A 72089-nucleotide genomic window follows, 5' to 3' on the forward strand; every position below is an offset into this window, starting at 1 on the left:
TGTTAAAAAAAAAGTTTTTGTGATAGGTCCTTACTCTTGCTTCGGTGATAGACTCTTAGGAGTTTCAGCACCTGGACGAGGGTTCGAGTACCTATAGGTGGTGAAATTCCACTAAGGCATGAGTGTGTGGGGGTATGTGTGCGTGTGTAAATAAAAATAAAAAAATCTTGTGATAGACTGTCCAGGTGATCCACGTCGCGTCCTTCACCTCTTGCATGCGTGTTAAGCAAGCAGTATAAGAAAACCGTTGCAAGAGCAGATTCCATCGTATTGTTACAGTGGGGCCACGTTGATGTATTGTTGTATATCGGCGTCGTCCACCCACTTTATCTGTTCATTTTAGGGTGTGCACCCAAATACGAAGCACATCCAAATTTTTGATGGACCACATGAAAGAAGGACCACATGAAAGAAAATGATGGGGATTAAATGGAGACCATTAAAAACATCGTAGGCTCCATTGTAATGTTATTAGCCATGCAATCGGTTGATAAAGTCATGTAGACTTAAATCAAGGAAAAACACAAATATCAACTTGATGTAAAAACTTTATGTCCCACAGGAAGCCTTAAATGAACTACTAATATGGATGGATGGAGTAGATATTTAACACAGAGATATTTTATGCTCGTACCTTGACTCATGGATCTTTGGAGACTAGTTCAGCCGGAGTGGGTGAGACCCCAGATCCACCAATGTGGGTCAAGTAATATATGTGCCTTAAATCCACACCCTCCAACCATTTTTAAAGCTCGTTTTAGAGCATGATCCAAAAATAAAGCATGCTCAAAACTTAGGTGGACCACACCACAGGAAATAGTCCTGATTGCATCCCACCATTAAAAACTTCATTGAGTCCACCAAAATATTTATTTGCCATCTAAAATGTTGATAAGGTCATAAAGACTTCAAATTATGAAATTCTGGGTCTAAAAGGAGAAAGTCCGAAAATAATTTCAAAAATAGACTTCGATGGCATTGACAATTTAGGAATTTCGGGCTTAACTCACTGATCAGTTTTGATGTCATCGAAGACAGTTCTAGATGAGTTTCGATGTCATCAAAGTTTGCCAACGAAGATGCGCTTAGTGCGTAAATTCGAGGTGATTTGCAAGCTTTGCTGAGGCGATGCGAAAGTTTGAGTTGCAAAACTATTTAAAGGAATCCCTAGGCTATTCCAAATCATCTTCTAGGATTTGAAAAGTAAGAGAAGGCATAGATGGAGCACCGACAACGTTCTTCTACTTCAATTTCTTCATGGGTTTTAGTAGATCTTTTAGTTTATCTTTTGTTTTTAAGTTAGCTATAACTAGCTAATCTCTTAGCTAAGGTTAAGAGATGAAGCTGGTAGTTAATTTCAGTGTTTAATTGGTTAAATTCAATGTTATTACTTTAAATGATGATAGTAGATTTGTTTAGTTTGAATTTACTTTGAAAGTCTTTGAGTTGTTTATTTCTAGATTCATTGTGCACTTCGGGTACAAGAATGCTCAAATTTAGCAATTGTTTAGCCTTGATCTAAAGAAGGAATCAATCTGTATAATTGATTGATCCAATGATGTCTAGGGGTGCATTGGATGCTTTCGATTCCATGCGATTGATGTCTGAGTGCTTAATGGAAGAACCGGTCAATTGAAATCATATTCATCTTAATACTTATGAATGGTTTAACCGCTCTATCATCCGACTGGATAGACTAGGACTTCGATTCCAATTGTGTTATTTTATATTGAAGCAGTAAATTGATGTTGAGATAACTATTAGTGGATTCCGGTATCCTTAGTGTTTTATCTTTATTTCCTTCACATCGCCGGATTAAAATCCAACCAACCAAGTTAGACTTTGATTAGTACTACATCATGTTTCTCATTCCCTGTGGATTCGACCTTGGTCTCACCGAGTTATTACTACATTGCAGCCCTGTACTTGGGGTTGTGAATGCATTTTTAGCATCGTTGCGGAGGAGTGACGTTGAGTACGATTAGGTTTAGGTTTTCTAGGTTTGAATTTTGTTTTAGGTTAGATTTTTCTTATTTTCTGAAATTTTCTAATATGAGGTTTTTAGAATTTTTCTGTTTCCAGAATTTTGTTCTTAAGGTTTATCTTTTTTTCTTTTTTTTTTCTAACATAACTAACATCGTTTGTTTTCTTTTTATGTAGGATCATCTAGATCTAGTTCCTCTTTTCTAGTAACATCCTTCTTTACTCCATCTACTTGCTTTTCCATATTGTTGTAGGATTTTTCTATAAGAATTTATTTTAGGATTAGATTCAAAATTAGACTTTCATCATGTGCATGTAAGAGTGGATACATGAATACTCTAATCTACTTCAAGAAGACAAGAGATACGTTGAAGGGCCATTAGATGATTATGTTAGAAAACAACCTATGTCTCAAAAATTAACTGAAACTGTGATCGAGAACCGACCAGAATATGATATTCCACCGATTAAGAAGTCCATACGCAATCATATGAGGGAGAACAATTATCATCCATCAGTTAAGAAAAAGACAATGCGTGATTATATTATGGGTGATAACGCTTACCAACAACCATCACATACTCCTGCATATAACCCGTATGACTTTAATTGGTGGAAACATCAAAGCTTAAATTGGAGAGGTGAACCAACAATCGATTCTAATGACTATTCCCTTGGATCCCCTACTTATGAGATTGAATCAGAAACAATCCAAGAAGATTCACTTCAAAAATTCATGAATGCTCAAGAACAATTCAACCAACATGTCACGCAAACATTCACAGACATTAGAGCATCATTAGAGATGTTTAAATCCTTCAATCAAAGAATTCAATCATGTCCCATTGATGAGGAATAAGCTAGTTTAGCCCAACCTCAACCCAATCTAGAAACACGATGGGAGAAGAGTGATTCTAACTCACTTGTGGAGTATACTGAATTTGAGAATGAGGAGTTAGATTATGATCAAGAGCTTACGGTTCAACTTCCCAAGGAATCAATCTCCATTATAGTCCAAGTTAATGATTGAGAAGCACAAGTAATTTTCAAACATAGTGACATTGATTCGCTTCACTTATATGACACACTTGATTCCAAGGTGGAGAATGAGCCCCTCTCAACTGAATTTCTCGACTCTTTAGAAGTTTGCTTGGCACATTTTGAGGATTCTAATGATTATATGATACAATACATGTTGGGATTTCCTCCCAGGACTCGCTCGGTCATGAGCCTCGCTCGACCGGTCATGGGTGGCACTCGACCGGTCGAGTGGGGCTCAACTTAAAGTCCAGTGACCATATGATTATTTTCTCCGAGGTGCTCGACCAGTCGAGGTTATGTAAATTCGTTCCGCAATTTTGTGCGAATTGCGGATTTTTGAGGCCCTTTCGCGAGGGGTGTGAAAGGGAGTTTCCTAAACTATAAATAGGAGGTACCTAGGGCTTTCTAGGTAATGCATGAGGGTTTCCTAAAGGTTTACAAGGATTTGCTAAAAGGTTTAGGGCTATCAAAGGTGTGTGAGAGAAAGAGAGAGAGGAAGCTTGTGGAAGGGAGGTTCTGCTCATAGAGGTGATCTACTGTGCACTTGATATCTCAGTGCTTCTACGTCCTCGTAATCGGTTAGATCTCTCCGTTTTTCTTTTATTCTCTTATTGTTTATCCACTCCTACGTGAGTGAAGAAGGTGTAACGTTCTACTTCATAGTGGATTGTTGATTTGGACGAGGTCCCGTGGTTTTTACCTCTTTGAGGGTTTTCCACGTAAAAATCTCTTGTGTCGTGTGGTTTGTACTTTGATTTATTTCATTGCTTAATTATCCCATAATTTTGGTTTGTTCTGGGAGGCTAAATCCTAAGGTTTTGTGCAAGGCCCCCAACAAAGTGGTACTAGAGCTAAGTTCATTGAACGGAGTGGGATCGGTTCTGAATTATGGAAGCTGACTCATCAAGGATGATCAGCCTCAATGGTTCTAATTAGACCATATGTAAGGCTAAGATGGAGGACTTATTTTATTGCAAGGACTTATATTCTCCAATTTTAGGCATATCAGCAAAATCCAAGGATATATCTGATGATGATTGGAAAAAGTTGGACAGGAAGGCGGTGGGGTTTATTAGACAATGGTTGAACGATTCCCTATTCCACCATGTGTCTACGAAGACCTCAGCCGCTAGCCTATGACTGAAATTACAAGGGTTGTATGAGAAGAAGACAGCCGGCAATAAGATTTTCTTGATACGACGACTTGTGAATCTTAAGTTCAAAGATGGTGGTTCTGTGGGCGAGTACATGAATGAGGTCAACAATATATTAAACCAGCTCTCCGCTATGAAGATGGTCCTGGATGATGAATTATAGGCTTTACTATTGCTTAGCTCATTGCTTGAAAGTTGGGAAACATTGGTGGTGTCTCTAAGTAACTTCGCACCAGACGGAAAAGTATCCATGGAACAGGTAACTAGCTTCTCTTCAATGAGGAGACAAGGAGGAAGTCTCAGGGGTCTACTCAGAAAGATGCCCTTTTGACACAGGAACGGGGAAGAGGAAAGAACAGAAAGGGCAGGAAGGCTCGAGATAAATCAAGAGGTAAGTCGAGTACTAGGAAAGAAGTTGAATGCTGAAATTGTGGTAAGAATGGCCAATATAAGTATGAATGTCGTAAGAATAAGAACGACAAGAAAGGAAAAGGAAAGGAGAAGGAAGATGAATCGGATTCCACTACGGTCGCTTCAGATGGCGACGTTGTAGTTATTCTTTCAGCAGATCATGATATATTTCAATAGGTAACAAACAAACAACCATATACCACCATGACACAAACAGGGCATGGAGTTGTGTTTGTGCCATGGTATCCCATGGTAATAGGGGACAGTCCCTATCACATGTAATAATTATACTTTTTTAATCCCATGCCACTTAATCTCATCTAATACCATGCACCAAACACCACCCAAGGATCCCAAATCCATGGAATCTCAAGTCTAAGGGATCCCAAAACCAAGGATTCCCAAGTCCCAGGGAGTCCTAAATCCAAGGGATCTCGAATCTAGAGATTCTCAAGTCAAAAGGATCCCATATCAAATAAATTCCAAGTCTAATGGGGTTTTCACCCCCTCCCCCCACAGTTCCTTATGATGCGGCCCACCTGAGATCTAGATTAGTTTGAGTTTTGGGCTCAAGGCCTAACATGATTTGGCAAGATGGGTGAATGGAGTGGATAGGATACATACATCATGTACAGTCCCACTTTCATGCCCCAAGGTGGGCGTCCGCTCGCCCATTGGGCGTTGGTGGCTAGAGTTAGGCATGGGACGACTTGACTCGCCTGATCCGACTCATCCGATTTGTTCGAATCCGACTCGATTCAAAGCGAATGGGTGAGTTGGTTTGAACCGAGTAGGCTTCGCCCAATCCAAATTCAAACCGAGTCAGGATCAAGTTACCAAGTAACTCGACCCAACCCGATTCAAAACTCGTTCCATCAGACTCTACCCGATCTGAAACTTGACTGAACTCGGGTTGTCGGGTAGGGTATATATAATAATAATAATGACCTAATCTGTTTGTCTCTATCCTACCCTACCCATTGCATGCCCTGATCTGAAAAAACCCAACCTGGCAACCCCTTCGGCCTTTCCCGTCCGGCACCCATCAACCAGTAACCCTCTGAACTCCGGCCTTTCTTCTCTCTCTCTCTCTCTCTCTCTCTCTCTCTCTCTCTTCTCCTCTCGTCTCCCGTCCGGCAGGTGGCAACTAGCAGCCCATCAGACGCGTTCTGATTTTTTTAAAAGTTTTTTTATTATTCATGTTAAGAGGAGGTTTAAATGTAAATTATATGTTTCCATCCCCACTGTTTCTTTGGAGTGGCCCATTTGAGTCGGGCATCTGCCTTATTCTAGGAACCACAATCCCTTGTTAATCGAAGGAAATGGATGAAGAATGTGGAGGGTTTTGCACGTCCAGTAGGATGGGGCCCTTGCAAGGTTTCAAAGGTGGTGAGGCCTACTGCCCACAAGTATCAGATCAAGCTTATTTATGTATTTTATCCCCTCCGTCCATCCATTTGATCCCTCCATCCATCTATTTTATAACCCAGCCCGATGACCCGATCTGACTCGGTATTTATGACCGGGTCGGACTCGGTTCGGATCAGCCCAGCCCAGCCCAGACCCAGACTCGGATCGAGTCAGGCATGCTGGACTTAGTACTGAGTTGGATCAAGTTCATGTTAGGCCTATTTCAAAACCAAATTGAGTCAGGTTGGACCTAACTCGGTCGGATTGGACTCGATGCCCACCTGTTATATATATATATATATATGTATGTATGTATTTTGGTCACACCATCAAAGTGGGCCCCACTTTTATAATCTACTCTGTTCACTGTCTTGGCCAGCTCGGATAAGGTCCAATAGACTCTAACTATGACTGGTTTGGATAATTAGTGACTCCACAACGTTCCCTCAAAAGGTTTCAACAGATGGGCATTATTTCTATTGGTACAGCCCACTCGAGATTTAGATCTGCCTCATATTTTGGCCCATGGCCTAAAATGCTCTAAAGGAGATGGTGGACAGTGTTTGTTTTGTTTTGTTTTTTTCTTCTCTCTCTCTCTCTCTCTGTTTTTTTTTTCTGATGAGTGGGGTCCATGAGTGGATGATCCACTCCATCTATCTTGTCGGCCAGATATTTGTGGAATAAATGAGACCAGGATTGGGTAGGTTTCATCCCACACACATATAATAGTGGGCCTTAGAAAGTTTCAACAGTGGGATTTTGTTTCCTTCAGTGCGGTCCACTCGAGACTCGGATTTGACTCATTTTTAGCCCATAGCTTAAAATGATATGAATAAACTGGTAGACGGCGTGGATTCCATAAATGCAACAAGGTGGGGTCCACGAGTGGAGGGCTCCCCTCCACATTGCATGGATGACGTGAGGTAGTGCTATCCACCCCATCGTTGCCTGTAGTGTGGTCCACCTGATGGTTAGATCAGCTTAATGTTGGGCTCTATGGTCAAAATGATCTAGAAAAATATATGGATGGTTTGGATTTAACAATTACATCAGGGTGGGTCCCATGAGTGGGAGCCCACTCCAAACCTCTCATGGAGGGAGAGTTGGTGACGCTGGAACTTTTCACTACTTTACACCTCACGATGTGGCCCATTTGAAACTTGTATTGGCATCATATTTTGATTCAATGCCTAAAATGACATGAGGAAGTGGATGGACTGTGTGGATTAAACATACGCATCATAGTAGGACCCATGAGTGGAAGTCCAACCCTTTTAGATAGTGACGCTGTGAACGTCCAGCGTCTGGACCCCTTTTCTCTTTTATTTTTCAATTTGTTTATATAGTATGCATGTGGGGTCTGCGTGAGACATTTACACTGTCCATTAGACTAGCCAACTCATGGTGGGCTAAGGAGCTTTGGATCACATCAATTTTGGTGTATTTTCACCATCTAAGTGTACTTATATAAATCAATAGGTTTAAATAGAAAATAAACATCACAGTAGGCCACACAAGGTGGTCCACACTATGATAGCATGTGGAACACACTCTCCAACCACATAGCTCACTTGTGAGTCCCACAACACCATGGAAGTAAGAAAGGAAAGGGAAAGGAAGAGAAAGATATCTGGCCACCGGGGTGAGCCCCCGCTACTATGGGGTCCACCACACTCTTAATACATGATCAAGGTGGGTCCCACCTTTGTGGGCGCACCAAAATAGAAAAATCACAAAGAAATGGAGAATTTTAATCCTCTCATGCACTCACTTCGAAGGATGGACGATTAGATTGGCTCATATCAGTGATCGTACAGTCCACCAAGCTCATCTCCACCCTTAATCTTCTCTAATCACTCTTTTCTCATCTTTTGATTCTTCCTAATTCTCTCTTAAGCTCTCTTTTCTCTTAATCATTCCCTAATCTTTGGTTTTTTTCTTTTTTCTTTCTTTCTTAATCTCTCCCTAATTCTGTCTAATATTTTTCTCTCTCTAAATCTCTCTACTCTTATTAGAACATGGTAGAAATAAGAGGGAGTTATGGAGTTTTGTGGTAGAGCTTTTTGGGTAGATAGGGAATTATGAAAAAAAAAGAGAGGTAAAATGAGGAGAAAAAGAAGGAAAAAAAGATGGGTATCACGTATAAGGGTATGGGTTGAATGAGAAAGGCATGAGCTTGTTTGATTAATGGGGGAGAGAGTGACATGAGTGATGGATGACTTGATTGATTGATTGATCGATTTGACAAAATTGGGATTTGTGCAAGTGGGGCCCGCGTTCGTTGGGCGGCCCACCTCGAATTGTACCCAAAATGTGACTTCTGATCTAGGGACAGAAATGGGGCATGTCGTGCGGCGTTGGAATCGTAGCGCTTGGTCGGTCTCTAGGGAACAAGTTTCAAGGTATTGTAGTACTAAAATGGGGTCGTGATCAAAACTCGTCGATCCGGTCCGCTAGGAACATGTCGTTGTCGAAGTAGATGCGTACTCCATCGATCTGGTCTTACACTTTCTTTAAACATCATGTGCAGCCGGGTATCAAATAATCAATTAATACTCCAGTTGAAAAATCTGCATACCGTTTTTCTATTTGCAACTTTCTATTTTAGTTTCAAATGGGGTTTTATATGGTACAATGCTGCTGTTACACGTAAGTATGGTATAGTTTTTGGCTCGGTACATACGAAATGAATCACTACATTAATTATAAATATTAAAAACTAGTTTTATCTAATCTTCGTTTGAGGCACTAACTTAAAAAAAAATAAATCTACATCTTTAAAAAATTGGGTTGAAGTCAGAGCACATTCATTCATTTCCAATATTAGATATTACATGCTGTTTAGACCATATTTATATATGGGAAAATTAATAAAAATTCGAACCAGCCAGATGGATGGATTCGATTCTCAACCATATGTCACGCTGTCACATGTGTGTGATGTGTACAAAATAGAAATGCATTTCTTTCCGTTTCTCTACTAGGATGTTAGGTAAGGCCCATCGTGATTTTGGTGAGAAATCTACTCCATCCATCCATTGTTAGAGCTCATTCTCCGAGATGCGATCAAAACTCATCTAGATCCAAAATTCAAATGAGCCACATAAAAAGAAATGGTGACGATTCAACGACCACCCACCGTTGAAACATTCTTACGGCCATAAAAGCTTTTTTATTATCGGGATAATGTGTTTTTTTTTTCCTTTAATCTTAATCCTAGAGAGAACGACCTTATAAACGGTTTGGATGGTATATAAATATCACGTGGAGACCAGAACGGTAGGCATTTCTTTCTCTAATTTTCTATCTTGTGTGGCCCACTTAAGTTTTCCATCCACATTATTTTTTATTACATTTACTTACTAAGTTGGGAAGCTGATTGCATAGTAACTAGAGCTGAGCATCGAGTTGACTCGGACCAGATTGGGTCTAACTCGACTCGGTCCGAAATTTCCGTGGCATGGCCCGAACTCAATCTGATCCGGGACCGAGTCTGGGTCATCTGACTCAATTTGATCCAATGCCCTGCTGGCGTAATCCGATTTGAGTCTAACTCGGTCAGGGAAACCAAGTCGGATCAGATTGGGTACGGTTCGGATCAATCCTGATATATATATATATATATATATATATATATATATTTGGAATTTTTTTAAAATAAAAAAATTTCAAAAAATTATATATATATATTAAGGCTGACCTAGCCAGAGTCGAAAGTTTCAACTATAAAGGACTATGACCAATGCCATCTCACTAGAAGGGTGTTTATGAGAGAGGCGAACATTTTAATTCCACCAACTGCAATTGGAAGCTAATCGAAGCCCGTTAGTACATTAAAGGATTGCATGCGGAACTGGGAAAGAAACTCAATATTACTGGAGTTGACCACTTTTCCCCAAGGGATGGATTTGGCCATGGTACCCACACATCAGCCACCACAACTAGTTCCTTTGTAGAGAATGTAAGCTACAAAGGGCTCGACAAAGGGACTGCCAGAGGTGGTGCACCTAAGGCTCGACTGGCAATGTACAAGGTGTGTTCGAGTATTCCTTACTCTTACTGCACTACTTCCATTGATGTACTCAAAGCTTTCGATGATGCCATACATGATGGGGTGGATGTGTTGTCTTTGTCTCTCAGCTTAGGGATCGAGATGGGTGTGGCACTCGTTCGGGTAGAGAAAGAGAGAGGGATTTAGGGATTTAGGGTTCAGGTTAATGGATGCGGGTAGGTAGAAAGTAAAAAGTAAAAAATAAAAAAATAATAAAATAAAATAAAATAAAAACTTATATAGACCCGATTCGAATCGGATCAGATAAGTTTGGATCGGATCCAATCGAATCGGATCAGTCTAGATTGACCATTAATCCGAACTTGATTTGATGTACGGTTGGATTTGACTGGGCCAACACGATCCGACCCAATTCTAGCCTTCAGTTCGGATCGGATTGGGTCGGATCCATCGGATCGGTTTGGTTTTTGCTCGGCTCTAGTAGTAACTCACTATGCTTAAGGTATTGAGTAAACTCTGTGAAGTCCACCATGATTTATGTATTTTATCCGCTCCGTCCATACATTTTACGAGATAATTTTATGGCTTGAGGCAAAAAATGAAGCATATTCAATATTCAAATGGACCACACCCTAGGAAACAGTTGAATTGAACTTGTACCGCGGAAAAATTCTTGGGGACCTTGAAAGTTTTGGATCAAGCTTATATTTGTGTTTTCCCTTCATCCATGTCTATTTGATCTTATGAACAGGTTTGATGACAAATAAAAATCACTGTAGAGCCTAGACAGGTTTCAACAGTGGACATCATTATCCCCACTGTGTTTCCAGATGTATGATCCACTTGATCTTTGGATATTCTTCTATTTGGGATCAACCCCTTAAATTAGATGGAAAAACGGATGGACGGTGTGGATAGACCACATACAATCAAGGTGGGCCCAACTGAGTTTACTCAGTACGATAAGAGCGTACTGAGTAACTCGGTACGGATTGACAGGGACGCGGACGTCCTGCTAAAGCTTTGGCAGTAGCTTCCTGCGCTGGGAATCTATGTGGGGCCCACCATCATGTTTTTGACAGATCCACTACGTCCATTCGTTTTTTGAACTCATTTTAGAACATGAGGACAAAAAGAAGCCCGATCCAAGATTCAAGTGGGCCTCAGTAAAGGAAAAGGTTTGTAGGGAAATTTCTACCGTTGAAACCTTCCTGGGTCGACAGTGATTCTGACATGCAATCCATACCGTTCATAACGTCATTAATACTGGGATAAACTGAAAAAACAAATACTAACCTGATCCAAAACTTCTATGGCCCACGAATATTTCAACTGTGGACGTTCAATTCTCACATTTTCGGCCCACTTGAATCTTGGATCCGTCTTATTTTTGGTACCTTGCCCAAAAATGAACTCAAAAAGCCGATGGACAAGGTGGATTTATCAAAAAAAATTATGGCAGGCCCCACATGGTTCCCAGCACAGGAAGTTCTTGCGAAAGATTTCCGCATGCGCGTGAGAGAGACGCGTTACTTATAAAAACTCCACTTCTTCTCTCTTCTGTTTCAAATTTCTTCGAAAGCTACCCACGCGTTACTTATAAAAACTCCACTTCTTCTCTCTTCTGTTTCAAATTTCTTTCAAATTTCTTCGAAAGCTACCCACTTCTTCTCTCCTCTGTTTCAAATTTCTTCGAGCGAGCGAAAAGGAGAGATGCTACCATCAAGACCTAGTTGTGTCTACAGAAAACCAATTCGTATCGGAAATGTGGATTCGTTGAATGTGGAGTCTGAGTTCCGCATAATCAGCGGCTTCCTCAAAGACTACCCTTTCATCTCTATGGACACTGAGTTCCCGGGTGTCGTCTACCATAACGTGCCCGATACACCCGACTCTGCAGCCAGGGATCGATACGCACTCCTTCGGGCGAATATAAACGCGCTCAAGCTCATCCAAGTCGGACTCACTTTCTCCGACTCAGCCAGCAACCTTCCTGATTTGGGGACCAACTACTGTTACGTCTGGCAATTTAATTTCAACTTCGATCCATGGTGTGACCTCCACGCACCCGAATCGATCGAACTATTGCGTAAGAACGGCATTGACTTCGAGCGCAATCGATTCTACGGGATTGATGAGGCCCGTTTCGGGTTCCTCATGAAGCTATGCGGACTTGTTGGGAACAATTGTTTTAGTTGGATCACCTTCCACAGTGCTTACGACTTTGGCTATCTTATAAAGGTGGTCACTCAGAGGGAGCTACCGGATGACACTGGCGAGTTTCTCAAATTGATGAAAGATATATTTGGGTACAAGGTTTATGACATAAAATATCTCATGAGGTTCTGTCACAACTTATATGGAGGGTTGGAACGTGTGGCCAATGAATTGGGGGTGGACAGGGCTGTTGGGAAATGCCACCAAGCTGCATCAGATAGCCTGCTAACATTGCATGTTTTTACGCGGCTCAAGGATAGAGGTTTTCAGCTGTATGTGCCTGACCACTGTGGAGTATTGTATGGATTAAAATACCCTCTGGGAAATCTGTTTTCATTGAATTGAATATATTTTATTTTTATTTTTCATATACATACATCATGTAAATAGGTCTTTTAAGAGAATATAAATTTAAATTTTTAGTGTTTTTTTGTTTCACAATTATTTATAAATATATTATTTTTAAATGTTTGTTAGTATTAGTTATAGCAAATTGCAGTACTTTGGCTGCTAAAGCATGGGGCCTGTTGAATTTTAGTCATTGATGGTGCGGTCCACTAGTTGAATATTATGAGCAGGTCCACCGTGTCGCAAGAGTTTATCTCAAAGAGTTTGAGCCCACCATGATGTATGTGTCCACTCGGTCCAAACATTTTCTTTTCTTTTTCTTTTGTTTCTCAAACAGAGTAAACTGTCACATCTGTTCCTTTACATAATTTTTTCTCGCAACAAACATGCCCTTCCATTCTATAGATTTTTTTTATTATTTATTATTTATTATTTTTTTAAAAATTTTAAAATACAATGTATGATCCTTGACAGGAGGATTTGCATAAAATCTCTTGGTTGAGGCACATCAGGCATGCAATCTTTGACCTTTCTGCTGTTGAATGTGGACTGTTGCTGCATTTTATTTTCTCATCTTCTATTTATAGGCTCATAGTTAGATAGTTAGATTGTCCAATCAAGGACATTTTGTAGCATGGTCCATCCACTATGGGCCCATCATATCAATAATCTTGATCATTGGACCACAAGAACATTAAAAAAAGAACACTTTTACAAGGCAATGGGATGAGGAACTCGAGCCGTGTTCAGGAGGATTTTGATTGAGGAGAAGGCGATGGGATCAAGTAGTAGCAAGGATGCAGCTGCATTGTCGTCTTCTTTGGATGGAGTCTGCAAAGTGCGATTTAAGGGAGCTAGGGTTCTCCATTCTTCCTATCTTGGTGGATCCTCCGATTCTTCCAACGCTGAAGATCAGGTGAATTCCTTCAATGTCATCTTTCATTTTCAGTTTTGGTGTTGCATTTTGATTGTTTGAGGTTGTAGAATTTCAGATTGGGGTTTATGCTGTTTGATTTATTTTAGTTGGCTTTTTTGCTTTTCAACCCAAATTATCAATTCCTATTTTTGGGATTTACTTTATATTTAGATGTAGGATGGTGAGATCGATCTTGTTGATCTTGTTGATTCGTCTCTCGCTTGTTAGATGACTTGATAGAGACAGTGTAGTGTGTGTTGGGATTTGTGCTGTGGAATCACACATCTAGATCTAGGATAGCAATCCAAGAGCGCCAAGCAATCACAAGGGAAACACAAAGATTTAACGTGGAAAACCCTTGCGGGAAAAAACCACGGTACAAAGCGACAGAAATCCACTATGAAAATAGAAATTACAAAGAGAGAGGACTTACCCGATTCGAACAACCTCGAATCTCACCCTTGCTACACCCTTTGATAACCCTATAACCCTTTTAGAAACCCTTGGAATACCTTTAGGAAGCCTTAGAATTACTTTGAAAGGCCCTAGGGACCCATATTTATAGTTTAGGAAACTCCACTTACGCACTTCTCTGAAACCGTCTTATATTTATGCAGTCCGTGCAGAATCCACGCAGTATCTGCGTAACCTTCGACTGGTTGAGCCAGTCCCTCGTCTAGTCGACGACCTTGGGATTTTCAGAAACATTATCGCTGGACTTCGACTCGAGCAGGCTTCGACTAGTTAAAGGGATCCTCGACTAGTTGAGCCAGCCCCTCGACTGGTCGAGCAGCGTGGTGAAACCAGATTTAAGACATCTGTTTTACAACAATCTCCATCATGTCTTCAATCTTTAACCGTGTAGCTTCTTAACCTCTTCTCATATCTCTGCCACACATCATAGCTTCTCGTGCATACTCCGTCCTTCTTCTTCGCCATTGCCAAGCCCAGAGAAGTTGCACAGAACTTGAACTTCTCTGTAGGAACGATCTTGGTGAGTATGTCTGCCGGATTTGAATCCACATGCCTAACCACCTTTGCTCATGTCTTCTCAAAAGTAAGACATAGTCTTCTGTACCATCTCACCGCCACCCAATATTGCTTACCGGGGTATTTGCTCACAACACCAATAGCCTGTGAAATAACCGATAGCCTGTGAAATAACCGATCTAATACAGACCATGACATACATTACCAACCACATTCGAATAAGGCTCATGAGATATATCATGCTTTTCCTCACCTGTTTTGGGACATGTTCTGAGGAAAACTTGAGGAGAGACGCGTAGGGAATGCTCTCTGGCTTCGCCTGTTCCATCACATACTTGATCAATACCTACTCAAGGTATTCTGCTTGAGATAACCAAAGCATACTCCTCTTTCAATCTCAATGCCAAGAACCATCTTTGCAGCCCCTCGATCCTTCATCCTGAATATCCCACTTAACCGAGTCTTCAGTACATTGATTTCAGACATGTCATAATTGACGATCTACATGTCATCAATATACAATTCCTGACTCACCATGAAGGAATCAAACCACTACCTAGGTGACCGGTCGTATCACGACCTCCTGTAAACTCTTTTTCTCGGCCCCTTTAACTTCGAACCGCTTTGGTTGCTCCATGAAGAACCGCTCTTCTAATTTCCCATGCGGAAGTGCAGTCTCTTCATCCATCCTTCCAGCTCGAGATCGCATTGGCCAACCAGCGCCAATCACAAATCTAAAAGACACTTGCTATACCGTCAGTGTGAATATCTCTGAGAAGTCGATCCTTTTTCTTTGAGTATAACCCTTCGCTACCAATCTCGCTCTGTATCTATGCTGTATCCTTGTGAAGATCCACCTGCGTCTAACCGCCTTCTGACACACTGGAAGCTCCACCAGCTCCCATGTGCCGGTCTAGTACAACGAGTCTATCACATCACCCATAGTTACCTTTCACTTCTCAGCACCGGGCTCACTTAGAGCCATTTGAATAGAAGACGGATCCCCTACGATATTGGAGTCGTCCATTTACCTTACCAATCACCTACGATTATGTGGTGTGATTCTTCTCACAGGTGGTTGCTCCACCTGTTTTGTATCTTTGACCGCGCGTCACATCCTTCCTGCCCTGCCCGCTCATGTGGCCATCCCCAGCATGCCACACACGTGCAGAGGTGGAATCCGCTACAGCCACTGCAGCTCCACCTTTTGAAGTGCTCCCTATCAACTTGTAGAGATTACCGAGTCGTTGCGCTTTCATGATCACCCGTGCCCCCGTAGATACTTTAAGGACAACATGAATACTTGTGAACCCGCACTCTATAGCCTCGAGTGCGCCGAGAGAAATCAGGTTCTTCTTCATGTCAGGAACGTGCCTCACCCCAGTCAGGGTACGCTTTGTCCCATTAAACATCTTGACACGCACCGTACCAACAGCCACAACATCACAGGCATTGTCATTGCCCATAAACACATGTCCACCATCGCACTCTTTGTAATTGGTGAACCAATTCCGATGAGGAGTCATGTGAAAGGATGCCCCTGTGTCTAGAATCCACTCGCCCCTACTATCATCGATGGGCGTCTGATCGTAGACACAGACAAAACATCACCATCACATGCACTCGATCCATCTGACGTGGCAACATTGGCCTCCCTGTACGAAACCTCAGATTCTTTTCTATTAGATTTAGGATTTGTACAATCCTTCTTTACATGTCCTTCCATCCCACAGTTCCAACACTTTACCTTTCCTTTGCCCTTGCTCTTAATTTGGATCTACAACCTGAAGAACTTGTACCTTATTCAGAATTCCTAACCCTTGTAAACAGTGCATCAGAAGATATCCTCATTTCGACGTTAAACTTTCTCATAGCCTTCCCTTGAAGGGCTGAGATAACGGTGTCGACACTCAGAGTTTTATACGTGGTGCATATGTGTCCTTGAATGACTCATACGATGCCGGAAGAGAATTCAACAATATACATGCTTGTTCTTCATCTTTCATTACTTCTTCCATATCCAGCAATTTATAAACCAATTTATTAAAGTTGCTGATGTGAGCCTTCGGATTTCCACCCTCTACCATCTTGAAGTTATACCATTGTCACTTCAAGTGTAGGTGATTTTTAGAGGATTTTTTTTCCTCATAGACATCCTCTAACTTCGCCCATAACTTAGCCGCAATTTTCTCCCTCATGACGTTGTAGAGAACCTTATCTGTGAGACATAAACGGATTGAGGATAAGGCTTTCTTATCAAGAGTATTCCAATCATCATCAGTCATAGTAGACTTTCGCTCCTGAATAGCACCATCTTCGCCTTGCTTGATTAAGGAACTGATCATCTTGATCTTCCATAACTCGAAATTATTTTTCCCGGAGTACTTCTCAATATCATACCTAGTGCTAACGATTATTGCTTATCCCTCAAATTCAGATCTGTGCCCCAACGATTGCTCTGATACCACTTGTTGTGATTTCGCAGAACAAATCCCAATAGTGTGTATGAGCGATCCAGGGTTCAATTCCTAGTAGACCCTTCAGGAAAAGAAAAAAGAAGGTTTAGATATAGATATAAGAAGATTTGATTATGTTTATCTTCTTTTTTTAGCGTCCTAACTTCTTATAAATAAGAAGGGTTGGGGAATAAGAATGGCTTATTGAAGCATCATGTCTATGAAGGATTGCTCCCTCAAAGTAGTTGTTTATCGAAAAATGTTCTATTTTTATTTTGAATTCTCATCTCATTGTTTATTTTCCTTTGGAAGATTTGAATTATGGCTATCTTCTAATGCATGTAGTTCTTTGATCCATTTCCCATTGTACTGAAACTTTGTTATGTGATGAGTTTGTTATCCAAATAGGAAGATTTTGTCTTCCGGAACATTTTAAATTGGATGATTCTATACATCAATTTTTGGCCTTATTTTTGAACCATACCAGTATTTTTTTATTAAATTATCCATTTGTGGCTCACTGAAAGGGTTAGAAACCTCTAGTCTGGGAGATTTTTGATAAGTTCCCCATTGAAAGTATGAACCACAAGATCGACTGTTTGGATGTAGAAACTATGTTCCATTTGTACCTGATGGTCCATCATGTAGGTTCTAATGCATTATGACTTTCTAATTCCTCCCTTTTAAGAGATTGAATTTTAGTGTTTACGATTGGCCATGTGAGTGTATTTTGGACTTGTAGCATTAATGTTCTGGGTTTTTGTTGACATAAATGTAGACATATTCATTTCTGAATTGCATTGATTAGAAACATGACTCACTGGAGTATTTAACATGTATTGCAAAAAATCATGTGGATGCTGGATTCCACTTATATCTGCATTGTTTGTTAGTGTTAATTACATGGTTGCTATTTTGTTAGTAATTTATCCATTATTTGATATTATTATGATTTGTTTCCCAATGTTTGTTCTCTTGACATTTTATCTGGCAATCCCAAATGTATCCCTTGACATGCGCAAACAATAATTTCACCATCACTCACTTGAGTTCCTGTGAAAATTCTAGGCCCCGCTTGGAAGTTTCTGAGGACATTGTCCAACCCAACCATAACTGGGTTCTTAAAAATGTGAGGATTGGTTTCTTTGAAAAGGCGCAACTGATTGCATTTTTGTTGGACTTCCAAACAGGCCCTTAGGCATCTATTGTATTGGTTTGACTATTTTATAAAATCTGTTGATGATCATGTCTCACGTATTACACTAGGATGTTTAAACACAAATTTGGAGAATGTATTCTATATTTCTTCGACCCAAAGGTGGGTTTAAATAACCACATTACAAGGCTATACAAGGAAGGTTATTTAAGAGCTTCTCTATACATGGTATTTTATACCTAACAACCCACATATACAATATTCTATTCACAGGGTGATCATGTGCAGTGGGTTTGAAGATGTGAATTCCCCATGTGATTATGTTTTACGGTATTGGGCTTTCTCTTGGATTTATGTGACAGGTGGTTTTTGGTGATTGTGCTTGTGGGTCTTTATGTTTCTTGTTCTTTTCATTTTATTGTTGCATTGTATTAATACACTGTCCGATTCTGCAGTACACTTCAATTAATCCACTGGGCGATAGAGTACTTGTTAAAATCAAAACCGTTGAGGAGAAAACTACTGGTGGTATTTTGCTTCCGACAACTGCCCAGACCAAGCCCCAAGGAGGTGAGGTCATTGCTGTTGGAGAGAGTAAGACCATTGGCAATAACAAATTCTTTTATTTTTTTAGGTGATGCATATCACATAACATAGCTAAATTTTGTTGGGGCTTAGGTTGTTCCTTTGGGTAAGTGCTCATTTTGTCATATTTATCCCCTTTGATATCTGTCCTAGTACTAGGGATATGATTTGATTCAATCATGTACAGCTGCCATGGCTCACAAATTCTCATTTCCACATTTTTTTTTAGGTTGCTTAGGTTATGAAATCTGGAGATACTGATTTGGATGTCCATATTGCCATCGGTCCCTCAAGTGAAATAGTGATGCATCCCTATTATTCAAAGTAGATAAGGGGGCAGCGTGACTTGCCTTTGAAACTTTGAGGTGAAATGTTGTTCGGTTGGAATTCAGCCTTTGAAACTTGCCTCATTTTGTCACATTATTCAAATTGAATGCATTTTCTTTGACCTGTTTATCTAGTTTCAGTTTATAGGTCACCGATCAAATGGTTAAGATTGTTTTCATCAGTGATATCCATTTTAACCTTTTGTGCATCTCTCTGTGAAAAGCTTTCAGTCCATTTCTGCCCCCATCTATCCATAAGACACCAGTCAGCTGGCACTTGATCTTGCATATGCTCAAGATACTGGCATGACAACAACTCTCCTCAGATCTAGAATATCACAATGCACTTCAATTGCTAAAGAAACAAATATTTGTAGCCTTTTTCACACTTAAAACAATGGGTTTCCTTTAAATTTTCTCCAAGCTGACTACCTAAGGGAATTCTGTAAGCTAATTAACCATGGTGAACTCAAGATGAATCTTAGGCTTTCCATTTTCGTTTGTTTTGTATTTGACTTTCCTTTTCTAGTAATGAATCTATAGTTGCTACCTCAAAATTAATAATAATAAAAAAACTCAAGATGAATCTTACACCATTTTTAAGAAGTGAAAAGAGGCCAAAGGTGGCAATTCGATTTTCATCAACAAACCAAACTCGTCCTTTATGTTCTTATACTCAATCAAACAAATCAAGAAAACTAAACCAGCAGGTTATCAGCCCCCCGCCTTTCCACCATGAAAACCACTTTGTTTGGTTACTATCATGCTACTGATTTCTTCATAAAATCCCGTAAGTTGACATTGGTGTGAACGCCATGCTATACACTATTCATTCGCTATTTAAAACATCGGTGCTAATACATCGATTGCTGTATTCTTGAATTGTTTTCAAGCATATTTGTTTCTTTACCTGTTCTTTTACCATTTGTGCATCCTTAAACTAAGTGCTTAGGTTTTGGTTCTATCACCTTGCATTTCTCTAGGTAGAGGGATTTTTGAGATCCATGCAAAAGCAGATCCAATCTGCTGGAAGACGTGGATTGTTTTCTAAATGATCTGTCGGCCCTCAAGTTCGACCGAAGTTTACTTCGGAGTACATGCGGTGTTTCCAAAGGGTGCTTGCTCCATTTGATTTCACTGCAGTCATTGATTTCAGAATACCTGGATAAAGGTGGTTTACATTGCCATAGGGGGCTTTTAGATTTTGAACTTTCAATGGAAAGAAGGGTTTTGTTCTTAAAGTTCCTTATCATGTTCATGACTATTTTTGTATTCGGTGCATAGATTATGTGAAATATATGCTAAAATCCCAACCTGATCTGACCCACTGAACTGTAAATAGGTCGCGCTCAAATGACCTGACCCGCCACACCAAAGACGTTTGTATATCCATTGATTCTTTCACTTTTTAGAGAAGACAAATGAGCCCTCCTTTCTATTTTATTTTATTATATATATGAAATTCAAAAGATTCTTTTGATTTCTTGCTTGATTGATGTGGAGAAAGTTGGCTAGAATGTGCTTTATTTACAAATGATTCCTATTCACATGTCAATGTTTCATTGAATAGATAGCTGGAATGCCTCACTGGAAACATGGTAGGAAAGGGGCTGGAGTTTTCTGGCCCAAGCAAACTCAGGATGAAGTTCAGCTCAATAGAATCGCTTAACAGCTGTTCAAGTTTGTTGAAAAGTCAGTTTCTGATGATAGTTTCAAGGTCAGTTTTATCTGGAATTGGGTTGGTGTGAAAGTTTTGGTCTATAAATTAAATTAAACAGAATATGGCAGCTTTTCTTTGGGGCACCTTCACCATTGGCATGTGGAGCCCTCTTCTACTGAAGATATGGAAAGGGGAATGTTTTTTGTTGAATGGACTGTTGATTTGCGTTGTCCATTTCATGGCTTCCATAAACCATCTACTTGCTAATAGTTGGATGCCACGTGCAATTTAACCATAGCTTATTCCTGTTTTGCATTCTACCAAATACTAGTTATTGCAATTCAAGATTTTAATTTCCAATGATTATCTTCTATGTGCTTTCCTGAGCTTTTTTAATCATTGCTTGGCACAATCATTTTATATGCTAGGCTAGGACAAGCCCCATAACCGTCTGGTGATCCAGATAATCCATGGGCTCTTTCTCTTGTTGGATGGGCAGAAAATTGCACGGATTGAACAATAATACCCATATGATTTCTGGACTTTCACCTGTTGATGCTTGCAAATATTGTTTTGTATCATCTACTCTTAGGTCACATAATCTGATGTTTAAGATTGCCCTGCAGTGAAATTTTAATATCGTGGCCCATTCATTGCGGGGTACGCCATCTGAGCAGATTCAATTACTCACTATTGTGCAATGTGTTCAACTTGGGTTCAGCCCATGATAAAAAGCACATGTTAATTGGTTTTTCCTCCTTTCTACCTGTATCTGTCTGTTTCATGTAGTTAGTTATTGGTTTGGTATTTGAAGGTATTTCGTTGTGTTTGTTCTTACAGCCCCCGACCAATCAGTCCCGCTGCCTGATTTCCTTTTATCATTGCCTGGTCAAATTGTTTAGGACTTGCACTTGCATGGTATTAAAATGATCAGAATTTTGATTTCTGCAATAAAATCTAGTGGTATTGTGTTCCTTCCTTACCAAACACACATTGCAGACCCAAAGCAAACCAACACAATTTTCAGTTTCTAGTTTTTTTCCCCTTATCATATAATTCTGAGTGCAATGCTTTGTTATTTGCTTTGTAGGCGATGAAGCTGCCAATAGTAATGATTCATCTTGGAGTATGTATTGTTCTACTGTTCTGAGAGTTAAAACGATACACATCAGCTCACCAATTCTAGCTGCCAATAGTCCATTTTTCTACAAGGTAAGATCAGAATTTTATTTATGTCGTCATTCCATCGTCCCTCTCCCAAACAACTCACTTTATTCCCTGCTACTCTTTTGAAGCTTTTCTCAAATGGCATGCAAGAAACAGAGCAGCGACATGTTATTCTATAAATTAGTGCCTCAGGTAACACATCTTGCTGTCGACCATCGACCCAAGTCACTAGTCATGCCCAAAAATATTTCCTAAGACAGATTAGCCTCAACAAGAAGAAGCGTCGATCCAGCCTCTTCGACATGGTAATAGTCATATTAATTCAATTTCCAGTTTCCCATCATCTATGAAGCGTCGATTAATTTCTTTTATTTTTAAAATCTCTTTGGCAGGTTGCTAACAACAACACTTCAGTTCCAATTATTGATTCCAAGCCCAAAGATCCTCTCTCAACTGAATTTCCTCTTCCGATTGTCTTCTTATAGAACATGCTGCTAAGTTCATGAAAATATCCCTCAGGTCGATCTTAATTCATTGGAACAAGAAACCAAATTGGGAAACCAACAAACCAAGCATCTTCAATTGCCAGCCAATCTTTATCAAATGCCCGTTTGGCCATCCTACGGATCACCTGGTTCATATCCTGATTTTGTTTTCCAACCATCTTCTGTCCTAACGATGTGGCAGAGTGTGGATGGATGGGTGGCATTTCTATTATGTTGGGATAATTAGGGGATATTCTCGGACTCAATTTTCGGGATGTCTGTTGTTTTTGCTGCCATTGTCATGTATGATGCTCAGGTATATATATGATTTTTACCTCTCCAGGGGCAACTTTTGATGGTTTTCAAATAATATGATTGCTTCATTATTATGATTTGAAATTTTTTGTGAGTCCTTATAAATCCTGATGATCTTGTTATACATCCACTGTGGTACCATCTGTTAAGCAGTCTAGATAATGGGTTATTGTGTTCTGTGTTGAATTGAAGTGCAGTGCACCAGTTAGAATGACACTACACCAAAATCGATGATTAGAAACGGCCCTGTTTTTGGTTTAGAAACGGTTTTAGGCCGTACGTAATAAACGTTAAAAGGGTAATTAAAATAAAAGCCTGATTTGATTTTTAAAAGAGCGTTCTCTCCCCCTCTCTCTCTCTCTCTCTCTCTCTCTCTCTCGCTATTTTCCAGCACCTTATATCCTTTTTTTCCTTTTCCAAACCCTATGCAGGGATTTTCACAATATTTGTGATTGAGGGAAGTTTTTTCTCCAGCTGTCAGATTAGGCTCTCATTGTGATTCTCTTTTTCACAGATGTGTGTTGCTCTCGACGGAGCAGGGGTGGAAGTCATGACTGGGAGCAGCCGTAGAAGATGGGGGCCAGAGGTCTGGATCTATGGTTTGAGCAAGCCACATTAGAGGATGACGGATTCAATGGCTACATGACGTGCAGGGGTCACCGATTTCAGAGGATTGCTGGATTTAATGGAGGCACGAAGACAGAAGCCAGCGAAGAAGGCCCTGCGATTTCATGATCTGTGACAGTGGTGGGCTGATGATTGGAGCAGAGTTCTGCTCGTTTTGTTGTAGGTGCGGCTGAAGGTCCCTTCATTTTTGGTGCGTCCCTTCATCCTGGTAAGGCTCACTGGATGAATGGTTTGGATGACGTATACACAATGCGATGAACTCCAAATTTCATCTGGAACTTTCTACGGTAAGAGTCTCTCTCTAATGTCTCTCATGGTTCGTTTCGATGGGCCCATCTGAGTTGTAAATCAATCTGGATTTTGGCATGTAGAAATAACATTTCAAGGCACATATAATAGACGGGTAGATGGAACTCAATCATGTTGGTGGGCCCGACACAGCTCGAGAGAATTGTAACTAACCACAAGTTCCAAGCATGTGAGCATTCCGTAAAGAAAGGCAGGAACCTCACCAACCACCTTCTTTCTTTAGTTGATATATAGACCCACCACTTTTGTTCTACCAACCAACGTTCATTTCCTCTACTGATTTCAATCTCTACACAAAACCCTTCACTGTTGTTGTGAGTTTTCATCTGCTTCTCATCTCTTTCATTTCTTGCATGGATCCACTTCTCATTTATTCATACTCACCTCAATTTCCCATTTTAGTTCCATATTTTTTTTTTTTTTTTTGCAATTTCTTTTGTTGGGTGTTCTTCCTCTTGAGCTTAAATTCATTCATCTTTTTTTTTTTTTTGGGTGGTTGCACTTTTTTATTTGGTGGGGGAGGGGTTCTTGGGCACTCTGTACTTCTTTTTTTTCTTTTTTTTTTTTTGGGGGGGGGGAGAGTACTTGAGAAATTCCATATTAATTTTGGATCTGCATTTTGTTTGACCATTTGTTTTTTATATATGTTTTTTCCTACTTTTATGTCTCTAATGATTTTTGGATTTTGCAGGTTCGTCTTTTCTACAAGCTAAAGTGTATTAAAATGGCACAAGAACCCATAAATCTAGAAGAGGTACTTAAAAAAATCATAATTCCAGATGTTCTCTTCCTCTACTTTCTGTTACACATATATGAGATTCCCATATGACTGCAACCGTGTCTGAGATCCTAGCTTTCCATCAGGTGGGCCACGCCCATTATATCTTCTGGCTCAAAAATCTGTTTCAATCTTTAGGTGGGCCACATTGTAAAAAACAAAAGGGATGTTGAAATTTTCTAGCCATTCATTTGTTTTCAACCCTGCCCCAAAGGAGGAGTGAAATGGCCTGAATTTTATGACAAAAGATCGTTTAATTGATTCCTGTAATTTCTATGTTTAGTTGATGGGAGGAGATCCAGTCCACCTAATTGGACAAAACTTTTGCCCACCTACTCTCTATCTTTGACACGTGGCATATGTGTATGGTGAAACTTAGCACTTTCATTTACCGGGGACAACCATGAACAAGTTATAGACCAAAAATCGAAGTTATTGGACAACCCTAACTATTTGAAATTTGGTGCAAAAAATCACTAAATTCCAGTTAATGATTTTTATTTTTATTTCTACCATTACACAGTTAGTATTGTCTGATCTCTATGTTTTCTGTTCTTTGATACTTTTATGGGCCCTATTGATTAAAGAGACATTCAGATCATCTCATACATGTGGCACATGTAAATAAACTTAGGAGGATGAAATATTCATCTTCTTTGGTGGACCTTATCTATAACGCCCTGAAAATCGAGGGTCGAGCAGATGCCCAACTCCCGAGTTCCAACGCATCACTTATGTAACATAGATAATAATGATTAAATGTTGTTCGTATTAGTGCATTAAACATGAATGAGATTATACCAAATCAGCATATCATACTCCAGAGACAATTGGGTTACGCAAGGGGAAGACTGTGATAAGTATATAAAATATATAAGTGGTTGTAGGTCCCCAGAGTATGAACATGATACCATGTTAAAATAATTACATGTTTAGTTCCAAAACATACAAAATGATAAAGTGTAATGCCATCTAATCCATATCCCTGTAGCCCCAATGATGCAACTCCAGGTCTATATAGACCCACCAAAGAGTTGCAGGTAGGAGAACTCCTCGTCGTCATAGAAGTCAGGCTCCGCCTCGTAGGCCTCGACATCACCTGAAACTACAACAGCGTCTGATTGGTGTTTTAAAACACCGTCCCAAAGTGGGAGTGAGTAATCAACTCCATGGAGCTATAAGGCAAAGGTTAACATGTTATCAATTCAATCAAGTAGTAATGATAAAACAGTACAACAATCATGCCCTCAGTACTCTTGTTAATGCAAGGATGAGATACGATAATGATGTATGCCCTTGCCTACACTCCCTCTGCGACATCATCTCACGATCGCGCATGCAACACTCCTGCTGTGCTCAATTCCAACGCGAAAGGCATATGCAATGCGGTGCATGTATGTGATTAGCCAAGTTCTTAATTAGACCTATTCATACAGCAGGTTTGGGAAGCTAAGGTACCTCCCTTTATATCATTGACCCAAACAATGATCCATCCAGGGTCGTCAATCCTAGTTAATCACATACGATAGGCAGTTCCAGGTCGCTTTGGAGAAGCTCGTCACCTCAACGCAAGCCTAGTTTATACTCGAGGTCACTACAGAAAGGCTCGTCACCTTAGCATAGTCCCAGTGTATACTCGAGGTCATTACGAGAGCCTCGTCACTTGATCGTAGGCCGACAGCTCGAATACAGTGTCCCATACAGGGCCAATGAATCTCAACATGAGTTTCCCCTTCTTGCCAATCCGGAGGACTCCCTTCATGGGAGAAACTTTCAGGAATACATGGTCCCCAACCTCGAACTCTAGCGGTCGCCGCCTCGTATTTGTGTAACTCTTCTGCCTGCTCTGTGCTGCAAGAAGTCGACGCCTGATAACGTCGATCTTCTTTGAGGTCGCCTGCACTAACTCTGGGCCAATCAAACTCTTCTCGCTCACCTCTGCCCAACAATGCGGTGTAACACCTGGTCCATTCGGTACTATTTTCCATGCTTATAATGATTGAAGCCCTTAGCTAGACATGGATTGATCATTCATAGTACACACCCAACTGACCGGAACCCCAGGACCTTGAAACCTATCTCATATCGATCGCCCCATCGCCGCGATCGTGGAGGTACCACCCGTGTGTCGGTATGATACTTCGTTAGTGAGATACGCCGTGAAGAATAATAAGTGTATCATGTGTGCATGGCACCATGTATTTTATTCCACACATGTGCACAACACATGTCAAGCACACATGTACATGCCACACATGGGTGAGAGAATCTCTACCCATGTGTGTGATGTCACATACCCATACCTCTTCTCTCTCATGTGCATAAAAGTCAACCTTTCTCCATGCCATATACTATGCATGACATCACCACACCATGCCATCCCATGCTCCTTTAATCCACCTTAATTGCAAAGCATGAATTAAGTACCATAATCCTATCCTAAGCTAATATTAATCACAATAGCTTAACTTAACCAAAATTTTATCCATTTCTTTATAAATACCCCTTCATCCCTTAGCATTTCACCATTTTTCCATGAGAGAGAGAGAGAGAGAGAGAGAGAGAGAGAGGAGTGATCTTGGTGGGCCATCAACTCCATCAATCCCATACCTTTCATCCATCTTAACCATCAATTCCATCCCTTCCATACATCTCAACCATCCATCTAATTCATCAAGGTGAGTACACCCACCCTACTTATTCTTATTTTATTTTTGTTGTGTTTATGTATGGTGGAGATGATGTTAATGATGATGTGATTAATGGTGTGGATGGTGAAGATAGTATGATTGATGGTGAAGATAATTGCAATAATGATGATGATGCTATTAATGGTGTGGATGCATAGGAGAAAACATATAAAAATCAATTTATTATAGAGTTCATGTGGGACCCACTGATAGTAGGACCCACCAAAATGTTTGTATGGCATCCAAGTCATCCAACCATTGGCCCATTGAGCTGGCCAAACTCACACACACCTACACGTGTATATAAAAAAAAAGAAGAAGAGAGAGAGACGCTGCTTGCTGGTAGCAGCGTCCCATTCATTTGATTTAAAGGGGCAGGGGCTGTGGGTCCCCAACGGGCCCCACCCATGATGTATGTATTAAATCCACGCCGTCCATTCAATTTTTCAGATCATTTTAGGTGTTGAGCCAAAAAATGAAGCCAATATATTTCTCTGGTAGGCCACACCATCAAAACTCATGTGAAAACATGCTAAAACATATAGAAGTACTTTCTGGGGGGCCCACCTGAAATTTTGATGTATTTGAAACTTGGAATGACCCCTTAACTTAGTGGGACACACGTAATAGACGGACTAGATCGTCCTGTTATGGGCCCTAAATATGAAAAAAACTGCCAGCGTTGCTGCAGCAAGCAGCGTCTCAGTTGACGCTGGAAAGAAGTGAGCCCCACCACAGGCCCTACCTTGATGTATGTCGAACATCAGCACCGTGAATTTGATGGGTCCCCTCTTAAAAAGGGGTCATGCCAAAAATCAACCGTACAAAGAACTTAGGTGGCCCACACCGTCTAAAATAATGTGCAGACATGGCTAAAACATGTAAAAGCACTTGCTGGGCCCCACCTGAAATTTGGATGCATCTGAAACTTGGACTGTCCCCTCCATCAAGTGGGACACACACAACAGATGGACTGGATTGTCCTGTTGTGGGCCCCATATTTAAAAAAAAAAAAAAAAAACTCTCAACAGCGGTGACGCTGCTGCTGCCAGCGTCTCCACTGACGCTGGAAGGAGGTGGGCCCCACCATAGGCCCCACCTTGATGTATGACGAACATCAGCACCCTGCATTTGATGGGTCCCATTTAAAAATGGGTCACCTCCAAATTTCAGCCATACACAGAACTCAGGCGGCCCACACCAAAAAAAAAAAATATATATATTAATAATAAATAATAATTATATAAAAAAAAGATTTGGATCAATCTGATCATGAGGTATGTGTTATATCCAAACCGTCCATCCATTTGGCAAGTTTGTCTTAAGGCTTGAGAAGAAAAATAAAAAATAAAATAAGATAGATCTAACTATCAAGTGGGCCACACTACAAAAGTGGCAGGGATTGAACGTAAACCATTGGAACCCTTTTTGGGTCAGAAATTTTGGAGCAGTATGAAATTTGTTTTTCCCCTTAATTCAGGTCTTTGTGACCTTATGAACAGATTGGGTGGGAAATAAGTGTTATGGTGGGCCCGATGAATGGTTTAACGGTGAAATCATTATCCTAATTGCTAATTGAGGAGAGGTCCAGATAATTTTTGGTTATGATTCATTTTTGGATAATTTTCTAAAATGATCTCTAAAAATAGATGAACATTGTAGGTATAATAAATACATCACTGTAGCACACATGTAACTTTAATCTCCTTGAACCATTCGTACAACTCGAAGCTCGAGCATGTAAAATCATGTGTTAGGTCCACCTGAAATTTGGATGTATCTGAAACTTGGTCTGACCCCTCAACCAAGTGGGACACACATAATGGATGGGCTGGATTTATGAACCATACCTCTGCGGGCCCAACAAATAATTATGAATATTTAAGAGAGGGTAACCCTCTCAACTTGTGTGTGGTATGGCCCACTTTGATATAGGTGTTATGCCACTTAATCCACCATGGTTATGACATGATTTATATTCAAGATCCTCATCGTTTATTTATTTTATCAACTCCTTTGACGGTATGTTACCAAGACTCAGGTCGATCCAATGATTAGATAGCCGTTCATTATGAAATAATGTAAATTGAACTCTCATCACAAAAAAAATTTATTATGGGTCATCCTGATGATGCATTAAATATTCAACCCATCTAGCCCATGTACCGGATCCCCTCTAGGGCATTGCCCCAAAGATCAGTCAATCAACCTGAATTGGACCACACAATACAAGGCTGTGAGAATAAGGACTTAACTATTGAATCCAACCTAAGGCCATCATGGTGTATCTATTTAATCCATGCAGACCATCCACTTCCTCATATCATTTTAGGACTTGGACTAAAATCATAGCAGACCTAAGTCGTAGGTGGGTCACACACAACTCAACCTCATGGGAAATCCCCATGGACTCTACTGCATAGGACCCATTATGAATTCCATTGATATGTGAGCCCAAGAATGTTAAGGCCCATTTTGAGTGAACGCCATGTGGGCCCATCAGTGATAGCCTTGTTTGGGCTAACCATTGGGCCTCTTCGATAAGAGTTTGTAATTTCCATGTGTGGAATGTATGACGAACTGGTATTATAATTTTCGAAGTAATGATGATTAATCCTTTAAATGGGCTGATTGTGGACATCCCTTGATCACTTGACCCTTTGGTTAGAGTGCGGCCCCAAGTAATAGGATCATGATACTTGTGTTTAAACCCTTAAAAACATGTTTATTTATAACAAATATATAAACTCTAGTGGTGTGAGGGTGTGATATTACCTGTTTGGCCCATTGATCATGTGGGTATTTTATGTATGTATAGCCACCTAATCATAGGCAATGGTGGAGAACATGTAGTATATGTAGTCATCTAACTGTGTGAATATGAAGTACGTACAAGGCCACCTAACCTTACGAAATCAAGTGGCATTGATGACCATTCAACAACGTAGGTTTGTACCTATCGACATAGATACGACCACTTGAATCACACATGACCAAGTTGTACACTAAACCGAATATGATTTAGGGTTATATTACCCAAGCTAATGCTATCAAGATCCTGGATTTTTATACAATGTGATCTTTAAACTATAAATGGTATGATGAAATGTGGCTCTCGGCCCTTAACCAGGTGACACCGAATATGAGTCATTATCTATGTGACGTGTGAAGTGGTTGTAGTATAAGACTTATCATAATTGGTGTAGCCATGTATTCGTGGCCTATGGGGAAGGCCCATTGAGATATATTTTCGGTCCATATGATGAAGCTCATTGTGATGTATTTTCGGCCCATAGTGATGTGTATTAAGCCCAGGTATGTGGTTTACCTGTGAAATAGATTTGAGGCCACTTGCAATGTATTCGAGGCCCATGGGCGAAGCCCAATGTGATGTATTTGAGACTCATGGGCGTGGCTCATTGAGATATATTTTAGGCCCATGGGTTGTGGCTCATTGTGATGCATTTGAGGCCCATGTGTAGGGCTCACCTCTTGAGTATTTGAAGCCTATGGGTCGTGCAGCCTGATGTGGTGTATTCATGGCCCATGAGCCAAGGCCCATTGCGATGTGTAGTGCACATATGATACGGCCCAATGTGATGTATATGCGGCCCATGAGTGAGGCCCAATGCGATGAATGTGCGGCCCTTGTGTGAGACCCGAAGCGATGTATCTGAGTACCGATGTGGTGTGATTTCACCATGATGTATGTATTGATATTTATGTGGGCTATTCCTTGGGGACAATGTTGGTTAAATGTCTACATTGTCGAAGCCGATTGTTGAGGCCGGTTATTGATACTGATTATGAGTATGTGACAGCACAGCATTATCATACATGCCCATACGCATCATCTGCATGTTTGTTATGAGATGTGGTTGACCATTGCATATGTCGTTGGACTGATTGTTATGAGACTCCCTGATAGGCGGAGGTTATCTCACATGAGTGTACGGTATACGCATGATTGATGCATGACTGTATTGTATGACTCATGCATCTTGCATTGTGCCCTAGTGACATCAGAGCCGTAGCCTCCACAGGCATATCGTGGATGGTCAGATGGGACACCGAAAATATTTGGTTCTAGCATACGGGCGCCATAAATGTCCCTGGGTGAAAATCCCTAAACCTCCGAGGCCAGGAGACGCCCCAATGTCGAGACCGAGTGGATACATGAGCGCCCGAGTGTAGAATACCAGAAGGCCGCGTCTCCCACTGTGTCGTGGTCGGTTGGGAGGGGGTGTGGCCTTGCCCGCCAGAGGGTAGGGGGCATTACTAGGCTGAGTTTGACCAGCTCGTAAATGGGTCCGCTATCGACGTGTCGGATAGGTATTGGCAGACTATTGGCCAGGCGGATAGTGAGGTTTCTTACGCTCACTTGGTGTGAGGCCCTAAGAGAGCAGTGCCATTTGGAGTGTACTAAACCCGGTGATGATCCAGAGATGAACTGTATCTTGATATGTGGACTTATTGAGCGGGAGTTGCATACTCATTCATTCATTCATTCACTATTCACTCGGTGGTGGTGCACAACTATTTGTTGTGTGTACCTTCGCAATGGCCGGGATTTCGGTTGGGCGCGCGACTAACGTGATGGAGTTTACCACATTGAGTCGACTATCCAAATTAGGTATGAGACTATTTTGGATAGAAGTCCTGTGATAGACCCCATAGTCTGCGATACTACGTATTACCATTCCGACTTCACTCCGGTCATTTCATTCGCACCACATATTGCATCGCATCATCGACATCGATATTTGGCTCTTTATAACTCCTCATTTACATCTTGATTTTATGCGTACTCTGATATTGTATGACTCATGGACTTGTCAGTATTTCCGATATTGTATAATTATGGCATGACAATATGATGATGATGATGTGATTACGGATGCATGTAATATGGTTGTGGCTGTGGTATGATTTCCTTGTAGCATATTTATCTTGCCTGCGTGTAGGACACACTGCACACACGTGTGTACTCACTAGGCTTTTTGCCTAAGCCTCCTATTTCCTATTTTTTTCAGGGTTGGAGTATCTTGGAAGACTTAGCTTTCTCGATGTATTGCATCTATTCTTCGATTTGGCAATGTTGATGTTACGTATCTTTTGTAAAGCATTATACTTATAACTATCGGGAATTATGATGGAGAGTGTTGCTTGGTAGTTGGATCATGGATCTTCATGCTCAGGTATTACTATGTATAAAAAAAAAAAATTCAGTTAAAAATCTTCCTTGTGGTGCGCCGAACTCGGGACTTGGTGTATGGAAGTCGAGTACCGAATTCGGGGCATCACGGAAGCTGTCCGTCCCCGGGTTTGGGGCGTGACATGCGGGGCTCTACATGGACGCCCATACAGTGCTTCGTAGGGGGCCATGCCAATACTCGCTTGAAAGCTGTTGTTATAAGCAGACTCGGCATAAGGAAGACAGTCATCCCAACTGTCCTTGAAATCAAGCACACAAGCTCGCAACATGTCCTCTAACACCTGATTCACCCATTCCGTCTGCCCATCCGTCTGTGGGTGGAACGCGGTACTGAACTTCAGTTTCACACCCATTGCTTCCTGGATACGAGTCCAGAAGATAGATGTGAATCGCGTGTCTCGGTCCGACACGATCTCCATAGGAACTCCATGCAGACGTACTATCTCCTTGATGTACAGCCTGGCCAAATCATCTGCAGAGTTCGAGACTCTAATAGGGAGAAAATGAGCCGATTTCGTCAACCGGCCCACAATCACCCAAATGGAGTCATGTCCCTTCCTCGTCTTCGGTTATCTCGAGATGAAATCCATAGAGATGAAATCCCATTTTCATTCTACTATGGGCATTGGCTGAAGTAGTCTAGGAGGTCGACGGTGTTCAGCCTTGACCTGCTGGCACGTGAGACAACGGGATACATAGTCTGCTATGTGGGCCTTCATGTTGTCCCACCAGTACGAGCGCTTCATATCTCGATACATCTTCGTACTACTAGGATGCATTGCCATCCTCGAATTATGAGCAGCTTTGAGAACTTCCTTTCTTAAGTCATGAAGACTTGGGACGCATAGGCGGCCACGATAACGTAAACCCTCATCCGAACCAACTCTCCATTCCATGTCTTCATTGCCACTAGCTCGTTTCCTTATCTTCACCAACCATTCATCCTCCCCCGGGCCACTATGATTTGGTCATCGATGAGTGGCTGTACCTGAATGTATGCGACGCTCTCGAACGGCTCCTCTACCGTAAGCTTTAGCTCGAAGTCTTGCACAAATTTCACTATATTCCACTCCTCTATCATCAGCGGAGCCGCAAATGCTATAGTCTTCTTGCGGCTCAATGCGTCTGCCACAAGGTTGGCCTTGTCGGGATGGTAGGAGATCTCGAATTTGAAGTCTTTCAAAGTTTCCATCCATCGTCGCTACCTCATATTCAAGTCTCTATGTGTGAATATGTATCTGAAGATCTTGTGGTCGCAAAAGAGCTCGAACTCCTCTCCGTAGAGGTAATGTCTCCAGAGCTTTAATGTAAAGATGACGGCTGCTAACTCTAGGTCATGCGTAGAATAGTTTTCCTCGTGTTTCCTCAACTGTCGCGATGCATAGGCGATCACCCTGTCCTTCTGCATAAGGACACAACCCAAACTGACACGAGACACGTCGGTGTATATCGTATACTTGACCCCTTGCTCTGACAATACTAGCACAGGGGCGGACGTCAACTTGTCCTTTAGTTCTTGAAACGCCGCTTCCACCTTCTCATTCCAGGCAAACTTAGGGTCCTTCCGAGTCAGCTGAGACAACCGCCTGGCTATCTTGGAAAAGTCCCTAATGAATCGACGATAGTTACCTGCCAGGCCGAGGAAACTCCTCACTTCTGTAACCGAACCGGGCTGCTCCCAGTCTTGAACTACGGTCACCTTAGTAAGGTTCACAACTATCCCTTCCTTGGACACCACATGTCCCAGGAACTTGACTTCTTCCTTCCAGAAGTCACACTTCTTGTACTGAGCGAACAACTGGTTCTTCATGAGCGTATCAAAGACTGCTCGTAGGTGTTCCTCGTGATCCTTCCGACTCTTAGAGTATATCAGGATGTCATTTATAAATACGATGACGAATCGGTACAGATACGGCTGAAACACCCGTTTTATCAGATCCATGAATACGGCCGGTGCATTCGTGAGTCCAAATGACATTACAAGGAACTCATAGTGCCCAAAAATGGTTCTAAATGCTGTCTTCTGCATGTCCTCATCCCTGACGCGCAACTGGTGATACCCTGACTGCAAGTCGATCTTAGTGAAATACTGCGCCCCCTTCAACTGGTCGAACAGATCGTCTATCATGGGCAAATGATACTTGTTCTTCACCGTCACTTGGTTCAACCTGCGATAATCAATACATAATTGCAGTGATCCATCCTTCTTCTTCACAAACAACATAGGTACTCCCCACAGGGATACACTTGGTCGTATGAAACCTGCGTCCAACAGGTCGTCAATCTGTCTCCTCAACTCCTCCATTTCACATGGAGGCATGCGATAAGTCAGTAGTGAAATGAAAGTCGCACCAGCACAAGGTCAATGGTAGAATCGATCTCGCGCTGAGGAGGTAATCCAGGTATCTTCCTGAACACGTCCGCAAAATCCTGAACTACTGGCGTGTTCCCAAGTGTCGGACCATCAACATTCTCTAGCAGGGTAGCATAATGACTAATGCAGTAGTACCAACTGACCTGCACTGGGAATGTAAAGGTCGTGCACTCAGGTCCATGGGTTGTCACCACCCTAGTATCACAATCGATCTCTGCCTTCATCTTGGTGAGCCAATCTATATCGAGGATCACATCGTAATGACATAGCGGGGCCATAATCAGGTCGACGAATACTGTTCTGCTCCCAAGGTCTATCGAACAACCCTTACACATCTTGGTAGTATCTGAGAAGGTCCCCATGGCGGTAAGGAGTCAACCCAACCATAGGACTAGTTTCTAACCCCAGTCGCTTGACTGCTGCGCATGATATTATAGAGATAGTGGACCCGGTGTCCACCAATAAGAAGACTGGTGTACCTTGAATATGTGTCGTGACTTCGAAAGCCATAGGTGCTGCAACTGCTGTCTCGAATGCCTCAGCTGTGAGCGCACACGATCCCGTTGAGAACAGTTCGGTTATGATGCCATAGGTCGCTGAGGCGGCCTAAATCGAGGTGTAGGTGGCTTGTAAGAAGGTTGTGCAGGTAGTATTGAACGTAAAGGTAGAGTTGAGATCGCTGGTGGCATCTGTCGGTTGATCTTTTGAGGAGGCATAAAGCCGTTGTCTCTCATCCTGGTGAAACAGTAGGTGTCAGCATGGCCCGACCTCTTACAGTAGGTGCACCATATATCAGGTCGCCTCGGCTGTGTCGGTGGAGCCGTAAGCCGAGGAGGAGAATCTGCTCGCGGCCTCTTGCCGAGGAATGGTCAGCTCAACAAGTCTGGTCAAGGCTTAGGAACCATGGGCACTCGGGTACGGGATAATCTGTCCTCATCCTGCTCAGCTCACAGGGATATGCTCACTAGCTCAGCATAGTTGTTAATGCTAGTGCAACACATCTTCGAGCGGATCTCAGGCTGCAAGCCTTCAGAAAATCGCTGTATCTTCATCGGCTCATTTGCTAGGATCAAAGGAGCATATCTGGCCAGCTCCGTGAACCTATTCTCGTATTCTGCCACTATCATCCCTCCCTGTCGGAGGCGAAGGAACTCTCCCTCCTTATTACGGTAGGTGAGAGGGAAATACTTCTCGTGAAAGTGTGTCTCAAAAGCCTCCCATGTCCATACATAACCAGCAACAACTGTCTGTAGGATGTTGTCCCACCAGAGACTGGTCTCCTTCTCAAACATGTATGTGACCAACTCCACCTGCTCTGCCTCAGTGCAGTGCAGCGGCTTCAGCATCTTAGAGATGCAGTCAAGCCAATACTCGGCCTTGCCAGGTCTGTAAGTACTCGCAAATGTAGGAGGTCGGAAGCGCTGAAATCGCTCAAACAAGCCACTAACACTCATGTTCCCAACAGGGTGCATAGGTAATGCAGGCGGAACCACACTCATATTCTGGGCAAGGGCCCCTGCGATGGTGGTCCATATCTGCTGCTACTGCTGCATAATGGGCATCATCTGCTCCAGCCTATCAGGAGCAGAAGCCACCTAAGGCATGTGCAGCGTCGAGGTAGACGCGCGGTTCTACTCTGGAACCGGTGGTGCAAAAGCTATCGGCCCATTTGTGGGGCCAGTGGCCGGCTGAGAATCCGGCATAGTCTCGTGACTCGGGCCCAAACTGGGGTCTGAATGGCATCGCTTAGGGAGGTGCCCCGTCAATCGAGTCGCCAAGTGTAAGAAGTTGATGAAATGTTATCAAGGCTATAACATAGGAAATAGGAAAGCAAAGAAAATCCAAAGACGACTACAACATAGGACTAGCCGTCGGAATCTGGTGATGGAGGAGGAGCACCCTTGTCCTGCAGACAATACAAGATAGCCTTCAAGGTGCGAGACACCTTCTTGAATTTCTGTTTCATGGAGGCTTGACCCTCTTTAAGCTTGGCCCGGGTCTCACTGACCTCCTGTCACAGGGCGACCTGGCCCTCCTCAATCTGAGCCAAGCGGGCTTTTATAGCAGCCCGATCGTGGTGGTGCTCATGTGTGGCAGGAGGAGAGCCCTCATCCAAGTCTTGGCCTCCTCTTCTTCCTCTTCCTGCTTTTCCTCTTCTTCACTCTCTTTCTCTATCTCATCTCCGCCTTCTTCATCACTCTCTTCTTCTTCACTTCCCGTCTCATCCTCACTCTCATCGAGTCGGGCCTGATGTTGTTGTAGCCCCATATTCGTGTTGTTGAGAGTAGTGTCGTTGATAAAATGGATCGGCGCAAGCCTTTCTGAGCCAAGTCTGTAGCCGAATTCACGAGCAAGCTTACATATAAGTTGGCCGAATGGGAGTGAAATGCTTGTCCTAGGAGAGTGCGCGGTCTGAACTATCTGTAGTAGTACATACGTAAGCAGGCACAGTTTGTCTCCTTGCCCAGCTCCGTATAGGAAGTCTACCATCAGACGCCTGCATTCGCTGCGATTGCTCTACCTAGGATATACGTTATGTGTGAAGATGTGGTGGAGCAAGCGGAAGTTAGGAGTCATCCTGGACGTTAGGAGGCAATTACCTGGATTCTAGTGGACTAGTTGGCCACAAAGAAATCGTGTACGGCGATCTTTTTCACGCGCACTCCTGGGGTTCATCTCGTTAGCATGAACCTCTCCACGCGGCATCCCCATGATCCGGGCTATCAGGTCCACATTGACAATGGCTTCCCGCCTTCCCACGGGGATAGAGAACTGTAGAGGCTCCAGCAGTGGCTCTCGTATATGGGCGTAGAAAGCTCGGACAGTGCTCTCATTCGCACGAGACTTGCCCTCAAATATGGGACCCCACCCGGCGTCCAACAGAAGATCCATCGCCGGATAAAGCCCAAATAGTTTCTCGTCCATGTGTGCTTCAAAGAGGATCTTACGGCCTTGAAATCTTCCATGTGCCATATCCGCCAGTAGAGCTCTCTCGAGAGGAAGCTGAGGATCGAGATCCCGCTTTGTCCTAATCTCTCGATCGACGCTTGAACTTGCTTCGACGCCTTTCTGCCTACTCGAATGGGTAGGGCAGCTAAGCCCGGCTTCATCTGTGGAAGCCCTCTTCTTCCCTATGAGGGAAAGGAGTGTGGAAAGGGAGAAAATCGCTGCCACGAGTTCGTAAAGAGCCATTTGAGTGAAATAAAATGGAGGGATAGGATGGTTTGGTGGACTTTGAGATTTTTGAGACACAAAAGAGGTTTGTGTGCTCAAATGGGAGGAAATGAGGGAGATAGGAGGTGGGTTTGAAAGGAATTGTGGGAGGTGTGTATGGAATGAAGAAAATGAAGAAGATATGAGAATGAAGGATTTGAGAGAGAAAAATGGGATTTTTGGGAGATTGGAAAGCTTGGAGGGGTGGAAATGAAGGAAAGGAAGCAAATGAGGGGGTTATAGGGGCCCCCACATGTTTTCGTGGGCCCCACATGTGTCCACGCTGGTCGGCCCGATCGGCCCGGCGCGGCCCAACAAGCTCCCTGTCCGTGGATCGCGAGGCCTCGCCGTTGGGGCGATGTCATCGCCGTTTACTGGATAGGGGGGAGATGGCTCGCCCCAGGGGCGATGACATCCCCCTCCCGGGGTGCCGGAAATGCGCGGGGTCCACTTTGGATCCCCCCGATTTGCACCGTTTAGGCCCCTGAGTCCGTTTGAGGCGTTTCGGGTCCGATCTTGCGCATATTCACGCTTTTCGGGTTATTTGGGTGTGGACTACACCGAATCATCGTCTAAACCCGTTGATTGACGGTCTGGAAAAGGATTGGGATTACCTCGCATGATCACATATGCATACGGGTCCCGTTTCTACGGTCAGTTTTTCTTCAACGGTCATATGATCACCGTTGGGCGAAACTTGGGATTCTAGGATCATTTCTACGTTTCATCGCTCCCTCCTAAGTCAAAGTACGTCAGTGTGTGTTGTGTTACCATAACTCAGGTCCAGTTTAATCCAAATCATGCTCTGATACCAACTTGTAACGCCCTGAAAATTGAGGGTCGAGCAGATGCCCAACTCCCGAGTTCTAACGCATCACTTATGCAACATAGATAATGATGATTAAATGTTGTCCGTAGTAGTGCATTAAACATGAATGGGTTTATACCAAATCGGCATATCATACTCCAGAGACAATTGGGTTACGCAGGCGAAAGACTGTGATAAGTATATAAAGCATTTAAGTGGTTGTAGGTCCCCAGAATATGAACATGATATCAGGTTAAAATAGTTACATGTTTAGTTCCAAAACATACAAAATGATAAAGTGTAATGCCATCTAATCCATATCCCTGTAACCCCGGTGATGCAACTCCAGGTCTACATAGACTCGTCAGAGAGTTGCAGGTAGGAGAACTCCTCGTCGTCGTCATAAAAGTCAGGCTCCGCCTCGTAGGCCTCGACATCACCTGAAACTACAACAGAGTCTGGTTAGTGTTTTAAAACATCGTCCCAAAGTAGGAGTGAATGATCAACTCAGTGGAGCTATAAGGCAAAGGTTAATATGTTATCAATTCAGTTAAGCGGTAATGATAAAGCAGTACAACAATCGTGCCCTAAGTACTCTTGTTAATGCAAGGATGGGATGCGATAATGATGTATGCTCTCGCCTACACTCCCTCTGCGACATCATCTCACGATCGCGTATGCAACACTCTCGCTGTGCTCAACTCCAACGTCAAAGGCACATGCAATGCGGTGCATGTGCGTGATTAGCTAAGATCTTAATTAGACCTATTCATACAGCAGGTTTGGTAAGTTAAGGTACCTCCCTTTATATCATTGACCCAAACAATGATCCATTTAGGGTCGTCAATCCTAGTTAATCACATACGATAGGCAGTTCTAGGTCGCTACGGAGAGGCTCGTCACCTCAGCGCAGGCCTAGTTTATACTCGAGGTCACTACAGAAAGGCTCGTCACCTTAGCATAGTCCTAGTGTATATTCGAAGTTACTACGAGAGGCTCGTCACCTAATCGTAGGCCGACAGGTCGAATACAGTGTCCCATACACCACTATATTCGGCTCATGAGTTTGGGTTGCTCACTGATCACTGCGGGGAGGCTCGTCACCCCAGCGTAGGCCGACAACTCGACTACGGTGTCCCATACACCACCATGCCCAGCTCATGAGTCTTAGCGGATCGTGGTACCAAAGTTAAACGGGCTTTGCACTGGTAAGTGGTACCTTAGATTCAAGCAGTAACGTCCATATATAGTGAACATATATTAGGCTAATCGGGTTACTTGACAAGCTCGACTGGTATGAGCGCACGCTAAATCAATCGACATGGAGCGCATACGCACTCCTTGTGGCCTAACCACTGTCGATGATCACCGTACGATTCGGATTCATCGAACGTATCCGTTGTGGCGAAACTAGTTTGGCCACTAATTGTAAACCATTACCGATTGCCTGGACTACGTATTAGTCCCAATCACATTCAAACACAATAGGCATTCAGATGTGATAGCCAAATACAGTATGTAACAACCAATCCAAATATAAATCTCACTTGAGCATTTTAACAAACACATAGTGCACCTATTATCATACATAGGCATTTCATTCATAAAGCACGTAAAAGCAAGATAAGTTACATAAAGGAAACTGTAGCTATAGATAAGGTGGTTGAGAATCCTATCTCAACACCCTCATTAAATACATTTTAACCAGCATTTTTCTAATTCAGGCATTTTATCAAACACCTAGACTACACATATCAACATACATGTAATAGATTAGTTATAACGTATATTATAGCAAATCCTTTCACAAGGGAGTTGCCACACATACAACAATCATGTATTCTTAAACAACAATCATGACAAGCACAAATCATAATTCCATATTCATACAAACATTTCAACAAACACATGGAATGCATTAATTTCAACATAGTTCATATATATATGTAATATGCGGAAAACATCGCATCTATGCATATGTGATAGCAATCAAGTCAGTCATAAATCATTAACTAACATTGAAAGCCTTGAAAACCATAACCTAAACGTTTATAGTCCGCACCTTCCGTCGGTAAACTCTTATTGTAACGCCTTGAAAACCGGGGGTCGAGTAGGAGCCCAACTCCTGAGTTCCAACACATCACTTATGCAACATAGATAATGATGATTAAATGTTGTCTGTATTAGTGCGTTAAACATGAGTGAGATTATACCAAACAGCATATCATACTCCAGAGGCAATTAAAGTACGCTAGCGGAAGACTGTGATATGTATATAAACTGTTTAAAAGTAATAGCAAGCCCTCAGAGTATGAATGTCACAAGGTTAAATAATTACAAGTTTAATTCAAAAATGTACGAAATCAGAAAGTGTAATGTTCTCTATCCAAAACCCCGTCGATCAGAACAGGGCCTACACAGACCTGCCTAATAACTGCATATAGGAGAACTCTCATCATCGTAATAGTCCGGCTCTGCCTCATAAGCATCGCCATCACCTGCAGCTAAGACAGAGTCTGGTTGGTGTTTAAAACACCATCCCGGAATGTGGGAGTGAGTGATCAACTCAGTGGAGCTATAAAGCAAAGGTTAACATGTTATCAATTCAGTCAAGTAGTAATGATAAAGCAATACAATCAAGCATCCCTAAGTACTCTGGTTAATGCAAAAATGATATGTATTAATGATGCATGCCCTCACCTGCACTCCCTCTGTTATCTTCCTCTAACGGTCGCGGCATGCACCCCTTCCTCTGTGCTCAACACCAACGCCAAAGGCACATGCAATGCGGTGCATGAGCGTGATTACCGAGTTCTTATTAGACCTTTTCATACAGCAGGATTGAGAAGCTAAGGTACCTCCCTTATATCATTTCCTAAACAACGATCCATTCTAGGGTCGTCAGTCCTACCTAGTCTCGTACGATGTTGCGGTTCCAGGTCGCTACAAAGGGCTCGTTACCTCAATGCAGGCCTAGCTTATACTCCAGTTGCTACGGAAAGGCTCGTCACCTCAGCGCAGTCTCAGAGTATGCTCGAGGTCACTACGAATGGCTCGTCACCTAGTCATAGGCCGACAACTCGAATACAGTGTCCCATACCACCGTATTCGGCTCACGAGCTTAGGTTTGCTCACTGGACACTACGGGGAGGCTCGTCGCCCCAGCGTAGGCCGACAGCTCGACCACGGTGTCCCATACCACCATGCCCGGCTCATGAGTCTTGGCGGATCGAGGTACCAAAGTTAAACGGGCTTTCCACTGGTGAGTTTGGTACCTTAAATTCAAGCAGTAGCGTCCATACATGGTGAACATACATCGGGCCAATCGGGTTACTTGACAAGCTCGACTGGTACGAGCATACGTCGAGCGGATCAACATGGAGCGCGTAAGCACTCCGCGTGGCCTAACCACTGTCGACTAGTAGCGTACGACTCGAATTCCTCGAATGTGTCTGGTGTGGCGAAACAACCTCGGCCACTAACTCGGAAATCATTACCAATCGCCTGGACTACGTCGTAGCCCCAAACACATTTCATGTACATTAGGCATTCATATGTACTAGTCAAACAACATGTAACATCCAATTCAAATATACATCTCATACGAGCATTTTAATGAACACGGAGAGTACATGTTATCGTACATAGGCATTCATCCATAAATCACACAGTAGCAAGATAGGTTATATAAAGGATACTATAACCATAGTCAAGGGAATCGAGAATCCTATCTCGACACTCTCATTACATGCACTTACACAAGCATTTTCACATTCAAGCATTTTATCAAACACTTAGACTACACATATTACATACATGTAATATATTAGTTATAACAAAATCAGGTATTCCCAATCAGAAATCATGGCAAGCACAAATCATAATTCCATATTCATTCAGACATTTCAACAAACACATAGAATGCATTTAAAATAAACATAGTTTACATATATATGAAATATACGGAAAACATTGTATCTAGGCATATGTGATAATAATCAAGTCAGACATAAATCATTTCTGACATTGAAAGCCTTGAAAACCATAACCTAAACGTTTATAGTCCGCACCTTGCGTTGATAAACAAGTATCGAACTCAGTTTGTATGTCAAGTCTTTGTCTACGGCACGACGGCCACCTAAAGCATGAAATAGGTTAGCTATTCCATCACTTACACTATTTGAAACCCTAAAACAGATTAGGATTAGATTTTCTTACCCGAAAACGGAATTAGGATCGCCGGTATAGCGACACGGTAGCGATGGTTAAGCGCGTGGAGTGGCATGGAAGAATCCTGGGAACAAACGCCAACACTCTCTCTCTTCTCCTCACTTTTTTCTTTTCTTTTCTCTCTCTTCTCTCTCCTAGGGTTAGGAATTCGTATGGAATGAGAGGGGTGGGTTTAGGCCCTTATATAGGCTCAGAACTGAGGTATACTTAGGTTATAGCCAGAAGTTGGTTGTTTCGGTCCAACGGAGCTGTTCTGGAGGTCCCTTTTCTGCATGCGGTCGGACTTAAGCTCCCTGACATTAGATCTAGGTCAGGTTAAGTTTTCGGTCCGATCGGATTTACAGATCGACCGTGGCGGACCAATTTCAGTTCAACGGTCACCGACACTCGATTAGGGCCACAAGTACACTGACATGTGTTGAAAATTTTCCCTGATCCGAGGGTGTAATTGGGTCCGATTCTGACGGTCTGAATCCTTAGATTTGGCCTGCAAGTGAACGACTCAATTCACTTAAGTTTTAGTTCGTTTTCTAAAGATATTCGCGTTTTTCACACACTTCGCTCCGGGCTCAAGTTGTGCGTTTTTGGGTATTATTAGGGCTTGATTTTCGAGATGGATGTCAAGACCAGTAAGGCGGTCCTAACCGTATGGTTTCGCAGTAATTGGACTTTCGACGCGCGGTCCAGGTCCGAAACGGAGTTTCAGTGTGCTCCCGAGAGCAACCGGGTTTGGAGATTGATCCTAGATTTCAGGGTAATGTAGCATCAATGATTCTACACGTTTTGGGTCTTGCAGTTCGTATTTAAAGTGGTTCAAGCTAATCTCACAGATAATCTAGTTCAACACTTAGTTAATTTCGTCTAATTTCTAAAGGATTTGGTCCCGAGTGATTTCTGCTTGAGGTGGTACTCGGGTCTTTGTACGTATTTTTCCAAGACATTACACTTATCGTACACAGTTTGAACACTACGCCTTTGTCTACGGCACAACGGCTACCTGAATCACGAAATAGGTTAGCTATTTCGTCGATTTTTCTACTTGGATACCTAAAACAGTTTAGGGTTAGGATTTCTTACCCAAAAATGGATTTGGATTCGCCGGTGTAGAGATACAGGCAGGATGATTCAGCACGCGGAGTGGTGGGATCGAATCCTGACAGCAAACCCTAACTCTCTCTCACTTCTCCTCACTTTCTCCTTCACTTTCCTCTCTTCTCTCTCCTAAGGTTGGGAAATTCGTATGGAATGAGAGAGGGGTAGGTTAAGGCCCTTATATAGGCTCAGAACTGATGCCAATGGCCCCAGGGCCATGGTATACTTAGGATATATCCAAAGGGTGGCTGTTTCGGGCCAACGGAGCTCATCTGGAGGCCCATTTTCTGCATACGGTCCAAAGAAAGTTCCCTGACAATGGATCTATGTCAGGTTAAGTTTTCGGTCCGATCGAATTTACGGATCGACCGCAGAGGACCAGTTTCAGTTCAATGGTCATCGTCACTCGATCAGGGCCACAAGTGCATTGACATGTGTAGGGAAATTTCCCTGATCCAAGGGTGTAGTTGGGTCAGAATCGGACTGTTTGAAATCTTAAATTTGGCCTGCAAGCGAACGGCCCAATTCACTTAAGTTTGAGTTCATTTTCTAAAGATATTCGCGTTTCTCACACACTTCGCTCCGGGCTCAAGTTGTGCGTTTCTGGATACTATTTGGACTTGATTTCCAAGATGGTTGTCAAGCCCAGTAAGGCGGTCATAACCGTATAGTTTCGTGGTAATCGGACTTTCGACGCGCGGTCCAGGTTCGATACGGAGTTTCAATGTGCTCCCGAGAGCAACTGGGTTTTGAGATTGACCCTAGGTTTTTAGGTAATGTAGAGTTAGTGATTCTACTAGTTTTGGGTCTTGCAGTTCGTATGGAAAGTGATTCGAGGTAATTCGCCGTTTAATTCTGTTTAGTACTTAATTAATTTTCGTCTAATTTCTAAAGAATTCGATCCTTAGTGATTTCTGCCTGAGGTGGTACTCGGGTCTTTGTACGGATTTTTCCGAGACGTTACATTATCCCTCTCTTAGTAGATAAGAGTTGATAGATGTCTAATGGCCCCAAATAGATGGGACAAGGCTATGAGAATGATTAGGTATATAGTTCTTGGATTGCTAAATGTCTCTGGGATTGTGTCCTTGTCTTAGGTTGTTTTGGCAGAAGAAGTAAACCATGCAAGGTCGATCACCTTAAACCGGCCTCGCCAATTGAATGTCATTTAATCCAGAGTGGTATGTTCAAATAAAATTCAGTTGTATTTTCTGTAATATTAGAATTGAATCTGGAGCCTATGAAGTGATTATGGAGTGGTCTGGTTCATTGCAGGTTGTTTTGCAGCTGAATTCCTTGAAAAATGGGAGAAGGATGATGATACAGAGCTTGTGATAATTAAGGCTAGTGAAACTTCCTCCTATTTTTGGGTGGTTCTTGATTTTTTGGAAAATAAATTGTTTCAGTTTCCTTAATTATGTTGTTCTTTTTGCTTATTATTTCCCCTAGGGAGCTGGATGTGCTTTCTCTGCTGGTGGGGATCTAAAGATGTTCTATGATGGGAGGTCAGGTAGAGGGAAACAATTCTGCAGAAGTTGAATTTTATCATTCAGATCATTTAGTTCATATCAACACTCGAAGTGTTTTGATGATTATCCAAATGCTATCTGGGTGTAGATTCACTAGGTCAATCCCATTGCTGATTGTCGCATGTTTAAAGATTTCTTAAAAATGGGTACCTTTTGGCAGATGATTCCTGTCTCGAAGTTGTGTATAGAATGTATTAGCTATGTTATCACATTCACACATATAGGAAAACCCAGGTACCATTTTGAAACCTATCCTTAAATCAAGGGCTACTATTATTTGTGAAAATGAATGACATTGTGTTTTTACATCTACAGCAGAAAATATACTAATCAGTTGTTGATATGTTGGCAGGTAGTGCTTGTTCATGGACTTGTCATGGGTGGAGGTGCATCACTGACTGCTCCATTAAAATTCTCGGCTGTCTCTGAGAAGACTGAGTATCCCTGACATGTCCTGTATATATTCTTTTTTCTTTTTCCCCCTTTTTTCCTAGTTTTCACTTCTACTTGAAAGTTCAAATGCTTGAACTAGGGTATGAGAAATCATTCCGGTGGAGATCTAATCCTGTGGATGTCATATTTAAATCTATGGATGCACATTTTATAGGTGATATATTCTCAAGATTTTCTTCGGTTTAGGTTTTTGCTGTTCCTGAAGTAAACCATGCAAGGTCAATCATGACCAAATTGTTTTTTTTTTTTTTCCCTTTTTCATTACTAACAATTTGTGTTCTCCTCCCTGTTCAAGGACTGTTTGGTAGATGGCTGAATGTGGACTTTGTGTATTTCAGCTCATCTGCCTAACAAATTATCTGATAGTTGAACATTATTGCTAAAGGATTTGATCGGGTTTTGAAAAAACATTTGGAGTCAAACCCAACTTGATAAGACTTGGTCAAGTTGAAGTCTTTTTTTTTTTTTTTGGGTCCTTAGTCTTGCTCGGGTGGTAGACTCTCAGGAGTTTCAACTCTCGGTCAAGGGTTCGAGTACCCATAGGTGGTGAAATTCCACTGGCGTGAGTGTGTGGGGGTGTGTGAAAAAAAGAAAGAAAGTTAGTCCTTTTTTTTTTGTGTGTGTAGATGATGAGCTTTTATTAGTTGAAAAAAGGTTAATAAAATCCTTGATGAAGACTTCCGTTCCATTTATGCCATATGGGGCAAAGATTGTGATTCAATCCTTTTTGTTCTTGTTTTGTAGCTTAACAAGGAGGGAGTATTGCTTTTGCAAGGATTGGATTCCAAACTCTCCAAGGGTCTACCTTCTGATCTTCAGAAGTTTAGATGCAAGCTAATTGCTAGCTCTGTTCTTACTGATCTTTTGATTCTAGGGGGTTACATTGAGTTACATTGGCCCGATTAAATCTTGGGTTAAGGGGGTAACTTTTTTTTTTTTTCCATAAAACATGAAAAAAGCTGATTGAATATTCTAAAATTGTGATATAATGCCTGAAACCTTAATTGAGTTGTGGATTATTTCACAAAAACTTGAAAATTCATATTGTGGTTTAAGCCTATAACCCCTCATGGGAAGCTCAGATCTTGCACATCTGCCATTTTCACATGCGTGCTTGCTTGTGAATGGGTAGTGCTCTAGATGTGTATGGGCTTGGCAAACCTCCCAATTTAAGACAAACATTTAGCACCCAACCCAATTGACCATGTCAATATATTAGTTTCTCTACTTTTTTGGTGCACAACATGGCATGTTTTGATTTCATATTTGAAATTTTGCAGGTAGCATTTCATTCATTGCGGTTCTCTACCCCCATCATAGAGCTTGGGAACAAGCTTGCAAAGAGGATTGTTGGATGTCACAAAATCTGGTCAATCTTACACCTCTGGATAATTGATAAATCTGCCCCAAATCTATCCATTTTGGGAGTTGGGACAACAAGATTTGCCTTAAAACTGTACATGTTGGAAAACTCCAGTGAGACGCAAATCTGTACACTTTCGTACCTTTGATTGAGCACAGAACTGTCCATGTTGGCTCAATAGGTGTGCACTCTTGTGCTTTTGAGATTTCGGATTAAAAAATTAAGCATCTGCTTATTGTTGAATTTGTAATTTGTTTGTTATTGTCCAATTATGTTGGCACTTCAGGTCTTTAAAAGTTTATATCAGAATTCATATAGAAGAACATGATCTCAAGTAAATTTTTTTTCTTTGATTTTAGAGATTCAATCTTGAAATAATTAAAGTAATCAGTTAGATTTCCATAGTTTTTAATTGCTTCAGATTGGCACATTTGGTGTCTGAGAACAAAAAATGGACATCAACGGCATGTTTGGATATCCAAAAACGGAAGTATTTCAGCCAATGAGGCTTAGAACCCCACACCACCAGGATTTTAAACTATTGAATTCAATATACATTGATTCCTATGTCAAACAAGTTTCTACTCCCTTTCCTATTTGCTTTGAATTGTGTTGGAACCATTGGATTCTTTTGATACATCTGTTTAACCTTATTTCCATTTGTTCTATTTGATTGCAGGAGATGGTATCCAAGCCTGAAATTGGACAATCACAAAGGTTTTATGCATGAAACAAAGTTAATTTTTACCTTCCTATGTTGCTTTACTATTGATTCCATGTAGCTTTTTCTTTCTTCTTTATATAGTTTCTATGATGATTTGTATTTTTTAAAAAATGTTTCTGGGATATCAAGCTGATATATATGGGTGGACCAGCCTGATTTTTTGAGGTTCTATATATATATTCTCCTGATTTTAGTCCTAAACATATGCATTTCTAAATCCTGATTCTACACATCTCAGTTTGCTGGATTGAATAGTTCATCATTTCTTTGTAGGACTAATTTAGGAGTCGTTGGACCCCCTACCAAATCTTAGCAATCAATACAATTCATCTAGTGGCCCCAATGGTAGATGGCCCACTGTGAGAAAATCATGCCAATTACTTGATCTTGCTCATCCAACCATGGTACTTCTGCTTAAAGAATGTGAACTGTACATCTTTTAAGGCATTAGCTGCTGGTTTACAATCCAGTGTAGAGCCTACAGACTTTCCAGACTTTCCAATGACTGGGATAATTTCACCATTATCCATCCATGCAAGGGGTCTGAGAAAAAAAGATGTTTGGAATCTGATGTTTTCCTACATTTGCGAAAGGAACCCAACAAAAAGATGTTTCGAATCTGTTGTGTAGAACTTTCTTACAGACATCTGGTCTGTGATTTGTCATATTACATGATTTAGGGTGTGTTTGGATTCACTATTAGAAATCTCATAAAGTGAAAATAGCTGAATCCTAATTTCCTTAAGAGTTCATATTAGGTTCTTGGCTCCAAATTACAATTTACTTTCAAGCTGAACTTAAAAAATAAAGCTAACTGCCATTTTGAGGGTTACTTCCACACTACATGCTAGAATACATCCAAACTCAATCTTAAGACTGAATTTTGAATAAACTGAATACTTGCAATTTAATTCACTTGTGCATCCTAACGTGATCTTAGAAAATCTTATCTTGTCACCTCTATGGGCAGTTTTCTTTTTTTTGGGTTTTTTACTATCATTATTGCTTAATTTACATAAAATGGATCTCTGTTTTTTATTTTGGTGTATGTAAAGAATCACTGAATATCTCTCCACGCTGTCACCATTGATGTAGAAGTAATTTCAAGCTGGAAGATAAAAGTCACTGAAAATTGTGAAACAAGAACCAACAAGATGACCTGGGAAGTTGAATTTTGTATCACTAAGCTCATTCTAATGCATTTTTGTCGGTGTGGGATATTTAAACTTACAACAGCCTTTGAACATTGTCAAGAGTGACAAGGTTCTCTTGTTTTCCATTGTTGACCACTGTAAGGGTGTAAGCCTCATGCTTGGGCATTGGGTTTGGATGGATAGGCCGTTTTGTTAGAAATATGGATATGAATGTGGGCATGTTTGTGCTATAATCTGAGTCATGCATGATGCTAGAGGATAAAAGGCAGGACAACAAGAGGGGACCTTTTTATTTCTATCAACATGCTACAAACCTGGTTGGATTTGTGTCATGACCCACTTGGATTTGGGCGCTTTCCATATCGGTTATGGGTTCACTCTCATCACCAACCACGCCTTACTGAAATTTAGTTAATCATTTACACTTACTGAGTTGGTTTCTTTTACTCATGCTGATCCACACAACTAGATGCTACATATTCCTTGCACACATCCCGTATTATGAACCATATCTTGATACGGACTTGATCTATCACGTTTAAACCATGTCCAAATTAGCTTACCTTCCATCAACTAAAAAACAATCAATGGTTCAAATTCAACAAGAAAATATTCAATAATTTTTTTATTTGTTATATCCCAATTTTAAGACAACTTTGGATGTTCTTTATGTTATGAAGTAAAAACATTCTAATTTTCTTGGTAGTGATTCTAAAAGTGATTTCTCAAAACCATTAGGCGTGAATATGTGATTCTCACCACGATTAGTGAGAAAATAGTCAATTGCTCTTATTATTTTTTCTATTTGCTGTAGATTTTTTGTTTTTTGTTTGTTTGTTTGTTTTTTTTTTCACGATCCTAAATTCTTTCTTAAACAGTGTGGGCCTTTAAGTTCCGAATTTGGAAGTGAGATTTGAGGGCATGACCATCACCGTAGATGTTTAGATTGGGAAAAGAGCTTTGCCTAATCTGTTGAATTATGTCCTCAACTCTATTAGGTCGATGTCATCTTTACAATACAATCCCTTCTCCTAAATCTATTTCATTGACCGTCACCGTAGATGTTCAATCTTGTTTGACTTCTTAACATGTTTGTTCTCTTAAACTTGTAGATGGAGACTTTGATAGTGACTGTTGCAGATGGGTACTAACGCTGCTTGGTTGCAATGATGTGTGGACAAAGAGGCTGAAGATAGCTGTATTGGCCAAGCAAGGAGTGGACGATATGGAAGATTTATTATTATTATTATTGTATTCGGATAATTTTCAACTTCCTGTTGTAAATAGTATATATATATTTTATTGTAAAGTTGTACAACAATATTTGTTTAATATTCATTTTAAATTGTATTGCAATATTCTTTGGGTTATAAATATTTTATAAAAAATACATGTTCCAATTGAAAATAAAAAATTATAAGCTTTTTGAAATTGTTGTTTTCTATAATTATCTTTTTTTAAAAATAAAAATAAATAATTTGCAATGGATTTCAGTTCTAATAATTGCGACGGTTTTCAACCGTTCCTATTTTTTTCATTAGCAACGCCATTTAGCAATGTTCCTAAATGATTTATTCATTTAGGAACGGTTTTAAACCATTCCTAAATAGGGATCCATATTAATAAGTGGGAATCATCTCTTTAGTCTTCCCTTGGCTGAATCATCTTACAAAGTTTTTTCTTGTATTTTATGTATCCATTCACTGGTATACTAACTTTGTGTTCCCCTTCCTATTCCATAAAATAGTTATGTAATATCTTTCATTGAACTCTTGGCTAGTCTTTTAACTTAAATATGGTCATTTGTCCATGTTCAGTTTCTTAGAATGCCATTCTTCATCAATGGCATGGATATCTTAGATGTGGGCCCTTCATCATTAGAGCAAACTTTTGACGTGGACCATCTATTATGTGGTGCCCACCTTGATGTAGGTCATACATCATTGGGGCCACTTTTTATTTTTCCATTATGTGGGGTCTAACTTCATTGTTTGTAGCCCATCATAGTGAGCCCACCTTTGATGTGGACCATCCATCATGTGGGCCTCGCATGTGATGTTGGTTGTATGCCTTGTGGGGCCACTTTATTATGGATCACATGGAGAGATAAGGAGGAAAGAAAGATAAGTAAAAAGGTATTTAAAAAAATGTAAATTTACTTGTGGCCATAAGAAAATTTGAAGTGATTTTTAAGAAGGTATTTATCCAACTTTTGTTAAATAAGTACCTTATTCTATCTAAATATGCCTAAAGTGGGTTAGGTGTTGCCTGACCTCACATGCAGCCCTTATCGAGGGACCCACTTTTTTGCATGTATTCTATATCCACGCTATCCATCCGTTTTTCATAACAATGTAGGCCATGAGCACCCGTGCGTATAAAAAAAAAAAAAAAAAGTATATCTAAATCTCAGGAGACCATACTAAACAGTGGTGATTGAATGCCCCACAATTAAAACCTTCCCAGAGCCCACCGTAATGTTTCCCTAATAATTATTTTCCATCCAACGTGTTCATAAGGTCATAAAGACCCGAATGAAAGGGAAAAAATATATTAAATTAATCTAAAGCTTTTGTAGCCCACAAAAAGTTTTAATGGTCAATCACCAATGTTTTGTTAGGATCCATCCCCAAGTGAAGGTAAGTCCCACGTGTGAGGACTAAATGGGGACATTTTTGTCTTTTTGCCTTGGCTTTTCTTTGTTAATTTTTTTTTTAAAGCAAAAAAAAAAAAAGGCTTTTTTTTTTTAAATTTTAATTTTATTTATTTATTTATTATTATTTTTTGTATAAAGGCATGGTCATTCGCAACAACTAGTAACCTTTGGAGGGTTTTGTTTTCTAAGAGAGAAGGGGTTTTTAGAGGAAGAAGAGCAAGGCTCTTTCTACAAGGCCCTAATTTAAGTCTTTTGTCAATTTCAATATTCATATCCGGGAAAGTGAGGCTTCCATCCACAATTGTTGGATTCATCGGTAATCTTCTCCAAGGGTTGGTTAGTGGATTATTCTCTACATTCCTTATTTCATAAGAAACTTCTTTCTTTATTAATGCTTGCAATCCACCCATTGGGTGTTGTATTTCGGTTACTCAAGAGAGTATTATCTCGAAGGTTGTTGTGTGGTGTATGTTGGGCATAGACGAGAAGATGTTCTCTTAATAAATTTACTTCCATTATCATTATAGTGGATTTGTTGTTGGACTAGGTTCAATAGGTTTTCCTTCATTTTAGAGGGTTTTCCACGTTAAAAATCATGATGCCTCATTTGCATTCTTCGTGTTCGATGATATGCTTGTTTGATTTGGAATTGCTTATTTTTCATCAAATCTCTCCATATTTTAAATCTCACTAATTTAAACATAGCTAGGAAATGGATTGTTTTCCCTACAAGTGGTATTAGAGCTTTGGTTGCAAGCTCGGTCATTTTGGGAGGAGTTTATTGTTTGTCGTGTTTATGTGGAAATAAAGGCAAGCATCATAAATAGAATGGTCAACCTTAATGGCTTCAATTGGATAATTTGAAAAGCCAAGATAGAGGACATCTTATATTGCAAGGATTTATATGTTAGACAGACTGAAATATACCTTGTATAGCTAGCATACCTTATATAGTTGATTTTCCACAGGTAGATGATTCTGATTTTATTTCTTTCCTTGTATAGATGCTGTAATCTCTATATATTCAACCCCTTTGGGTTGTCTTAAATACTCAAAAGCTTTCAGCTCTTCTCGGTTTACATGGTATCAGAGCTTCACTGATCCAAATCCGGCACCACCTGTCAGATCTGACTACCCCTGCGTCATCCGGCCACCCTGTTGCGTCGTCTGATCATCCCTCTTCTCGTCCAGTGCCATCTGCTGCTCGTCCCGTGCCCTTGTTGCAGATCCGACTACCCCCTGCTCTTCCGACCGCCCCTGTTGCAGATCCGACCACTCCTTGCTTGTCCGACTGCCCCCTGTTGCAGATCCGACCACCCCCTACGGGTCCGACCGTCCCCTGTTGAAGATCCGACTACCACCTGCGCGTCCGACCGTCCCCTGTTGAAGATCCGACCACCCTCTGTGCGTCCGACCGTCCCCTGTTGAAGATTCGACCACCCCCTGCCAGTCCGACCACCCGTCCAACCACCTCTTCTCGTCCATTCGCCCCTTTGCTCGTCTAGCGTTGCCCTTCTGCTCATCCAGCGTCGCCCGGTCACCTCTATTGCTCGTTCTCTTCGAGTTCCAGCAACCTCATCTAGATTTGTTGCTCCCATCCAGATCTGTTGACAATCTGTTGCTGTTGCTCCCATCTAGAACTGTTGTTGTTACTGTTGCGTCGCCGGATCTACATTTTCCAGATCCAGAGGTCCTGTTGCTGTTCCTATTCTGCCAAGATCTAGATACTGCTACCCGTTGGGTATCTCCTGCTGTACGGTACACCTAAAATATTCTTCACTGCAACTCTTTGCGTGCTTTATATTAATTCCGATCAATGGACAAGAACTCATCACGTACAGAGGCCCCAAGGTGTAGTTTTGATGGTACCAACTATTCACTATGGGCCATCCATTTTCAGAACTTCCTGAAGGGTCGTGGTTTGTGGGGACTAATTGATGGATCTGTTACTATTCCCACTTCCACGGATGCCGATAAATTGGCTGATTGGGAAATGAACAATGGACAGATTATTAGCTGGATTCTCGATTCGGTCGATCGGTCTATTGCTGTTGGCCTCACACCTCATCGCACGGCTAAGGCAATGTGGGAGCCTCTTCAGACAATTTATCAACGAAGTAATGCGGCCCGGTCATATCGTCTGGAACAGGATCTCGTTAACCTTACTCAGGGTGACGACAGTATTCAATCATTTTATTCTAAAATTGTCACAATTTAGACTGAGATGGCCTTGATGGATCTAATATTTCCTACTGAGGATTTTCCAAACTATGCGCGAGAGTGCGCAAGTTCGCCAATTTCTTATGAAACTGGGTCCGGAATTCGAGCATTGTCGAGCTGCTCTCTTAAACTGTAGCCCTACTCTTTCTTTAAATTCGGTTATTAATGATCTATTGGCTGAGGAACAACGACTGAAAGTTCTATCACTTCCTTCCTCGACTCCGGGATCATCTGATATGGTACTTGCTGTGTCCACCACTACACCAACACGTGGCTCCTCTCTTTTAACATGTCGCGGCTGCAACAAGGTGGGTCATGTTGTCGCTCAATGCAAAGAATGGTGCACTTATTGTCGACGAACTGGTCATGGTATTCAAGACTGTTGTACATGTGCATATGCATCTTCTTCCGTCCGTGGACGTGGTGGTCGTGGTCGTGGCCATGGTCGTACTCTTTCTGCTACTGCTGCCACTATTTCTTCCGAGCCGACTGTTACTGATTCTACATCTACTGTTTTTGCTGAAGGTCTTTCATCTCCGTTAACTCCTGCGATGCTCCAGCAAATCGTTCAGGCCCTTTCTGCGGCCGGTATGTCAGGTATATCCCCATCTTCTACATGGTTCTTCGATTCGGGTGCTTTCAATCATATGATCGGTGCTGTATCCCATCTTCGTGACATTCGTCCCTACACCGGCAATCAGGCTATTTCTACTGTGGATGACACTAGATTACCTATTCAGTCTGTTGGATCATTGACTTTCTTTCCTTCTGCTCATCGCTAGTTCACCCTTCATGATGTGTTTCATGTCCCTAACCTCTCCTCCAATTTAATTTCAGTTGGTCAACTCACATCAAATAACTGCTTAGTCATATTTCTTCCCAACTGTTATTTTGTGCAGGATCTGGCGACGGGGAAGGTACTTGGGAGGGGTAGGCGGCATGGTCGTCTGTACGTGCTGGATTTTGATCCATCTGTCACTCCGGCTCGTTGTTTCTTTTCTCATTCTTCATCAGATATTTCTTCGGCAAAAAAATTGTGGAAACTATGTCACTTTCGCCTGGGTCATCCACATTCCGATCGGTTACTTCAGTTAATTTTGTCTGGCATGTTAGGGAATATTTCTCTTAATAAAAATGATTTGGATTATTCTTGTTCTTCCTGTTGTCTTTCAAAAAGTAAGTATGTTCTATTTTTCCTAAGTACTACAAAATCATCTTCTATGTTTGAACTTGTGCATACGGATGTCTGGGGTCCTTCACCAATTATGTCTCTCTCTGGGTTACGATACTATGTTATATTCATTGATGATTTCACACGTTACACTTGGATTTACTTTCTGCAATCAAAGTCACAGGTTTTTGAAAAATTCAAGTTATTTCACTCTATGGTGGAGACTCAATTTCGGGTTTCAGTTCAAACTCTCCGCTTTGACTCACGGGGGGAATATCTCTCAACTGATTTTCATACATTTCTTCAAGGGCATGAAATTATTCATCAAACCACCTGTTCTGATACTCCACAACAGAACGGGGTGGCTGAAAGAAAAAATCGTCATATTGTTGAAACTGCCAACACCCTGATGACAGCTATGAGTGTTCCTCGTTCTTTCTGGGCTGAAGCAATGTTACATTCCGTCTACTTGATTAACCGGATGTCAACCAAAGTTTTGAACAGTAAATCTCCTTATTCTGTTCTCACTGGCTTACCTCCTGTATATTCCACATTTCGTGTTTTTGGTTGTATCTGTTATGTTCACCTGGCTTCACGTGAACGTAACAAACTATCTCCAAAATCAGTCAAATGTATGTACTTGGGATTTGGGGAAACTCAGAAGGGTTTTCGATGTTATGATCCGGTTTCTCGTCGTGTTCGGGTTTCACGACATGTTGTTTTTCTTGAGCACATTGCTTTTTATTCATTTCTTCTTCCTCCGCACACTTTAAACTCTCCTGGTCTAACTGCCTTTCTAGAAATTTCGTTTGCCTCAAGTACTCTCCCTCGTCCGTTGCAGGTTTACTCACGTCGACCACGTACAGATCCACCACCTATTACTCAACCCGAACTACTGTACCCATTGCTAATCCCGAACTTACCTCGATCCGTCGTTCCGCTCGTGAACATCGAGCGCCTGATCGGTCGATATGCTCTATGTCTGCCATGAATGCTACTCTGGATACCGTTTCTATTCCTACTTCATACTCTTAGGCAGCCACTCATGATTGTTGGAAGAAGGTTATGGCAGAAGAACTTGCAGCATTGGAAGATAATCAAACGTGGGACATTGTCACTAGACCTGCTGACCAACAGCTAATTGGTAGCAAATGGATTTATTCGGTCAAACTCAAGTCTGATGGATCATTGGATCAATACAAGGCTCGACTTGTCGCTCAGGGATACAAACAGGAATACGGAATTGATTATGATGAGGCTTTCGCTCCCGTGGCCAAGATGAAAACTGTTCGTACTCTTCTGGCTATATCTTCTGTTCGCTCATGGCCACTCGCTCAGATGGATGTGAAAAATGCCTTTCTTCATGGAGATCTTCAAGAAACTGTGTATTTGAAACCTCCTCCTGGCTCCTTAATCCCTGACAATAAGGTATGTCGCCTAAAGAAAGCCCTGTACGGCCTCAAACAGGCACCTCGGGCATGGTTCCAACGCTTTCATGATGTTGTTACGGGTGCTGGCTTTACTCAAAGTGGTCATGACCCATCCTTATTTTTGCGCATCACTGCTCACGGAATTGTCATTGTTCTGGTCTATGTTGACGACCTCCTACGACTGGTAGCGATACTGCTGGCATCTCAACTTTAAAGGAAGTTCTGCAATCCTCCTTCAAGATGAAAGACCTCGGCCATCTCACATACTTTCTTGGGCTTAAAATTTCACGTTCTAAACGTGGGATCCTGGTCAGCCAGCGTAAATATGCCAAGGATCTTCTCGCTTTGGCATCATTGACAGATCAGAAAACAGTTCAGACTCCCTTAGAACTTAACATTCATTATGTCCGCGACGATGGTGATCTACTTGCACAGCCCGACTTATACCGTCGTTTGGTTGGGAGTCTGGTTTACTTAACTATGACTCGCCCTGATATTGCCTATGCTGTCCAAGTCGTCAGTCAGTTTGTTTCTGCTCCTCGAACTCTTCATATGACTACGGTGTTACGCATTATACGGTACCTACGTGGAACTCTAGATCGATCACTGTTCTTCTCCTCCACGGCGACTGTGGACCTTCGTGCTTATTCGGATGCTGATTGGGCTGGTTGCGCTCTCACATAAAGATCTACCACTGGCTACTGTGTTTTTCTCGGCACTTCTCTCATCTCTTGGAAGTGTAAGAAGCAGGCCACTATTTCCAAATCAAGCACAGAAGCCGAGTATCGAGCGATGTCTGCTGCATGTAGTGAGCTTGTTTGGTTACGTGGACTTCTTTCCGACTTGGGCATTCCTGTGCAGAATCCTACTCCACTCCATGTTGATAATCTCAGTGCCATTCAGATTGCCTCTAACCTGATTTTTCATGAACGGACGAAGCATATTGAAGTTGACTGTCACTTTATCCGTGAGAAATTTCAGTCTGGGCTCATTTCTCTACCACATGTTGCATCCCATGATCAGATTGCAGACATTTTCACCAAGTCCCTAACTTCTGCACGTCACTCATTTCTCGTTGGCAAACTATTACTTGTCGATGACCCGCATTAGTTTAAGGGGGGATGTTAGACAAATTGAAATATACCTTATATAGCTAGCATACCTTATATAGTTGGTTTTCCATAGGTAGATGATTCTGATTTTATTTCTTTTCTTGTATAGATGCTGTAATCTCTATATATTCAACCCCTTTGGGTTGTCTCAAATACACAAAAGCTTTCAGCTCCTCTCGGTTTACATTATATGCACCTGTTAAAGGAGATGAAGCCAAACCTGAAGACATGTCGAATGAGATATGAAAGAAGTTAAATAGAAAAACCATTGGACTTATTTGGCAATGGTTGGATGATAGTGTTTTCACCCAACTTGTAGTCATTTGCACCAGCAAAGGGCCCCGAAGATGACTAAACCCCTAACCCGCCCCCTCATTTGCTCTCTCTCTCTCTCTCTCTCCTGATTCTCCTCTTTCCCTCTCTTTCTCTCACCCGATCTCCGCCCCCAATTCTCCTTACCCTTTCTCCCTCTTGTCTCTCACCTATTGCATCTCTTTCATTCACCTCCCTCTCTCTCCATCGCATCTCTACCATCTCTTGTATCTCCCTTACATCATCATTTTGCTCGGACATCCATTGCAACAGCCGTGAGACTCCTATCCAATGGAAACATGTACCATTCAAAAGCCCCTATCAGATTTTTGGGGTATGTCTTAAATCGAAGGAATCTAAGGCTCCTCTGCACATGTCTAATCTCTTCCTCTTTTGTCTCTCTGTCTTGCTTTCAGATTTCATGGTGCTAACTGTTTGATGAAATGGCTCAACAAGAAAGGTTTTGGTGTTTAAAATTGTTTGATGAAATGCCTCAACAAGGTAGTTACAGATGTGGTCCTTTTGGATGCATCTGGCCTTAACGATCTATTTCAATTAAAGTTCGAGACTGTTTTATATAAGAAGTAATGAATTAAAGATAGTTAATGGTGCCTCCATGAAGGGTCATAATCAAAAGGCCCTGTTGAGAATTTGATTGATGCAATCAACTTGTTGGTAAACATGAGGGGGAAGTGACTGACTTATCAATGTGTCATTAGATGATTACTTTCCTAGTATCTGCATCAACAGATGGCATGGTTTGTATTTGTTCTGCAACTATTTTCCTAGTCTTGTTACTAGCAATGTTAGTTCAATGTTCAAGAGATATAATTTTTAGAATTAGTTTAGAACATCTTGAACTATGCATTACCAATAGATATTCCTAGTAGTTCTCCCTCTCTCTCTCCCCCCCCCTTTTCTTTGATGCGTATCATTGACAACTAATTTGATGGCTACTATTCTTAAGAAATGATCGAATTTCTAGTAATGTTTATTTATTCATTGTTTCACTCTTTAGAGTCATGTAGTAATTAATTTCTTATTTCTTCATGACTAGAGTTGGTGCAGTGGAGGGGATTGAATGACTGATAATCTAATTAGTGGATAGTGTTGCATTGTTTTATATCTACACATGGGGCCCAAGGAATCATTTTGGAACCATTCTTTTACACAACAACAAGCTCCCAAAAATAACATCCCCCTCATATAGCTTGATGTACATGAAAAGGGTATTATCTGTACATGTGGAAGATGAGAGTGAAAGAAAATAAAAGAAATGAAAGAGTGGAAAGTCTTTTTTATTGCAACTCCATGCACCACCTAGGTCTCTGGAGGCCCTTGTTGTCCACGACTCTACACCACATTATGGTCTTCAACAAAACTTCAGGAGATGTTAAAATGTACATATTTGCATATTAAAAAAAAATGCAAAAAGAATGCATACATAACAAGTTTCCATTTAATGGGGCCTTAGAAGCACGTGTTATTGAAAGAAATTAGTCCAACTATCCCATCCGGCCTAGTTAACCATCCAACCTTCCATCCAAACATCCATCGATATTGTAAAATATTAACAACACATGATATTTCACCAAAAAATCATCAACAATTGGAAAGGAAACGAAAGATTGTGGTCTAAGTGTTAGAAGTATCGGTATCGCTACAAGTTTCGCTAGCTAGGGATACGGAAACAATATCGATATCGCCGATAATATCGGTGATAACCGGAAATGCGGGGAAACATGGGGAAAATGGTGGAATTTTTAGTGAAATTTTAAGAGATGTTAAAATGTACGTATTTGCATATTTAGAAATTTAAATTAAAAAAATGCAAAAAGAATGCATACATAACAAGTTTCCATTTAATGGGGCCTTAAAACATGTGTTGTTGTAAGAAATCAGTCCAACCATCCCAACCAACCTATTTAGCCATCTAACCTTCCATACAAACATCCATTGATATTGTAAAATATCAACAACACATGATGTTTCACCAAGAAATCATCAACAATTGTAAAGCGAATGAAAATTTATGGTCTTAATATCACGCATGTTGAGATATAGAAAGTATCGAGATATTATTAGTATTATCAACGACAAGTTGAAAACTACATGCAACTATGTGCCCATGACAAAAAATTGAAATAAAAAATTTTCTAATAAACAAAATTTTGATGATATCAATATGTTGGCGATATTATTGAAATATCGTCGATACACTTATGATACAAGCATTACCTAGAATTTATATAGTCAAAAATATTAGTGATACATTGGCGATATTGATGCATTGGCAATACAAGCGACACCTAGAAATTACATACTAGAAAATATTGGTGATTACATTAGCGATATTGGTACGTTGGCGATGCTTAGCAAGACATTGCTAATACCTAGAATTTCTATACTACCAACGTTATCGGTATCGCTACCGGTGTTATCGGTATTGCTACCGGTGTTATCGGTATCGCTGAGCTGAAGATAAATATAATATCGGAGATATTTCGATAATATCGGAGATAATTCGAACACTGGTGGTACCCACCTTTTTGCATGTACTATATCCATGCTATCCATACGTTTTTATAACATTGTAGGTCATGAGCCTAAAAATAACGCAGTTCCAAATATCAGGTGGACCGTACTAAACGGTGGCGATTGAATGCCCCACAATTAAAACCTTCCTAAGGCCCACTGTAGTGTTTCCATAATATTTATTGTAAAAACCTGGATTATATATATATATATATATATGTGTGTGTGTGTGTGTGTGTGTGTGTGTGTGTGTGTGTATCAGATTGATCCAACAACCTTTTGGGCTTAGGAAATCCCTCCACATGTGGAGGTGAGTCCCACGTGTGAGGACTAAGTGAAGAGATTTTAGTCCTTTTGCCTTACCTTTTTTTGTTTAAGATAAAAGGTAAAAAGCAAAAAACACAAACAATTATAGTTGGCTTGACAACACATAGGAAATCCACATTTAAAATGTATATATTTTTTTCGAAGGGGTTAGTTTTACTTGTTTTCTTTTTCAAGTAAAAGTTAAGAAGAGGAAATTGATTCTCCTCATTTTCTTTTCTTTTTCTTTTGTTTCTCAAACGGAGTAAATTGTCACATCTGTTCCTTTCCATAATTTTTTTCTCACAACAAACATGCCCTTCCATTTTATAGATTTTTTTTTTAATACAATGTATGATCCATGTCAGGAGGATTAGCATAAAATCTCTTGGTTGAGGCACATCAGGCATGCAATCTTTGACCTTTCTGCTGTTGAATGTGGGTTGTTGCTGCATTTTATTTTCTCATCTTCTATTTACAGGCTCACAGTTAGATAGTTAGATTGTCTAATCAAGGACATTTTGTAGCATGGTCCATCCACTGTGGGCCCATCATATCAATAATCCTGATCACTGGACCACAAGAACATTAAAAAAAGAACACTTTTACAAGGCAATGGGATGAGGAACTCGAGCTGTGTTCAGGAGGATTTTAATTAAGGAGAAGGCGATGGGATCGAGTAGTAGCGAGGATGCAGCTGCATTGTCGTCTTCTTTGGATGGAGTCTGCAAAGTGCTTTTAAGTGAGCTTGGGTTCTCCATTCTTCCTATCTTGGTTGTAATGCCCTGAAAATCGGGGGTCGGGCAGAAGTTCAACTCTCGAGTTTCAACGCGCCACCTATGCAACATGGATAATGATGATTAAATGTTGTCCGTGTTAGCGCACTAAACATGAGTGGGATTATACCAAATTAGCATATCATACCCGAGAGACAATTAAATTAAGCGGAAGATCATGATATGTATTTATAAACATATAAGTGGTGGTGCGTCTCCAGAGTATAATCATGTTCCAGGTTAAACAATTGTATGTATCGTTTCAAAATACAAAATATCAAAATATGTAGGTCCGTCTACATCATGAAATCCCTATCGCCCCGACGATCAGAATATGGCCTACATGAACCTTCCAGAATACTACATATACGAGAACTCCTCCTCGTCGTCATAAAAATCAGGCTCCGCTTCATAAGCTGCGCCATCATCTGCAACTATGACAGAGTCTGGTTGGTGTTTTAAAACACCGTCCCAGAGTGGGAGTGAGTGATCAACTCAGTGGAACTATAAGGCAAAGGTTAACATATTATCAATTCAGTCAAGCAGTAATGATAAACCAGCATAGCAATCATATCCTAGATTACTCTTGTTAATACAAGAATGGTATGCGATAATGATGTATGCCCTCGCCTACACTCCCTCAACGACTTCATCTCACGTTTGTGCATGACATCCTCCCGAAACGTGTGCTTCCTCGCCAAAGCACATGCAGTGCGGTGCATGATCGTGTTAGCAGTACTTAATTAGGTTTATTCATATAGTAAGTTCGGGAAACTAAGGTACCTCCCTTTGTATCATTGACCCAACATTGATCCATCTAGGGTTGTCAATCCTAGTAGTCACATACGATAGGCAGTTCCAGGGCGCTACGGAGAGGCTCGTCACCATCAGCGTAGGCCTGGTTTATACTCTAATTTACTACGGAAAGACTTGTCACCTCAACATAGACCTAGTGTATTCTCGAGGTCACTACGGGCTCGTCACCTGATCAAAGGCCAATAGCTCGAATACAGTGTCCCATACCACCGTATTCGGCTCACAAGTCTGGGTTGCTCATTGGACACTATGGGGAGGCTCGTCGCCCCAACGTAGGCTGACAGCACGACCAAGGTGTCCCATACCGCCATGCCTGGCTCATGAGTCTCAGCTAATCGAGGTACTAAGGTTAAACGGGTTTTCATCGGTAAGTGGTACCTTAGATTCAAGCAGTTACGTCCATACATGGTAAATATATAATGGGCAGATCGGGTTGCTTGACAAGCTTGATTGGTATGAGCATATGTTGAATTGGTCGACATAGAGCGCGTAAGCACTCCGCGTGGCCCAACCACTGCTGGCAATCTTCGTACGACTCAGATTCCTCGAACATATCTGTGGCGGCGAAATTAACTTAGCCACTCGATCGAGAATTGTTATCGATAGCCTGGACTATGTAGCAGTCCCAAACATACTTAAACATAACAGGAAAGCATATGTGATAGAAATATCAACAATAAACAATTAATTCAAACAAGGGAACCACTTGACCATTTTTATGAAGTACAAATAAACATGCTTTCACACCTATACATTTCATACGTAAATCACATCAAATAATCTAAGTTACATGAATAGATTTATACACATAGCTAAGGTAGTTGGGAATCTTATCTCAATACCCATATAAAATACAATTTACCAAATATTTACTCATTTAGACATTTTTACAAACACTTAGACTACACACTTCAACATTCATGACATATATTGGTCATAACATGTATTAGGGCAAATCCTTTCACCAAGGAGTTGTCACCTATACAACAATCATATATCCATGACAGATAATCATGGCAAGCACGAGTCCAAATTCCATACTCATTCAAACATTTCAACAAATACTTAGACTACACACTTCAACATACATGACGTATGTTGGTCATAACATGTATTAGGGCAAATCCTTTCACCAAGGAGTTGTCACCTGTACAACAATCATATGTCCACGACGGATAATCATGGCAAGCACGAGTTCAAATTCCATACTCATTCAAACATTTAAACAAACACTTAGACTACACACTTCAACATACATGACGTATGTTGGTCATAACATTTATTAGGGCAAATCCTTTCACCAAGGAGTTGTCATATATACAACAATCATATATCCATGACGGATAATCACGGCAAGCATGAGTCCAAATTTCATACTCATTCAAACATTTAAATAAACACTTAGACTACACACTTCAACAGACATGACGTATGTTGGTCATAACATTTATTAGGGCAAATCCTTTCACCAAGGAGTTGTCACATATACAACAATCATATATCCACGACGGATAATCATGGCAAGCACAAGTCCAAATTCCATACTCATTCAAACATTTCAACAAACATATGAATTACACTATATTCAACATAGTTCATATATATTTGTAAAGCGAGGGAAACATCGTATCTAGCATGAGAAATGGAAACCAGGTCAGTTATAAATCATTAACCGACATTGACAGCCTTGAAAATCATAACCTAAACATTTATAGTCCGCACCTTTCAACGGATTCTGTTTGAACACTCTCGCCTTGTAAACTAGACTTTGGATACCTAATCAATAAAACGAGTTAGCTATTTCACCGATCTATGTATTTGGATTCCTAAAACAGGTTAGGGTTAGGGTTTCTTACCCAAGAACGGAATCAGAATCCCCGGTATGGCAACACGGAAGCAGTAGTTATGTACGTGGAGTAGTGGGATCGAATCCCAGTAACTAACTCACACTCGCTCTCTCACTTCTCCACTTTCTCCTTCACTTTCTCTCTCTTTTCTCTCTTAGGGTTTAGAATTCGTATGGAATGAGAGGGGTGGGTAAAGGCCCTAATATAGGCCCAGAACTGATGGGAATGGCCCCAGGGCCATGGTATACTTAGGTTATAGCCAAAGAGTGGATGTTTCAGTCTAATGGAGTACATCTGGAGGGCCCTTTTCTACATACGATCTGGAGAAAGATTCCTGACATTGGATCTAGGTTAGGTTAATTTTTCAGTCCGATCGGATTTACGGAACGACCGCAGAGGACCAGTTTCAGTTCAACGGTCATCGCCACTTGATCAGGGCCACAAGTACACTGACCTGCATATGAAATTTTTCCTGATCTGAGGGTTTATTTACGTCAGATTCTGACAGTCTGAAACCTTAGAATTGGCCTGCAAGCGAACGGCTCAGTTTACTTAAACCCGAGTAGATTTTTTAAAGATATTTGCGTTTGTCACACACTTTGTTCCGGGCTAAAGTTGTGCATTTCTGGATACTATCTGGACTTGATTTTTGAGATGGTCGTCAAGCCCAGTAAGGCGGTCATATTCATATAGTCTCATGGTAATCGAACTTTCGACACTTGGTCCAGGTTCGATACGGAGTTTCGTGATGCTCCCGACAGCAACTGGGTTTTGAGATGGATCCTAAATTTTTACGTAATGTAGTGTTAGCGATTCTGCTAGTTTTGGGTCTTGCAGTTGGCATTTAAAGTGGTTAGAACTAATTTCCCAAATAATCTAGTTTAGCACTTAGTTAATTCTCGTCTAATTTCTAAAGGATTTGGTCCTTAGTGATTTCTGTCTAAGGTGGTACTCGGGTCTTCGTACGGATTTTTTCAAGACATTACATTGGTGGATCCTTCGATTCTTTCGACGATGAAGATCAGGTGAATTCCTTTAATTTCATTTTTCATTTTCAGTTTTGGTGTTGCATTTTGATTGTTTGAGGTTGTGGGATTTCAGATTGGGGTTTATGCTATTTGATTCATTTAAGTTGGCTTTTTTGCTTTTCAACCCAAATTATCAATTCCTATTTTTGGGATTTACTTTATATTTAGATGCATGATGGTGAGATCGATCTTGTTGATCTTGTTGATTAGCCTCCCACTTGTTAGATGACCTGATAGAGACAGTGTACTGTGTGTTGAGATTTGTGCTGCGGAATCACACAGATTTAGATCTAGGATAGTAATCCAAGAGCGCCAAGCAATCACAAGGGAAACACAAAGATTTAATGTGGAAAACCCTTGCAGGAAAAAACCACGACACAAAGCGACAGAAATCCACTATGAAAATAGAAATTACAAAGAGAGAGGACTTACACGATTCGAACAACCTCGAATCTCACCCTTGCTCACCCTTTGATAACCCTAGAACCCTTTTAGAAACCCTTGGAATACCTTTAGGAAGCCTTAGAATTACTTAAAAAGGCCCTAGGGACCCATATTTATAGTTTAAGAAACTCCACTGACGCACCTCTCTGAAACCGCCTCAGATTTACGCAGTCCTCGCAGAATCCACGCAGCATCTGCTTAACCTTCGACTGGTAGAGTCTGGGCTTCGAATGGTCGAAGGGCACCTTCGACTGGTCGAAGATCTTGGGATTTTCAGAAACATTGTTGCTGGACTTCGAGTCGAGTGGGCTTCGAATAGTTGAAGGGATCCTCGACTGGTTGAGCCAGCCCCTCAACTGGTCGAGTAGCACGGTGAAACCAGATTTAAGACATCTATTTTTTAACAATCTCCATCATGTCTTCAATCTTTAACCGTGTAGCTTCTTGACCTCTTCTCTTATCTCTGCATCACATCATAGCTTTCGTGCACACTCTGTCCTTCTTTGCCATCGCTAAGCCCAGAGAAGTTGCACAGAACTTGAACTTCTATGTAGGAACGATCTTGGTGAGTATGTCTGCCGGATCTGAATCCACATGCCTCACCACCTTTGCTCATATCTTCTCAAAAGTAAGACATAGTCTTCTGTACCATCTCACCGCCACCCAATATTGCTTATCGGGGTATTTGCTCACAATGCTGATAGCCTATGAAATAACCGATCTAATACAAACCATGGCATACACTGCCAACCACAATCGAATAAGGCTCACGAGATATATCCTTCTTTTTCTCACCTGTTTTGGGACATGTCCTGGGGAAAACTTGAGGAGAGACGCGTAGGGAACACTCTTTGGCTTTGCCTGTTCCATCACATACTTGATCAATACCTACCCAAGGTATTCTGCCTGAGATAACCAAAGCATACTCCTCTTTCAATCTCAATGCCAAGAACCATCTTTGCAGCCCCCCGATCCTTCATCCTGAATATCCCACTTAACCGAGTCTTCAGTACATTGATTTTAGACATGTTATAGTTGGTGATCTACATGTCATCATCATACAATTCCTGACTCACCATGAATGAATCAAACCACTACCTAGGTGACAGGTTGTACCACGATCTCCCGCAAATTCTTTTTCTCAGCCCCTTTAACTTCGAACCGCTCTGGTTGCTCCATGAAGAACTGCTCTTCCAATTTCCCATGCAGAAGTGCACTCTCCTCATCCATCTTTCCAGCTCGATCGCATTGTCCAACCAGCGCCAATCACAAATTGAAAAGACACCTGCTATCCTGTCAGCGCGAATATCTCTGAGAAGTCGATCCCTTCTTTTTGAGCGTAACCCTTCACTACCAACCTCGCTCTGCATCTATGCTGTATCCTCGTGAAGATCCACCTGCATCCAACTGCCTTCCGACCCACTGGAAGCTCCACCAGCTCCCATGTGTCGGTCTGGTACAATAAGTCCATCACATCACCCATAGTCACCTTCCACTTCTCAGCACTAGGCTCACCTAGAGCCATCTGAATAGAAGACGAATCCCCTGTAATATTGGAGTCGTCCATGTACCTTACCGATCACCTATGATTTTACTGTGTGATTCTTCTCACAGGTGGTTGCTCCACCTACTTTGTATCTTTGACCACGCATCACATCCTTCCTACCTTGCCCGTTCATGTAGCCATTCCCAGCATGCCACACACGTGTAGAGGTGGAATCCGCTACAACCACTGTAGCTCCACCTTTTGAAGTGCTCCCTATCAACTTGTAGAGATTATCGAGTCCTTGCGCTTTCATGATCACCCGTGCCCCCTTAGATACTTTAAGGACAACATCAATACTTGTGAACCCACACTTTATAGCCTCGAGTGCGCCAAGAGAAATCAGGTTCTTCATGTTAGGAACGTGCCTCACCCCAGTCAGGGTACGCTCTGTCCCATCAAACATCTTGACACGCACTGTACCAACAGCCACAATTTTACAGGCATTGTCATTGCCCATAAACACCTGTCCACCATCACACTCTCTGTTATTTGTGAACCAACTCCAATGAAGAGTCATGTGAAAGGATGACCCTGTGTCTAGAATCCACTCGCCCCTACGATCATCGTATGGGCGTCTAATCGTAGACACAGACAAAACATCACCATCACATGCACTCGATCCATCTGACGTGGCATCATTGGCCTCCTTGTAGGAAGCCTCAGATTATTCTCTATTAGATTTAGGATTTGTACAATCATTCTTCACATGTCCTTCCATCCCACAGGTCCAACACTTTACCTTTTCTTTGCCCTTGCCCTTAGATTTGGATAAAGAACCTGAAGAACCTGTACCTTGTTCAGAATTCCTACCCTTTGTAAATAGTGCATCAGAAGATATCCCCATTTCGACGTTAAGCTTTCTCATAACCTTTCCTTGAAGGCATGAGATAACGGTGTCGACACTCAAGGTTTTATTCATGGTGCACATTGTGTCCTTGAATGACTCATACGATACCGGAAGAGAATTCAACAACATACATGCTTGTTCTTCATCTTTCCTTACTTCCTCCATATCCAGCAATTTGCAAACCAATTTATTAAAGTTGCTGACGTGAGCCTTCAGATCTCCACCCTCTACCATCTTGAACTAATACCACTGCTGCTTCAAGTGTAGGCGATTTTCAGAGGATTTTTTTTTGCATAGACATCCTCTAACTTCGCCCATAACTTAGCCGCAGTTTTCTCCCTCATGACGTTGTAGAGAACCTCATCTGTGAGACATAAACGGATTGTGGATAAGGCCTTCTTATCAAAAATATTCCAATCATCATCAGTCATAGTAGACTTTCGCTCCTGAATAGCACCATCTTCACCTTGCTTGATTAAGGAACTGATCATCTTGATCTTCTATAACTTGAAATTATTTTTCCCTGAGTACTTCTCAATATCATACCTAGTGCTAACCATTATTGCTTATCCCACAGATTCATATCTGTGCCCCAACGATTGCTCTGATACCACTTGTTATGATTCCACAGACCAAATCCCAACAGTGTGTATGAGCAATCTTAGGTTCAATCCCTAGTAGACCTTTTAGGAAAAGAAAAAAGAAGGTTTAGATATAGATATAAGAAGATCTGATTATGTTTATCTTCTATTTTTAGCGTCCTAACTTCTTATAAATAAGAAGGGTTGGGGAATAAGAATGGCTTATTGAAGCATCATGTCTATGAAGGATTGCTCCCTCAAAGTAGTTGTTAATCGAAAAATGTTCTATTTTTAATTTGAATTCTCATCTCATTGTTTATTTTCCTTTGGAAGATTTGAATTATGGCTATCTTCTAATGCATGTGTTCTTTGATCCATTTTCCATTGTACTGAAACTCTGTTATGTGATGAGATTATTATCCAAATAGGAAGATTTTGTCTACCAAAGCATTTTAAATTGGATGGTTCTATACATCAATTTTTGGCCTTATTTTTGAACCATACCAGTATTTTTTTTTATTAAGTTGTCCATTTGTGGCTCACTAAAAGGGTTAGAAACCTCTAATCTGGGAGATTTTTGATAAGTTCCCCATTCAATGTATGAACCACAAGATATGTAGAAACTATGTTCCATTTGTACCTGATGGTCCATCATGTAGGTTCGAATGCATTATGACTTTCTAATTCCGCCCTTTTAAAAGATTGAATTTTAGTGTTTACTATTGGCCATGTGAGTGTATTTTGGACTTGTAGCATTATTGTTTTGGGTTTTTGTTGACATAAACGTAGACATATGCATTTCTGAATTGCATTGATTAGAAACATGACTCACTGGAGTATTTAACATGTATTGCAAAAAATCATGTGGATGTTGGATTCCACTTATATCTGCATTGTTTGTTAGTGTTGGTTACATGGTTGCTATTTTGTTAGTAATTTGTCCATTATTTGCTATTATTATGATTTATTTCCCGATGTTTGTTCTCTTGACATTTTATCTGGCAATCCCAAATGTATCCCTTGACATGCCCAAACAATAATTTCACCATCACTCACTTGAGTTCCTGTGAAAATTCTAGGCCCCGCTTGGAAGTTTTCTAAGGACATTGTCCATGACCTAACCATAATTGGGTTCTTAAAAATGTGAGGATTGGTTTCTTTGAAAAGGCGCAACTGATTGCATTTTCGTTGGACTTCCAAACAGGCCCTTAGGCATCTATTTTATTGGTTTGACTATTTTATAAAATCTGTTGATGATCATGTCTCACGTATTACACTAGGATGTGTAAACACACGAATTTGGAGAATGTTTTCTATATTTCTTCAACCCAAAGGTGGGTTTAAATAACCACATTACAAGGCTATACAAGGAAGGTTATTCAAGAGCTTCTCTATACATGGTTTTTTACACCTAACAACCCATATATACAATATTCTATTCACATCCCCCCTCAAATTGATGTGGGATAATGAACCAACATCAGTTTGCCATGAAGAAACCTATGACGAGAATTTGTCATAGTTTTGGTAAAAAAAAATCAACAAGTTGCAGCTCTGAAGTCACATGAGGAAGAGAAATGATTCCAGCTGTGTATTTTTCTCTTACAAAGTGGAAGTCAACTTCAATGTGTTTAGTGCGCTTGTGAAATATCGGATTCGAAGCCAACTGAATCGCCCTAAGATTGTCCGCATATAATGGAGTTGCCACAGACAAAAGGATCCCAAGTTCTGTCAATAATCCCTGGAACCAAGTAATTTCACCACACGCATTTGCCATTGCATGGTATTCTGCTTCTGTGCTGGATCTAGATACCGTGTTTTGCTTTTTACACTTCCAACTGACCAATGATTGTCCTAAGAAAACATAATAACCCGTGGTGGACCGTCGTGAAATGGGACATCCTACCCAATCTGCATCAGAGTAAGCAGATAATTGTAAATTAGGCTGTGATGGAAAGAGAAGCGCTTGGTTGAGTGTACCTCTAAGGTAACGAATAATGCGATGAACTGCTGTCATATGCAATGTGCAAGGAGCCTCAACAAACTAACTAACAACATGAACTGCATATGAGATGTCGGGACGAGACATAGTGAGAGAGACTAGTCTTCCCACCAGCTGCCTATAAGATGTAACATCAAAGAGAAGGTCGCCATCATCTTTCCTATACTTGACATTCAATTCCAGAGGAGTCTCATGGGTCTTGTTATCTGTAAGGTTTGCAAGCTTGATCATATCACAGGTATACTTCCGTTGACTCAAGAGATAACCTTGAGTATTATGAGAAATTTCAAGACCTAAAAAATATGTTAACGGCCCCATATCCTTCATATGAAATGAGGAGTGAAGTAATAATTTGAGATCAACAATTCCTTGAGCATCACTTCTTGTGATGAGAATATCATCAACATAAACCAATAAAGCAATTAGACTTGAATAAGTCTTGAGAATAAACAATGAAGAATCATATTGGCTTTGAGAATAGCCTGCCGTGGTTAACACCCCATGAAAATTTTCAAACCATGCTCTTGGTGCTTGTTTGAGTCCATATAAAGCTTTAGATAGCTTGCAAACTAAGTGTGGATCCTTGGATTCGTAACCGGAAGGTTGCTTTAAGTAAACTTCTTCTTTGAGAGTTCCATGGAGGAAAGCATTCTTGACATCGAGTTGAGTGAGTTGCCAACCTTTAGAAGCACTTATAGCGATCAAGGAACGGACCATTTTCATTTTTCCCACTGGAGCGAACGTCTCATCATAATCAACTCCATATTCTTGTTTATAGCCCTGGGCCACGAGTCGAGCTTTGTATCGATCTAAGCTCCCATCAGATTTTAATTTCACAGTATATACCCATTTGCTTCCCCTCAGGTAATGGAACCAGCGTCCAAGTAGCATTCTCCTCGAGTGCTTGAATCTCATCATCCATGGCCTTGACCTAACACGGTTGTGTAGATGCCTGAGAATAAGAAGCAGGGACAACCAAAGAATCTAATCCAGAAAATAAGGCATGATGAGAGGCAAAAAGATTTAATTGACGGGGACGAACAGACGGACGACTGGAATGTCGTAATTGAATCTCAGTGGAAGATGGGATAGTTACCTGTGCAATAAGAGAAGAAGACAACTGATTGGAAGTAAGAGCAGCTGAGGGAGAGGACCCAAGAGAGATAGGCTTCACACGGTGTTGGTAGACCTCCAAAGGAAAACTGGGAGAAGGAAGCATAGAATGTTTGTCTTCAAAAGAAGACATATGAGAAATGGAAGATAGAACAATGG

The 72089-nt window shown here is 41.2% G+C and overlaps 1 protein-coding gene and 1 long non-coding RNA gene across 2 annotated transcripts; both read left to right on the forward strand.

Annotated features, from left to right (window-relative positions):
• Positions 1–11724: 11724 nt before the first annotated feature.
• Positions 11725–12653, forward strand: LOC131254286 (probable CCR4-associated factor 1 homolog 11). The gene has a single exon (XM_058255279.1). The coding sequence runs from the start codon at positions 11725–11727 to the stop codon at positions 12571–12573; it is 849 nt and encodes a 282-aa protein (XP_058111262.1). The 3' UTR covers positions 12574–12653.
• A 32674-nt stretch (positions 12654–45327) lies between these two features.
• Positions 45328–45928, forward strand: LOC131254031 (uncharacterized). Its single transcript, XR_009175445.1, has 3 exons — positions 45328–45478; positions 45658–45731; positions 45850–45928. It is a non-coding gene; the product is annotated as an uncharacterized LOC131254031 (long non-coding RNA).
• The last annotated feature ends 26161 nt before the right edge of the window (positions 45929–72089 follow it).

The sequence above is a fragment of the Magnolia sinica genome, chromosome 8 (assembly GCF_029962835.1).
Source record: "Magnolia sinica isolate HGM2019 chromosome 8, MsV1, whole genome shotgun sequence".
In the NCBI taxonomy this organism is placed as follows: domain Eukaryota; kingdom Viridiplantae; phylum Streptophyta; class Magnoliopsida; order Magnoliales; family Magnoliaceae; genus Magnolia; species Magnolia sinica.

Excerpts from the sequence above, each read along its gene's own strand:
- LOC131254286 (XM_058255279.1), top strand. The coding sequence starts at position 11,725 with ATGCTACCATCAAGACCTAGTTGTGTCTACAGAAAACCAATTCGTATC.